This window comes from Lactuca sativa, chromosome 8 (genome assembly GCF_002870075.4).
Source record: "Lactuca sativa cultivar Salinas chromosome 8, Lsat_Salinas_v11, whole genome shotgun sequence".
Classification (NCBI taxonomy): domain Eukaryota; kingdom Viridiplantae; phylum Streptophyta; class Magnoliopsida; order Asterales; family Asteraceae; genus Lactuca; species Lactuca sativa.
Window position 1 is genome coordinate 250,005,965 of NC_056630.2, and position 72,089 is coordinate 250,078,053.

Sequence of the window (72,089 nt, forward strand, 5' to 3'; positions counted from 1 at the left end):
CATCTGCTAATTTCTTGCCTCTTATGATTTTGATGACCATCAAGATTATATGCCTAGGAATAGCAAACGTGAAACTAGGGTTAACTAGGAAATAAGTAAGTTAATGTGTGAGCCTTATGTGACAAACCATCAACAAGAGGTTAATTGAATTAGTAATTTGATTAAGTATTATTACAAGTCTTGCTTGATACAAACTGAACACTAGGAAACATGTTAGTTTAATCAATTGATCACTACTTGAATTGACTTGTTTGCTAAAGGATTAGTAATAGAGAACGTGAACCTAATCATTTTAGAAATCGGTAAACATGAATAAATAAATACATGTGTGCAATTATCTATGATTTTAAGATGTAGTTTGTCTAAACCAAAGTACCTAAAGAGATTTGTCTTCATGTCAGTTTATCGAGATTTTCTATTTAGTTATTGATTTGTGATTTAATAAAACATTTCTTTATTCCTATCGTGTGTTTTGTAACATATTATCAAATATTTTAAATTAATTCACTACCGTTCCCCTTGTGTTCGACACCCTTGCTTATCAAAGCTATACTATACTCGATCGGGTTCACTGCCTGTAAGGTGTGGTTTATATGCGATAAATTTAGAATTAAAAATAAAAAACTAGTGTATTAAATATTCACATCAAGTTTTTGGCGCCGTTGCCGGGGAAGGGATTTCTATTAATTTAGTTTATTTGATTATTCGTTATTTGGTTTTAGTTAGTTTTTTTTAGTTTTATTTTCGTTGATATCATTTCACTTGTCAGGAAGGTTCTTGTTGTTATTTGCAGGAATTTGTGATCATACACATTGATTGGCTTTACCTTTTGCATGGGTTTCGAGATTGCAAGCGATTATGGAATTCTTGACTTGCTTAGCCTAGTACTTTGGTGATTTGTCCAAATCAATCCACGAGGCGTAGTATAGCAAGGCGTATCATGGTGCGTAAGTGGAAGACAGAGCTCTTGTTGTGCTTGACTAGTTGGGTCAATTCTTTTTCTACTTGTAGTTAATGGTGCAGAGAAAACAAAGGAAATAGATTAACTAGTCACAAAAGTTTTTGTTTTCACAAACCATTTCTTGCATGCAAGAGATTTAATCAATAGTTGTTGTTTGATCTCGAAGAAGATGAGTGATCATGATATCTCATTTATTTTTATAACATGTCAATTGTCTGAAAGTTGTGGCTATTGCAGAAATTTAAATGTTAAGAGTCTCCAATTGGAGTAGATGGAATAAAAGGGAAATTTAAAATCAGGAAAAAAGGAAAAAATTCCAGTAAAATTACGCCCAACGTATATGCAGTTACGCCAAGAGTACTCAAATGATGATTGCGACTGGGTATTTCTTGGAATTGGCAGTATGCCCATCATACGAGTGTAATACACTTAGCATAATGGCGCAGAACAGGTACTCCCCGTGTACAACTTAATTACGTCCAGTGTAAGTCGGCGTCAGGTAATATCCCCATTCCTTTAACTTTTTCTTCTTCCCTCTTTCAACTTCTTTCACTCCTACGCTGTGACGACCGTGTTCTTCACAAAGGCTTCGAATTTTCTTCTTTTCTTGTAGAAATCAAGACAAAGATTATGGCTAGAAGGACTCAACGAACAAACCCACCTGAGGACGTAACCGATCACCGCTTCTTACAATTCCCACGAACCTTGAATGATGAAACTCATGGAAAATATGTGAACAATTTGAGTTCGCTTCTCACTAAAGAAATTGACATTACACCTTCATTTGACTAGGGATTGGCGTCCCAAACTAGACTTGATGAACTGATCCAGAATTTTTTGCAATACACCCACTTACACGCGAGCGGTGTGTCTTTGTTCGTATGTCGAGGTTGGGAAAGATTGTTTAGAATTCAGGAGCCTGTTTATCGGAATTTTTCCTAGAGTTCTATTCTACAGTTTCCTATGATCCTTGGAAGACACCTGATGACATGACAACTTTTTCCTTTCGACTTGGTGGTATGAGTAAGGAGTGCAACGCGATTCAGCTTGCCACTAGAGTTGCGATTTATACTACAGACGAGACGAGGAGTGTCCACTTCCTAACATTTGTTGCTGATTGTGTTACAACACGACTGAATGACTACAATGAAAATACTTTTTGGGCTGAGATTACTGGGGGAGTCTACATACCATCTACTACTTGGGGGAAGATGATTCGGTCTACCACTTACAGATTATTGCATCGTTTGATTTCTATGTCTTTCACACATCATTAGAATAGTGAGAGAGTTCCTTCTACAAATTTGTATTTCTTATGGAATCTTGTTACTCCATGGAGGCACCTGAACCTCCCGGTTGCTTTAGCTTCTTACATGGGAGGAGGGCCGGGGGCTTCGTGAGGATAGCCTGATTTGTGGTGGCCACTTCATCACATGTTTAGATCGATTATATAAGTTATTGATGAGGGAGATCACTAGATCTATGGTGTTCTATGATACAAGGCCGGTGAGTTTATAGTTGATGGAGTCGATGCAAGTGCTTCATCGAGGTGAGGATGGTATTATCCAGATACGACCAGATGATGTGGCTGTTGAGGAGAGTGCAGATGATCCAGTGCCTAAGAGACGGGGAAGGCGTAGCCCAACTCCTCAAGGAGCGTAGTAGGGATCAGAGCCAGATATCGATATATGTTATCTGGTTCAGCGCATGGACGAGAGATTTCAACTCATGGATGAGGGATCTCAGCGTATAGACGAGTGAATTCAGTGCATGGACGAGCGCTATGAGAACATGGAGAGTAGACAACAGTGATATGGGGATACGTTGACCGCATTCTTTGCCCATCAGGGTTTTCATTACTCGGTTCCTTTTCCTCCACCATACCATCCACGACATGATGGAGCAGGCACATCGGGGACACAACAGCATGATGACAAGGATAATGAGTGACCTAGTTATCCTTTTTATGTTATTTTGTTTTATTAGTTTTTATTTTTATTTTTATTTTGGTGTGTTTTAATTGGGATGTTTATTTATTTATGGTTTATGCAATTTTATTTTCCATGTTGATGCTCTTTGATTGTTTTAGATCTTTGCAGAATTTTCGCCCTTAGAAAGCTGGCAGTAAGTTTAGCAGCTGGGTTCGACTGTTGCTTTATCACGAGAGAGAAAGTCGTGCGAGAGTTTGAAGTTTATAGTCAAGACCCACATTTTTTTTCATAAGTGTAGGGTGCAAGTCGATATGGTAAGAGTATATTATTTAAAAGAGTGTCGTTTCTACCATATTTTGATTCCTATGGTATGGATGAGTTGTTCCCACACCATAGAATTTTATTTCGATGCGAGGTAGAAGTATCATCCCGGCTGCCACGACATGGTTGACAATTTCTTATGTCGTGGGGGAGTTTTTCATCGTGAGAGCCAAGAGGAGGCTGCCATTCTCGATATCAGAACGTGGCCACCAATTACCATGTCACCTCACTCGACAACACGACATGGTCGACACTTTCCCACGTCATGGTTACTATACATTGCATTTATATGCTATCTTTTGCACCACATTGTAGAAGTTGGCGTTCTTGATTTCATTTTTCTAGCATATTTAGAAGCAACATTTCTAGTTTCCAGTCTTCCAGCAATTTATGGAACAACTTTTAGCAGCCCCATTCGATCTCGCCACAACTACCCCAGGGGGGTCTGTTCATTTTTCGCCCTTTTACTATTTTTATGTGCTTAATTAGTTTTAGCATACAATGAGGACATTATATGAAATAAGTGTGGGGTAGGGGGTCGAAAAAGGAATTTAAATTGGAAAATTAAAATTGCTAGATTAGGAAAATTTAAAAATTTATAAACTTGAAATAATAGTTTAATTTAGGAAAATCTAGTGATAATTTAAAATTTTGCTAATATTGTATGAGATGATCCAATGAGGATCCAAATGATTACCTGAGCCTACATATGTTATAGTGTATTTGTGGTTTCCCATTTCCTAGTGAAAAGTCATGTGATATGAAAGGTAATCTAGTAGTTTATATGGCATAATATGTTTTGCAGCCTAAACCTGAAATCTATCCAAGAAAGCTTATGTAGTCATTGCACATAGACTAATACCTTTAGCCAATAAGGGTTGAGGTTAAGCGCCCCTGCTTAAGCATGTAGGTTTTTGAGTGAAAAAAGAAGAGTGAGATATACAAGTGAAAAAAAAAAGAGAAATTACTGAAAAAGTTGAAGAATTTTGGAGCTATCGAGTATGAAGATCAAAAGATCAAAATTTTAAAAAAAAAAATCAAAAGTTGAAGATACCAAAAAAAGTCACACAAAAAGGTGGTGAACTCAAAGAAATTAAAGATTAAATATTCAAAGAAGTAAAGAATTCCAAGAGTTCCATTGTGGTATCAAAAGTTGTAATTTCTAGATTATGTATGCTTGGGTAGCTTTACAAAAATACCTTAAGGTTAAGAAAGATTTATGAAGATTGATTCAGAGGGGTTGTAGAAATGAATGTCATATAAACTAAGGGGTGAAGGTTCATAAGGATTGTGAGTATTTAGGAGTGGGAAGTTTTTAGGATTTATAGATACAAATACATGCATTGCGGTCTTGGGATAATGGCTAGGTTTAAAATAGATTGTTTTATGCGATATTGGTAAATTAAAAGTAAGTTTGCTTGGTGGCAAGCAAAGAATAAGTGTGGGTTATTTTGATATGTGTATTTTTATACATATTGTTACACATTATATCTTAATATTTAAGCCTTTATTATTCTTATTTAGAACTAAAAGGTACTTATAATGCTTTGAATTATAATTTACAGCTATTAGTTGTCGATAGAGCGGAAAAGAAAAGATTGGAGCGGAATTCGGGCTTAGAAGCAAAAAGAAAGAAAGATTGCTGAAGGCTGCCATTACGCCCAGAATAATATAAGTTACGCTTAGCGTAATGATGACACAAGGACTACACCTTGCATAGATTTACGTACGCCCAACGTACTGGGCCAGGTTCCGAACAATGGATCGAGATGGTTTTCTCACTACGCCCAGCATACACAGACTTACGCCCAGTGTATGTAAGTCAGTTCCAAAGGTTATAAAAAGAGAATATCAGCCAACTAGAAGAAAGATTTCGACTACCATTAATCCTTAGTCGACAAGTAACATATATTTGGCCATTTTAAGGGTCTAGAAGGCGGTCAGAAGGCTGTTAAGCTGACAGGAGCGAAGATCTGAAGGATTAGAGAACGAATTCGTGTCGGTAATCATGTGGTTTATTATCGTGGCCATGTTTAGCATTCCACTGTGAGACTACTATGTTTTTACTTTCTGATTTTGGTGTCAAAACCATTTGCTTTGAGTTTATGATTAGATAAAACTTTGATTTGTGGATTAATTGTTATATTGGATTATTTATTTATGTTTAATTTATCTTGCCAAGCTTGTTAAAAGATCCTTATGTGTTAATGACAAATATTTTCTGTTAATTATTAAGTATATTGAGTTGTATGAACATCTTCTTGATTGCTTGCCTCTTATGATTTTGATGACCATAAGATTATATGCCTAGGAATAGCGAACATGAAAATAGGGTTAACTAGGAAATAAGTAAGTTAATGTGTGAGCCTTGTGTGACGAACCATCAACAAGAGGTTAATTGAATTAGTAATTTGATTAACTATGATTACAAGTCCTACTTGATACGAACTAAACACTAGGAAACATGTTAGTTTAATCAGTTGATCATTGATTGAATTGAGTTGTTTGCTAAAGAATTAGTAATAGCGAACGCGAAATCGATGAACATGAATAAGTAAATCTGTGTGTGCAGTTATCTATGATTTTAAGATGTAATTTGTCTAAACCAAAGTACCTAAAGAGATTTGTCTTACTGTCAGTTTATCGGGATTTGCTATTTAGTTATTCATTTGTGATTTAATAAAACATTTTTTTATTCCTATCGTGTGTTTTGTAACCTATAATCAAGTATTTTATATTAATTCACTACTGTTCCCCTTCTGTTCGACACCTTTGCTTATGAAAGCTATACTATACTCGATTGCGTTCACTGCCTGTAAGGTGTGGTTTAGATGTGATAAATTAGGAATTATAAATAAAAAACTAGTGCATTAAATTCATATCAGGTAGGTAAATGATGATTTACCAATTCCACCACGGAAACAAAATTTAAACGAATTAAGTTTTAGATGAAATTCCTAGATCTTTTGAGTAGCAAGGAAGTACCTTTGGTAAAGGTACGATGGCAACATCGGAGGGGCTCCGAGTGGACCTGGGAGCCGGAGGCTAAGATACGACCGCATTATCCATATTTTTTTTGCAGCCGACTTTGAGGATGATGTCTAGTTCAAATGGGGGAGAGTTGTAACACCCCAATTTTAAGGTATTTTTAAATCCTTCCTTTGGTTTTAAATTATTCCATTTTGGTCCTTAGATTGTAAGGATGTAGCCCTAAGAAGCCCTAGCGGCAAAATGGTAATTTTGAGGAAAGAGGTGTATGGTAAGCGTACATGTGGGTACGCTAAGTGTACTAGGGCATGCCCTAGTACGTTGGGTGTACGCATATGTACGTTGAACATACTTATGTCTGAGTGAAACACTAGTTTTTAGGGTTTGTGGAGTATTTAAGCATCTTTATGGACTATTTACTCACATCTTTTCAGACTCCAATCCATTGAGTCATTTTTGGCAAACCCTTACAAGAGAGTTTTTTGAGCTAAAAGTGTGTTTTCTGTGTGCTTAAGGAAAAAGTACTTGCATCAAGGAGATTAGAAGTTGAAGCAAGCTTGTGGATCTTGGATCATCACCTTCTTGGGAAGCTCCAGAAGGTAAAAAGTATCCACCTTGATGCTTTGTTTGCTTCGATCTCATTTTGGTAGCTTTATGATGTTCTTTTATCTTAAAAGTCCCATTTCTATGCATTCTTGGTTTTGGACATTTTGGGATGTCCTTTCAGACCCTAGGAAGGGTTCTAAACCATAAAAATGAGGTCCCTTAGGCTAGTTTGGATCCATGCTTCTTGTATAAGGTCTTAATGGATTAAGACCTTGCATTAAAGACTTTTTGGACGTGGAAAGTCATAAAGTTGCGAACTTTATGACCCTAGTATGCCTCTGGACCTTGGATCAGAAGTATGAGCTCAAGTGCTAAAGCCATTAAGCATTTAATGAAGGAAATAAATCTGCGAGGGTAAGCCCCGCATAGATAGAAGTACGCCCCGCATACTCGGTCAGCCACCCCGATGGTTGTTTCTGGGAAGCCTTGTGCACGCTTCGCGCACCTCCGGAGTACGCCCCACATACTTTCATGGATCATCCATTTTCGAGTGAACTCGGCTGGGTTGACTCGGTTGGGTTAACTCAACTGGGTTGACTCAGTGGGTTTATGGACTTGGATCAAATGAGTTTGAGTTTGACCATGTTTGATCAATTTTGAACATGTTTGACTAAGTTTGACTTTTGAGGGTATTTTGGGTATTGTTGGGATTTTGATTGAATTGGTCACTTGGTAGTTGTAGGCATTTGAGTTAAGAGTTGAGATTCAGAGTCGGGCCTTATCGGTTATGTGCTGCTTGTGAGGTGAGTTTTCCTCACTGTACTTTCGGGTCTAAGGCACCAAGGTCGGCTAAGTGGTTTGATAACCTGATATTGTTGATAAGCTGAGTATGGAATAGATATGCATGCTAGTTTTAATATGCTAGTCTGGTAGGACTGTAAGACTACCTGTGATACTGTCCATTTATTTGTATATGATATTATTTGTTATATGTCGACATATTGTGTGGGTTGGGTTGAGGTTGTACTGCTCCATGCTATAGCCAAAAAAACCTGGAGCATACCAGATATGAGTTGACGGCCAGGGAGGGCATGCCAGACTCATACTGAGGGCTCATGAGCTTTCAAGATACGATCTGAGGTCGGGAAGGGCATCCCAGACTCGTACTGAGGGCTTAGTGGTATTCAGTCCGAGGAGCAAGCCAAACATAAGTTGAGGGCCAAGGGCAAGCCATACTTATGTTGTGGGCTCAATGGTAATCCAATCTTTTAGTTGTGGACCCATTGTGTGCTATTATTATATTTGTGCTATTTGAATGTGTATTGGTATTTTGAGGGAACTCACTAAGCTTTGGGCTTACAGTTTTTGATTATGTGTCAGGTACCTTAGAGGATCGCGGGAAGGCAAAGGCGTGATCGTGCACCTCCTCATGTTTTGTTTCATGATTTTGGGATTACTCTGATATTGAACCCGTTTTGAAAACTATTTGTAAACAATGATGATTTTTGGGTTGTTTTAAAAAGTATAAAATTTTCATGAATTTTATGGATGTTACATCTAACCTTGCTCCCTATCTCTCTCACATATCTGACAAATACACTCTAACTAGATTCAAACATGCTCTAACCGAACTCCCCAACTGAACTCGAAACATGATTGGAACCCCAACCTGGGTCCCATGAGGCATACTATCAAGCACCAAGAACACGTAATCCTAATGTTGGGAGGTTTCTTGAACTCCCAACTCACATAATCCACAATCCAAACAACCACTTGGGCCACCTTCCTCCCCGACGGGGATGCAAAACTCATCCTAGTTTCACAACCACTCATGTTCTTAAATACCTAAACGATTCTCCCCCACTTTGATTCGACTAAGCTCTCACAGCACACGAGAATTAAAGGATTTACAATCCTTTTTACTCTCTAATGATCGATCTGCTGACAACCAACGCTTACCCATGCTAGTCATCTGTTACTAGCCAATCCTAAAAGATTGCACAAAGCTAGAAGACCAGATGAACACTTCCCGAATCCCAACAATATTGATACCCCCCAATGCTTAGAAATGATATCACACTCAAATATTGAAGTCCATAGAACAGATGCTCCAACCAAAAACTCAGCAACATACCACTTCCCTCGGTGCTCCCAAAAGCCAATCCAAGCGTAATTGCTAAAATCATTGAATCATGGCGATGCTGGATAACTATCCTGCTGAATCCTAACAATAAACCTTCCACATAATGCCCCTGAATCGATCTCGGCTATAAACCAAAATAACAACGAGCACTCCCAACCCACTAATAGACAAGAAACCCTTCATTAACCACTAATAATTCATGGCATGCAATTGGAATATAACATTTCTTTAGAATGTAATCCAAACATAAGCAGAGAAATGAATCCAAAGATACGGTTACCCAAACCGATGCAAGATCCCAAGCAACAAAATACTGATAAAACCCAAAAAGAAAGAAAAACATACATACATGCAATATCACATGTTGGAGTCCTGACCTCTCCTGTCTGACACTACAAAACTCGAATCCTTTCCACTGGGGATCCTGCCCTACCCTCTTGTCTATCGGTGATCCTCAAAGCAGTCGGAGTAGGCACACTTACTGCTGCTCCCCTCAACATCGGACAGTCGGCCCTCTTGTGGCTCACCTAATCGCATTGAAATCATAATAGGCTTCCCCCTAAGGACAATCCATGCTAATGTGACCCACCCGACCAAACTTGAAGCAACCTAAACCCTTGGAACGACAAACTCCATCGTGCAGTTTCCCGCACGTGCTGCACTGACCCCAGCCCTGCTAGCCTCTCAAATATTGATTTAAAGTCTTGGGTTTCCTCCGAAGACCCTCCAGTACATGCACTTGATCTGATACCCTCTTCCCGAGGTGATCCAAATCGATCTCCCGCTCTCGGGCTCTAAAAACCATATCATTCAGGGGTCGCACCTTGAAATACTCACAAACTCCCTAAAGTCATCCCACAACATATTGTGATACCTTACATTTTATATTTCCTCATTTGTTGCATACCACGGTACCAATAAAGCCCTCTCCTGGAACTCTGCAGTGATCTCTACCACCGTCTCAGTAGTCTAGCGAAGATCCATAAACTCTTGCGCCAACTGCTGCACCTCAATGTCCGAAGCAAACTCAGCTAGGAACCTAGTCGATAAGTCATCACATGACATAGCATCAACAACATCATCACCCAACTTGCTACCAACCCCTTCCCACCAATCCTGTACCCTGTCCTTCAATACGCAGGAAGCATATCTGAACTTCATCTTATCGGGGCAGAAACTCATCCTGAAAGAGTTCAGCATATCCACTAACCACCTCCAACTAACAATGGGGTCCCACTCCCTATGGAAAGCAGGAGCTACACATACATATAACACCCAGAAGGAATGAGTGCGAGCTCCAACAACAACTATAACCTTAGCATGGAACGCGCCCAAGTGCTCATCCAAGATCTCCGAAATACTGAGAAGTCTCTGATGAGATGAACTCTAGAAACTGCTCGCTAATCAGCTCAGTACTTGCACCCGAGTCGAAACCCGAACTAAAACCAGAACCTGAACCTGAACCACCTCCCTAAGTGCTCATATCCAAACTGAAATACAATAAGCCAACGATCAAAATATGGTTGTAACATCACAAAAATCATGACCAAAAATTTCGTTTTAAAATCATTAATCAACCATAATCAAGTCATACATAAATCCTTATATGAAATCAAGTATCATTTCAAACATATTAATTTTATCAGAGTAAAAACATCCGAGGCTAAAATTTATTGGTGTGTGCCATGTGATCATCCCGAGCTCTTCCCTCCACTGCCGGAAGTACCTGAAACCAAAACTAAAAACCGTAAGCAAGAAGCTTAGTGAGTTCCCAAACCTACCATATACAATACATAATCAAATACTGCAAACATTGGGCCTAGCCCGCTACATCGAGCCCTGCCTGGCATCGGACGAATCCGGCATCAGTCACCGCCTGGGATCGAGCCTGGCTCAGTATACAAATCTGTTTCTACCATGCCCTGTCTGTCTTCGGGCCCCGCCCTCTACTCACATACAACAATAACATATAAACAGGCTAACACAATCAATATACTATAACTGCTAGTCTAAAGGCCCCGCACCTATTATGCTACTAATGAGATATGGAACCCCGTCCACACTCCGCTAGTGATGAGAAACGGGCCCCTGTCCACACTCATCCCCTTACCAGGCACATACAAGTATCATAAAGACAATGAGTATAACTACACATATACTACTGCCTCGGGTACCACCCGACATCAACCCATAACTCGGAAACATACATATAAACCTTCCACGGGCCTCACCCGGCATCGGATCTAAATCTGATATTCACTAACATACATAAACAGGCCGACATTGGTTCCTTAGACCCATTCCTAATGGAGAAAACTCACCTCGCAAAGCTGACTATAGAATCCTGCAAATACCCCTCGCTGCTAGTCGGCAGATCCCCGAACTGCTGATCCCTCGACTCCCTGCGCTATCAATACCAAAATATCACTTAGTCCAAATCAATAACCCTTCATAGGGTAGAATGACCATTCTACCCCTAAGACAACTTGGTCCATTACTAAGGACCAAAACTAGGTAAGCTTCCCAAGCCTACTAGTGGCCCACTAATGGCTTAATTTGCTAAATCGGGCCCAATCCCTATAATGGGCCTTACCCTAAGCCCAAACATTTCCTTGGCAAATATTATCTGACTTCTGATGGCCCACTAAGTCCCAAGAACCCAAGTCATGGGCCAAACTAAGGCCCAAAGATGCAAAGCCCAAATTGACAGATTACGCGGGGCGTACATTCCCGTACGCTAAGCGTACTAGCCATTGGTGTGTACGCTGGGTGTCTTGCATGTACACTCATCGTACTCCCCCTGTTAAGTCACTTTCCCATTAAGTGCTTAATACTCTACTCCAGAAGCTACTAACACAGATCCAAGTCCTTTTTCATATCTTAATCCATAAAGTCGACTACTTGGTTGTTTGCAACCCACCAAAAGAGTCCAAACTTGAAATGTAACAACAAACTTCCATGGAAATGACTAGATCTCATGCATGAACCCATTAAGACTTTCAAGATGGAGACTTTACTGCTTATGGGACCCTTTTAGCTCCAAGGGTGGCAACCCTAAGCTCAAACACGAGTTTTCATCATAAAGGTCCATTCTTTGGACTAAAAGACTCATAAACTCCTCCGAAAAGAGATCTAAGAGAACAATCATCAAGCTCAGAACTTTATACCTTGAAAGAGTCTGGAAAGGGCAAAAGTCCCAGATCTACAACTCCTCCTTTGATCTACCACCTTGCTTTGCTCCTTCCTTGCTTGAAAAATGGTTTTATAACACCAAAATGCTCACTAATGGCCACCAAAGCTTCAAGAACACTCAAGGGAGGATTAAGGTTTCGTGGTGGCTGTCCAAGGGCGAAATGGAGGCTGAACCTTGAGGCTTATCATTCTTTTTATAGTGTCATGCCCTAAAAACTGAGGTTTCTGGACACTGGACGTTCGTTGGGCGTACATCCTGTGTGTTGGGTGTATGCCAAAAACACCCGCGACTTTATGACCTTATACGTTGGGTGTAACCCAGCCTTACGCTGGGAATACTCACGCGCTTACCACCTTACATGCATGGTCCTTATTTGCCATCTTACTCCCTTAAGGACCAATATTGCCAATAACTTGAAAGTGCTATAACTCCTTCGTTCTGAGTCCGCAACTGACGAACTTTATATCCACGAAAAGTTGGCGAGAATCCCTATGCTTCTAGTAACACACCCCGACTCCAAACCTCTCGAATAAAAACTTCAAGACCCATAAAAGACCAAAATGCCCGTAGCCTGGGCCTCTGAAATCCATAAACAAACATTTTCAGAACAGGGTATTACAACTCTCCCCCACTTAAACTAGAATTCATCCTTGAAGTCTCTCCTTACTAACACCTATCACCCAAAAAACTGATCTGCAGAAAGTAACTGATGATTCTATGCGCGGAACAACATTCTCAAGACACTGAAAGCCAACTCGGTCTTCCATTCTGAAGAAGACGAACTTTAAAATTCTACAAACCCCAAGCTACTACGCACACAGGACCCTCATGATAATCACTTTTGCTTGAGCACAATGCTGCCTTTTGCCTTTTTCCCGAAGGAACGGGGACCTGCCAGGTCCGAACCTTTTTGTCCAGCATCCGAAATACCGGATCCCCTCCGGTTACTAAACCCAAGCTCAAATTCTCAGTCGCTCCTAGCGACCTCCGACGAAACTTTGGCTAGCTAAAACTGCTCTATCTACCTTGCCATTCTAGCTCCCTAAGTCTTGGAATCCTTGATCGTCTAACTTGGCCCTACGGTCTGAACCAGGTCCCACCTACGTTGCTACAATCGTACTGGCCTCTCCCACGGGTCTCACCCAACTAAATCTCAGAGTGACCTCTCCCACAGGTCTCACCTATCTTGGGCTATGCTGGCCCTACTCCATCCTAAAACTCAATGAACTACCCTCTCTATCGATCTTCATCATGCTAACTTGGAGATACGGGCCTCGCCCACACTCTGCTAACCAGGAGATACGGGCCCTCGCCCACACTCCTCTGACTAGCTACTAATGAAATGGTATGGCTACCCCATGGCCTTACTACTCTTCCTGCTCCACCCAGCTGTTGGAGATTGCTACGGCGACCCGTAGTCTTACATCCTGACTAAACTTGCACCCTGTCGAGAAAATCTCCCACCTGGTTCCTACCTAGGTATGATCTACCACGAAAACCCGAACTCAATGTTGGGAAGTTTCCCGAACTCCTAACTTGCGCGCTCCTCTAATCCAACAACCACTGGGGCTACTTCCTTCCTAACAAAGTTGCAAACTCATCCCAATATGCACCTACTCCTGCTCCTGGCCTATGGGACAGTTCTCCCCCACTTCTATTCGACTAGATCCCTACAACTCCCAGCTTGGGAAGGATTCCCAATCCCAATCCTTCTTTCCATCTAAAGGGTTGATCTGCTGACATCCAACACTTACCACCGCTAATGCTCCAACCAACCAACATCATATCTGAACCATTCTTGAAGACTAACAGGACACTTCCTGAACCCCACTCACACCTGCTGCAGCGACTGCATCCCGAGATCTGGCTCCAAAAAAGGAGGGGGTACTACTATGAACTACCACCCGAAAATCCATGGTATGCAGATGACATACGATCCGAACATGAATAGAAATAAAATTCTAACATACATTCACTAACATAGATGCAGTACCATAACAATATGATCATGAATAAAAGTAGGTAGGAAAGCAAAAGATTCACACCTGCAACGTCCGGTGCTGCTCGCGTCTCCACTGTAGATTACTGAAAAGCCCTGCTACCCACCGTAGGCGCCTTTGCCTGGCCCAGACGGTCGTCGGTGATCCTCAAAGTCGCATGGGTAGGTTCCATCACCTGTCCTGCTGGAAGCAAACTCGGACACTGGGCCATCTTGTGGTCCCTTTGACTTCAATGGAAACATATCAGGTATGATCCCTAGGTGGTGGTAGTAGAACAATCCTTGTTGAAATGACCAGTCCTGCCGCACTTGAAACAGCTAGAATCACCTCCACTACCACCCATGCACGCACCCCTCGTGCATCCTACCACACTTGCCACAACGACTGCATCCCTTATAATCTCTCGATCTCACATCTGACCCCTTGGGTCTCTTGCCTGAACCTACAACTACTTGCACTTCCTCCAGCTTCCTCTTCCTGAGGTGCTCCAGATCGATCTCCCTCTCCCTGGCCCGAGAAATCATATCCTACAGCGTCTTGCAGCTGGACCTGATCACAAACTCCCTGATGTCACTCCTTAGCATCTCGTGATATCGGGCCTTCTTCATTTCGTCGTCCGCGACATGTTGTGGAACAAGAAGAGCCCTCTCCCTGAACTTGGTAGTGATTTTCGCCATTGTTTCTGTAGTCTGCCGTAAATCCTAAAACTCTCGTGCTAACTATTTCACCTTGATCACGGTGCAAAATCAGCCCTAATCCTGGTCGAGAAATCACTCAATGTCATCACGTCCAACGTGGGATCATCCCCAATGGCATGAGCAACCTCTTCCCACCAATATCGTGCTCTGTCCTTCAGAAGACAGGAGGCCAGTCGGACCTTGTCCCCCTTGGGGCACCGGTTCATATGGAAAGCGTTGGCGACATCAGCTAACCACCTGTTGCTTGCAATGGGGTCCCTAGCCCCATGATAATCCACATCTCCACAAGCTCTGAACACTCAGAATTTCAATGTATGCACCCCCATAATGGCTACCATCTCAGCGTTGAAGGCTCCCAACCTCTCATCCAAGATCTCCAGTATGCCCTCCTTGACCATACCAAAGATCACAGAAGTCTAGGGTAGAATGCTACGTGTAACCTCAGCTGATACAAACTCCCTCATTTGCTCCTCGAGCTGCTAGGTTCCTGAACCGAGCCTGATCCCTCTACGGTGCCTACTCCGCCCACCGGTCTCTCACACAGCGTCACCATGCTGAAAACATGCCAAAACAATCAATAAAATACACATCACTATCGAGGGATCACACACGCACTACTAGTTCCCTGGTGTTATCTCGGCCCTTCTTGAATTGAGTACAAATCCTCTACTTTCAGTAGTATGGGCCTCTACTACCTTCCACATCTATCTGTACTTTCCTCAAGAATTTCCTCGACTACACCAAGTCCCTTTCACTACCACTAACACTTCTCCCAACACTACTTTCATCCTACGCTTGCGCTAGGGTAACCCCCAACCCGAACTCAGTCCTCAGCTACTGAAGGTATCTTCATAAGGCCAATTAGCCAGTACCTGAATACCATCACATGTAACAAGGATCCGATAATCCTTCGAATAAAGGACTCCTCCCTACAACGATTAGACTCAAACGAGAGCTGCTCAATAGGGCCAAATCCAACACTCTGAGATTATTCAACCCTGATCAGATGTGACTTGATGTATTCACCTAATGGCCAACTCCCATTACTTAGAGTCCCACTAAGCAAGTAGCATTCAGGCAAAACTGAAAACCGTAAGCATGAAGGTTAGTGAGTTCCCCAACCTACCACATACCATACATAATCACATACTGTAAACATTGGGCCTAGCCCGCTACATCGGGGCCTGCCCGGAATCGGACGAAGCTGCCATCAGGCCCCGCCTGGCATTGAGCCCCGCTCGGTATACATATTTGTTTCTACCAGGCTCTGCCTGCTACTCACATACAACAATAACATATAAACAGGCTAACACAATCACTATACTATAACTGCTAGTCTCCAGGCCCCGCCTATCATGGGCCTCGCCGCTATTGTGCTACTAATGTGATATGGAACCCCGTCCACACTTAGCTAGTGATGAGATTTGGGCCCCCGCCCACACTCATCCCCCTACCAGGCACATATATGTATCACAAAGACAACGAGTATAACTGCACATACACTACTGCCTCGGGTACCACCCGAAATCGAACCATAGCTCTGAAACATACATATAAACGTTCCTCGGGCCTCGCCCAACATCAGATCTAAATCCGGTATTCACTAACATACATAAATGGGCCGACATTGGTGTCCTAGAACCGTTCTTATTGGAGAAAAATCACGTCGCAAAGCTGACTGTAGAATCCTGCGAATACCCCTCGCTGCTAGCTGGCAGATCCCCGAACTGTTGATCCCTCGACTCCCCGTGCTATCAATACAAAAATATCACTAGGTCTAAATCAATAACCCTTCATAGGGTAGAATGAACATTCTTACCCTAAGCCAACTTGGTCCATAACTAAGGCCCAAAACTAGTTAAGCTTACCAAGCCCACTAGTGTCCCACTAATGGCCCAACTTGCTAAATTGGGCCCAATCCCAAAAATGGGCCTTACCCTAAGCCTAAACATTTCCTTGGCGCATAGTATCTGACTTCTGATGGCCCATTAAGGCCCAAGAACCCAAGGCATGGCCCAAACCGAAGCCCAAAGATGCAAAGCCCAAACTGACAGATTATGCGGGGCGTACATTCTCGTACGCTAAGCGTACTAGCCATTGGTGTGTACATTGGGCATACCTGCATGTATGCTCAGCATACTCCCCCGGTTCAGTCACTTTCCCATTAAGTGCTTAATACTCTACTCCAGAAGCTACTAACAAAGATCCAAGTTCTTTTTTCACGTCTTAATCCATAAAGTCTACTACTTGGTGGCTTGCAACCCACCAAAAGAGTCCAAACTTTAAATGTAACAACATACTTCCATGGAAATGGTTAGATCTCATGCATGAACCCATTAAGACTTTCAAGATGGAGACTTTACTGCTTATGGGACCCTTTTAGCTCTAAGGGTGGCAACCCTAAGCTCAAACACGAGTTCTCATCATAAAGGTCCATTCTTTGGAATAAAAGAGTCTATAAACTCCTCCTAAAAGAGATCTAAGAGAACAATCATCAAGCTCAGAACTTTATACCTTGAAAGAGTCTAGAAAGAGGCAAAAGTCCCATATCTACAACTCCTCCTTTGATCTACCACCTTACTTTTCTCCTTCCATGCTTGAAAAATGATTTTATAACACTAAAATGCTCACTAATGGCCACCAAAGCATCAAGAACACCCAAGGGAGGATTAGGGTTTCGTGGTGGTTGTCCAAGGGTGAAATGGAGGCTGACCCTTGAGGATTATCATTCCTTTTAAAGTGGCATGCCCTAAAAGTTAGGGTTTTTGGACATTAGACGTATGTTGGGCATACATCCTGTATGTTGGACGTATGCTAAAAACACCCACGACTTTATGACCTTATACGTTGGGCGTAACCTAGCCTTACGTTGGGTGTACTCACGTGCTTACCACCTTGCATGCATGGTCCTTCTTTTCCATCTTACTCCCTTAAAGACCAATATTGCCAATAACTTCAAAGTGCTATAAATCAATCCTTCGTTTTGAGTCCGTTTCCGATGAACTTTATATCCACGAAAAGGTGGCAAGAAGCCCTACGCTTCTAGCAACACACACCGGCTCCAAACCTCTCGAATGAAAACTTCAAGACCCATAAAAATACCAAAATGCCCCTATCCTGGGTCTCTGAAATCCATAAACAAACATTTTTAGAACAAGGTGTTACAATGCCCAAGAATCCTCTTCCCATAAGCTTCTTAGATTCTCCAAGACTCTCACTAATTTAAGTATAAATCCTGTGCTTTCAGTAGTACAGGCCCAACACTTCCTTCCAGACCTATCCATACTTTCCTCAACAATCCTCTTGAATCCTCCAAGTCAGCTCCTCAAACTAATCCACCAAAACTCACTAAACCGTACCACTAACCCACTGAATAATATCCTAGGCTCTCCTAGGTTCCCGAACTCACCCAACCCTCAGCTACTGAAGGATTGCCATTAATGTCAACTAGCTACCTCACAAATATAATCACATGCAACATAGATCAGATAATCCTTTGAGTAAAAGACTTAATCCTAGAACGGTTGAAATCAAATGAGAGTTGCACAATAGGGCCAAGTCCATCACTCGGAGATTATCCAACCTGTGCCACATGTGACTTAGCATATTCACTTAGTAGCTAACTCACATTGCTAAGAACCCCACAAAGCTCAAAGCAAGAAGCATTCAAGCAACAGAAAATCTAACCATCATACACTAACCAAGCCATTCTATTCGCTCCATAGGAATCCATACTAGCATGTAATTCTAAAGCTCATACAATCAGGCACATATAAGGCGTCTCTCCTATCATATAATATTGAGCAGACCATTAGCCCTTATCTAGCATGCAATTATCATAATCATATCATATATTGTAATAAACATGTATTGGTATTCTAGGAACCACTTACTTAAGCTCGGCCGATTGCACGCATCACACCCCTTACTTGATTAGAAATTTATTTTTATTTAAATGTTTATTTTATAAAAAATTTCACCAAACCCTCAGTTTTAGTTTAGGCACACCTGAGAGTATGCCTGAATCCCTCAAACCAAGGCTCTGATACCAACTTGTAACGTCCCAAAAATCAAGGATAAAAATTTCATTTTTATAATAACCCAAACACTATTGTAACTTTTGATGAGTTTTTTGAGCATTCTAACACTTCCTAAGTGTACATGCAACCCTAATAACCTTGAATCTATGTTTTCTCTATATACATGCAAATTTCTTTTTCAAGGTTATATCCTAACTAACATGGCATGGGGATTACATAAAATATAAAACTAGTAGAAATACATACCTTGTTGTTGCTTGGATTCCTTCAAGACTTTGTGAGCCTAGCACCCCAAATGTTGTGCCTCAAATTCTTCACACAACACCACAAAACTTGGAATAACTTGAGAGAATACTTCTAGCACTCAAAATCGGTTATGCCCTCTTTAGTAACCTTACTAGCACCGATTTCACTAGCCAAAGGGTCCCTTTTATAGTGGTGTCACAATCAGGGTTTTCACATGAATACTCTTAATTGTCATGACTCTTCATTTCTCATGACCTATTGGTTTGTAACTCCCATGGACTATCCATGGAGCTCCAAATGGTTACATCCATAACCCATAAACCATGGATCATTAATCCACCATAAAAGAATTGATGATTGTCATAATCAACCCTTATATATTTAATTAGTCTCACTTTGATCACCAAATTAATACTAGATTAATACTTGATCAAATACTAATTAAATAATACTATTATTAATATATTAGAACTTATAATATATTAATAATCATAAGTGCCATATTCTCTCATTTAGTCTATCCAAGTATTGCAATGCCATGCAACCCAAATGGACCATGCCGGGTCAGGTCAAGTACATACCAAATAAAGTTATGGACTTAGAGACTATATCCAACAGTCTCCCACTTGGATAAGTCTAATAACTATATTTGCAAATATGACTTCAAAATCCGACTAGCAATCGTAGCTCTTTCAAAGTCTCTCGGAACTGAGATGATGATGATACGTCATTTAAGATAAGTGATCATATAATCCTCTGCTCTCATGATATCAGCCGGACAAACACATGGAACATGGTCTTACTTATTGCCCAACATTTGTTTCTCGATCTTCGATTTGTTTCGACATAGAACTAAATTGAACACATCAATTAGGTTCTGACCGGGCCCGGTACATGGGTCAAAACCAAATCATCGAGGGGCCCAAATATCGCTTCTATTTCTAGAAGGAACAGATAAACTTCGACTTATATGTTTGTACTAACTACTTGTTGAATTACTCACAGAGGCACGTTTTATAACATCGAGTTACCAATGCGTTTTTGTACAATCAATGAATAACCAACTCATAGTCAACTACTCATATCTCTTGGTTTGAGGATTTATATGATATTACCGTCTCATGATCACTCGAGATAAATTCCATGAAGTGATGCAAGTGAGCATGGGTTGAATCCAATACTCAGCCCTTATGAGTACTCATGAATGTTGTAGCAACCATTGCATTGTCTAAAGCACTTTAGACAAATCATACAAGCCAGATTCATGACAGTCTTGAATCAATACTTACTTCCAAAGTTTGACCGACTGTGGATGGTTTGAATAATATATGATATATATACCATAACATAATTATTCTGGAAGTAAAAACATGCAAAATTGAAACACAAGAATAATACTTAATCCTATATGGCCCCAACACTTGGGTGTAAATAAAACAACTTTTATCTAAGCACCATATTGATTACTCATTATTTATGTTTCGATTTATCAACTTAATACTTGAATTAAAACAATAGTCATGCCATGCTCCAAGTATGCACACTATGTTTTTCCAAACAACATTTATGCCATACTCCAAGTATGCATACTATGTTTACATGTGGTCCTCTCTTTGTGATATAGATCAATTGACAATATTCCAGTGATGCTCATTTCACAATTCCAATCCTTGTTGTAAACGCAAGAATACCAAACTCTTGCCATTTACTGTAAACTGTTAGATTCTAAACTTATATGCAATGATCCCCTTGTAATTACTATGCATAGAAGTCACAAGGACTTGGCAACAGACATTACAAAGTATTCCAATGGAAAACAATTCCATGGAAATGAAGTCTCAAATTCAAAGTACATTCCTTCGAACATCCTTCTTAGCATTAAGTTCTTTAATCTTACACAGATTCAAAGAATAACTTCCACCTATGGAGACAATTCCATATTACCATTTTGACCATCACTTCTGAACAAGAGTTTCCTCTTTTCAAAATATGTCAATATGGTCCTAACTCTATACTTCAAGTTGTCCATCAGTAACCAATCTTTGGTAAACCTCAAATTGTCCTTGACAACTTTGCTTAATCATTTTAGTCATATCCAGTTCTAATCACTTTTCCCTTCTCAATGCCCCAAGCATTTGGAAAATTTAGAATGGATGAATATTATAGTACATGCAACTGATCCTATATCTGAAGCATATGGGACACGATTCATGCTATAAAATTTTTATTTGCCATGTTCTCAAAATTCGAACTATGAAGAGGTATGTCGTAATCATAATCAAATTTTGAGAACGTAACATATATAGAAATTCCTTATGTTGAACAATTCCAACATAACATTCATATATATCCTTGACTAAAGCTGATAAAACTCAATCTAAGCTGGTAGAATTGGAATGAAGTATAAAATCCTCTCCCTTAATTATAGCAAACAACTTTTCAAAGCAAATTGAAACTTTTGTTTTCTATAATTAACATTGCTAACTTGCAATACTTAACATAATCATCTTGCTCCCACTAGCATAATGATTACCAGCATAACACTTTATGCTCCCACTAGCTTTTACATTTACTCAGAAATCAACTGGACTTTTAGAAATCAATACTTTATTGACTTTCTTACCAAAGTTCATATTTTTGATACTAGATTGCTTTGATAAGACTTTATCAAAAACATAGACATTTCCATAGATAGCTCACATATTTGTCTAGACCTTTTGCAATTCTCACTAGTTAGTGTGCCGGTTAACCACACACGCTCCACTAACTATATGAGAATGCAAATATCACAACCGCTATCTACTTAAAATCTTCTTAGTGAAAGAGTTTCCTCACCATCATTTTCATGAATCGAAGAGAAACCTTATGACACTTAGATTTTATGGTGTATGTGTTATTTTCCATGTGAATTTTGTCAAAACCATAATCACAAGACTAGGTTAGTGACACTTCCAAATTCATATGGACTGAACTTGTGCAATCTTAATTTCTTGCCACCCGGCAGCACAAGGGCCTACCATTGCTTCCAGGTTGTTATGCAAACAGTCGAGAACTCTCAGAACTCCAATGCAAGGCCAACCTTAACTCGGATGAGCACAGAATATGTCAACACGATAGGTTACAAACCTCAAGTCATGGGCTAGTGATTAACAAATCTATTGATTAGTTCTTGAGCCTATCTTAAGATCTTTTAAGACTCCCACTGACCTCTTGACATATATGATTCTCTTTGTCAAGAACCATTCCTTGACAAAACAAATATTCAATAGTTAGTGCGGATTCTTATCAAGTTAAACACTTCTCACTATTGGTCTTAGTTGGTCTTTGTTTTATCCAAAACATCACAACTTACCAATCTCAAATGTACAAGAATAGGAAACATCTTACTCTGCATTTGACAAGTGTTATGAACTTTCTAAAGACTATGTCACTCAAGTTACAATCTTGGAGTATAACTCCACGATTTGTTTTTGGCACGAAGTATGAATTATTTTTTGATTTAACCATTTCAACAATTCACAATTCCTCTCCTCAGGCAACAAACACACTAAGGTGTCCTTAGAGGATCAATTGTGATATGGTTCCTTAATCACTAAGATAATCATAAAACAAAGTACACAAGTACTCTCCCATCTCTTCAGATTGGAGAAACTTTTATCTTTCTCCCTTATTTGATTCTTTTTATTCATTTTGCCATACATTGAAACTTTTCCAATGTTTCAGAATTACACTTAAACTCGTAAGCATAACCATATTTACTAAACCTTAGTAAATCATAATGAATAATCTTATCAACCTTTGTGGTGGACCTGATCCGCACACAACCAAGTGTACCCAATATTTTAGTCCTTCACTTGACTCACATGCGAATGTGAACAAGGAATTAGTCTTAATTTACCAAAGATGAAAATTCTCATTCATCACACAATACAACTTGCATAATTCCAAGTTTCTATCCAACTGAAACTTGGGTAATGAGAATCTTTGCTTATTTGGTAAATTATGACACTACCACTAATGAAAGAATCAAATCCATTTACCCATATTGCTTATCAATGGAAACATATAAGCAACAACCTTTTTCACAAAAGCCATTGTAAGGATACTTAAAATAAATAAAATCAAAACCATTTTTCTTTTATTTTAAAACTTTGCGGAAAACTTATCCTTACAATCCATACGAAAAACTTGTTGTTATCTATTCCTAAGCAATATATCTCAACTCTTAAGTAACAGCTCAAAATTCTGATCACCAAACCATGCGATCGAAATCCATCTTCACGATCAGAATCAGCATATACTTCCGTTAAGTTTCTTCACTCTTCTTTGATTCTTAAAACATCAATATGTGACCCAGTCACATCATGCAATAAGAATCTCATAATAGAAACATAATAAAGTTAGATAATGGACTTTACCTAAAGCAGAGTCAAACATTTGACTTTACTATCCTTATGGACTTTTAGGTAAATTTGGCAGCTTCGCAACCAATGCCCTTCCTTTGGCAACAGAAACATTTGGACTTTTGGAAATGGTACACGGGACTATCACAGACTTAGCCTTTCTCTTTACCATTTGGTCAACCGAGTTGACTATGGCCAATCCTTTTCCATTGGGAAGAGAAAGTTTTTCTGGTCTTCCGATGTCACCATTGTCAATGTCCAAATCGGTTTGGGAAGTAGATCTTCCAGTCTAATTTGCTTTACCAATGCTCCAAATCATTGCTGATTCAACATCATCAAGCAAATAGATAAGATCATTTAAGGGTCACGTCGTGATCTGTCATCAGGGAGTGACCAAGCCAATAGCCAGCTACCTTGAGACTTCGACACCCGACTCTCCCGGCTTGTCAATATGTGACTTAATCTCCAAGACCTAAGCACATATAAAATTTGTTTGCCAATAGGGATTGAGTGACTTAGAACTTATCATGTCTTGAAACTTGTGGGATAGGGAGATTTATTGGAGTAGGTGAAGGAAGTGAAGTATGATTTTCAGTCCCACTAATGCACAACAAAGGGATTGATCTTTCACCTTGATTGCCATTCGGGATATCATCTTCATTAGAAAGCTTCTTACTAAAGATTTGGGAAGACCATAGCTGTCTAAACTAGACATCTATAATGGGAGAAATTCAAGTTAGTTGATTTAAAGTCCTTAATATAACACCCAATATGAAATATTAAGGCTAGGACCCAATAACCTATTTATAACTGGAAGAGGGATGCCGTAATCCAAATTATAAAATAGTTAAAGGTGGGTAAATGACGATTTACCAATTTCCACCATAAGAACGAAATATTTTATTATTAGGTTTTATTGGTTTTGAAACTCCTAGATCTTTTGAGATACATTGAACTTTTCAATGGCATGTTTGTATCTTGATTGTGCCCTCTCAAGTTTGTGACTGGGATGCCGAGGATCACAAACAAGGTGTGAATAACCATACAAATTGACTTGGTACCCTTAACAATATTACCTAATCGATGTGCCGGTTAACCACACACGCTCCACCGATCTATAATAAAGTCAAGTTACCCTTTGCCACTCTTACTAGTCCATGTTAGTGTGTCGGTTAACCACACACGCTCCACTAACGACTTGGTAAGGTACAAAGTGTAATTTTATGGGCTAGCACCAATTTCACATTTTCCTAAAGTAACTAAGATTGGGAATTTATAATGTATAGTTACTTTATAATTCATTATACTTTTAACGAGTATTTAAAGTCGAATCCTACCCGTTCGGCTAACGACCCTCCACCGATCAAGGAAGAGGTGGGTGAGACTGGACACCCATTAAGTCACCATTTTATAGGCAACAACCTTATACCCCCCTTATAGACCGGCTTCGTGAATGAGGCCTACTAACGGTTAGAACGACATATTCTTATACATATCTATATAATAAAATTATAATAATAGTATAGGTGTTGATTTTTAAACCTTTTAAAAATCTAAGGTTTAATTTGGAATTAAAGTATTAGAGTGTAAGACTTTTCAAATTCCAAAACTTGAGGGCAAGAATTGAAACTATTCCAAGTCTCTTCAATTTGTAACTTATGAGTTTTAATGGTTCATAAAAATGAAGACTCTTCATTTTATGAAACCTCTTTAGTTCTTTAATCACAATTAAAAGAAGTGACTTTTGGTTATCCATAACTTGAGGACAAGTTATGGACACCATCAATACAATTAAGATCAAGAATTAAACACACATGGTGGTTACACATAATTCCTATGATCTTTTAAAAACTCATAAGAACACAAATTCCTGTCAAGCAATTTCAAGAAATCATATGAACATATATAATACTTTGAAATTGTTAAAAGTCATGTAAAATGGATTAACATAATCATTATCATTTTGAAAAACAGATTTTACAAGTCCAAAACAGATTGGGATAATGATTCTAATCCATTTCCAGCAACAAAACACGAAAAGACTGCCTAGCACGCACCTACTCGTCGAGTGCATGATCCTACTCGACGAGTAGGATGAATTTGTGCATGGGCTCGGCGGGTCCTCCCCATGAACTCGGCGAGTCTAGTCGACAGTGAGCAGTTTTTTCGATTTTCAAGCAGTTTTGCATCAAGTATACAAAAAACAATCCTAGGCTCTGATACCACTGATGGGTTTTTGGAGCATTCTAACACTTCCTAAGTGTACATGCAACCCTAATAACCTTGAATCTATGTTTTCTCTATATACATGCAAATTTCTTTTTCAAGGTTATATCCTAACTAGCATGGCATGGGGATTACATAAAATATAAAACTAGTAGAAATACATACCTTGTTGTTGCTTGGATTCCTTCAAGACTTTGTGAGCCTAGCACCCCAAATGTTGTGCCTCAAATTCTTCACACAACACCACAAAACTTGGAATAACTTGAGAGAATACTTCTAGCACTCAAAATCGGTTATGCCCTCTTTAGTAACCTTACTAGCACCGATTTCACTAGCCAAAGGGTCCCTTTTATAGTGGTGTCACAATCAGGGTTTTCACATGAATACTCTTAATTGTCATGACTCTTCATTTCTCATGACCCATGGGTTTGTAACTCCCATGGACTATCCATGGAGCTCCAAATGGTTACATCCATAACCCATAAACCATGGATCATTAACCCACCATAAAAGAATTCATGATTGTCATAATCAACCCTTATATATTTAATTAGTCTCACTTTGATCACCAAATTAATACTAGATTAATACTTGATCAAATACTAATTAAATAATACTATTATTAATATATTAGAACTTATAATATATTAATAATCATAAGTGCCATATTCTCTCATTTAGTCTATCCAAGTATTGCAATGCCATGCAACCCAAATGGACCATGCCGGGTCAGGTCAAGTACATACCAAATAAAGTTATGGACTTAAACACTATATCCAACAACTTTATCCAAACATCCAAAAGTATTCAAAATAAAACAATTATCAGAGTTCATTCCCAAAGATCACATATTGCGGAAAACACGGGTGTATGCGCTGCAATCAAGCCAGGCCCTAACCTTTCGAACCGGAAGTACCTGAAGCCATAAATCACAAACTATAAGCACAAATCTTAGTGAGTTCCCCAAATACCACATACCAAACATATCCAACAAATCACACATGTCATACGTATCTAATCAATCAATAAAAAGTGCTATGTGCCAACCATAGTCTTGCCATTATACCACGAGCCACCTCATGGTCTTTCTTGCTACATCGGGGGCCAAAACCCTGGGTAATACAGACAAGTGTCAGGAGCCACCTCCTAGTCTTCCATGCAAGCATCATAAAGACAACCACCATACAATCGACCATTTCTAACTAATTGGCTGTCAGAGTTCATACTCTGGTCTTGCATATAGTTTGCCAAGAACCGTTTCCTTCTCTTTCATACAAACTACCATGGCTTATCCCCGGGTCATCCTATCACACAAAATCCAAATGGGCTAGCATTGGTACCTTCGACCCATCGAAATAGTGAGGAGACTCACCTCGAATGCAGAATCTAACTGATAGAAATCCCTAGCTGATGCCCTGACGGCTTCCCAAGCTATCAATACCAATATAACACCCAATTGGAAATTGGGTTCCAAACTATGTTCCAATACATACTTGGGGTAAAAAGACCATCTTACCCCTGACACAACATGAACTAAAACTGAGCCCTAAGCTCAAAACCAAAAAGGTCCAACTACAAGATCCATACTAGTGACCCAATTTTCCAAATTGGGCTCAAACCCTTACATCGGCCTTCTGTTGAAGACCATTAACATTTCCTAAACCAAAACACACATTCATAGCAGCCCAATAAAACCTCAAACAATACAAGCCCAAACAATATACCAAAACCCGAAACGACACCACAAGACCTAAATCCATCATGGACCTATCCCGAGAAGGCCCAATATCCAAAAAGGCCCAAAATATCCAATGGTCAACCCAAATCAACTTTTGGTCAATGGTCAAATGTCCAAAAAGGTCAACAATCATGTAACGACCAAAAATTTCAACCAATTTAAAATTTTCAAAAACAACCCGATCCCATTAAAGTTATTACAAAAAGGTTTTCAATACAATTTATTTTAAGTATTCCCAGAATCTCATCACACATAAACACTAGGAGCGGTACGATCACGCCTTCGCCTTGCCACGGTCTCCTGAAGAACCTGAAAAACATAAAACCACAACTGTATGCCCGAAAGCGTAGTGAGATATCCCCAAAATACCAACCACATATACCATACACGCATAACATGCCATAACATATCCGATCATAGAACAGCCATGCACTTCGGGTCTACTGGGTGACTGGTCCGCCGCACCGGCCAACAGTCCACCTGGTCCACCCTCTGAGTCTAGCCACAAACCCCGAGTCTGCAGTGTGATTGGTCCGCCCGCATCGGGCCTACAATCCACCTGGTCCACTCTCTGAGTCTACAGTATGACTGGTCCGCCCGCACCGGGCCTTCAGTCGGCCTGGTCCACTCTCCGAGCCTCGGCATGTCTGGTTCGCCCTCTTGGGGCCTACAGCCTATCCGGACCACTCGCTGGGCCTTCGGGATAACCGGTCCGCCCTAGGTATCTTCGCCTACAGCACAAAGAAAAACCCGCCTCAACCTAACTCCAGTCCTAACAACCATGTGCACATAAACATACAATCATATAACAGTTCACAGTCAACAAGCCGATCAAACAGATCACATAACATATCATCATCCTAACCAGGTTATCGACCTAACAGGTCACTAGCATAGCATCACTCTACATCTCAGAATACCAATCTCAATCAGGCCTCTAACACATACCATCCTAGCTACCAGGATGCAACATATCAAGCAATAACATACAACAAATACCCGGATCTCAATCCGATAAAGGGCCGACCTTGGTGCCTTAGACCCTGTTGATATAGTGAGGATAACTCACCTCGAAACTGTCGGCTGAAAGGATAAGATCCCGCTGCTCCAAACTCCGACACGAACTCCTCCACTGAACAACACCAATGCACTGAACTCAATAAATACCCATAATTACCAAAATACCCCTGGAAGACAACTGGTCAACCCTTGGACAAAGTCAAAGTCAACCCCTGACTGACTCTACTCGCCGAGTCAACCCGATGACTCGCCGAGTCCCCAAGCTCAGAACTTCCCTCAGTCCGCGACTTAACTCGCCGAGTCACACCGAGACTCGCCGAGTCCAACAATTCTGAGTCCACTCGCACACAACTCACCGAGTCATCCCTTGACTCACCGATTCTCGACTCAACCAGGAAATATTGGGACTCTTCGACAAGACTCGCCGAGTCTAAGGCTATCTTCAACCTACTCGTCGAGTTGTTCTTACAACTCGCCGAGTTCCAGGCCATCTTCATCCAACTCGCCGAGTTGTTCTTCCAACTCGCCGAGTTCCAGCTCATCTTCAAGCAACTCGTCGAGTCTACCCATGTGACTCGCCGAGTACCACCGGTCTGAATCCATACAGAAGCATCCAGGCCATGCAATTGATCCAAAACATAGATCGAGCCTCCTACAACCCATCCATCACGTAAAGTGGCAAACTTTACGTGAATCCAAAGATATCTAGGCCTTTTACACTTTAGGGCTACGGTTTGGGACATGATGGCTTCACTAAACACTCAAACACAGGGACTTTAATGCACTCTAGACCATCTCCATTCCAGATCTGAGGTAGCAACCTCAGATCTAACCTCCAAAATCCAAAACATACCAAGATGAGCTCCCATAAACCCCAAAATGATGAATCTATATGAGTAACAGCCCAAGAACGAGATAATACCTCAAAAGAACGCCCCAACAGCAATGAAACTCGAATCCAAGCAAAGCCCCTTGCTCCAAGCCTCCTACCCTTCAAGATTTCCTCAACAATTGCTTCTTCAAGCTTCCAAATGCAACTTGATCCATTCACACACGAAGGCTAGGGTTTCTGGACTTTAGGATGAGTAAAGAGGCTGGGGGAATGGATGTTATGTTGTTTATATAGGGCTCAACCCCGAGAATTAGGGTTTTCACCACTCAGCACCTACTCACCAATTCCATGCACTGACTCGCCGAGTCGGCCACTTAACACGCGACCAAGTCGCGACTCTACTCGCCGAGTCCACCCATGGACTCGCTGAGTTACCCTTCCAATTTACTCTTTTAGCCCTTCAACTTTACTCTTGTTATTCGAGATGTTACAAATCACGAGCCTCACCCTAACCTAGTACGCCATCCATACTCAGCTGGTATGCCCAGTGTATGCCCTTTGGGCTAGTACACGCAGTGTACCAAATGTGTACACCCAACATACTCCCCATAATCTCCTTTATTCTCATTAAGCACTTAATCACCTCATCCCTTGCTCCAAACTCTCCAATCCAATTCCAATGGATGACTTTTCGTGTAAACTTGGAAACTCTACTAGCATGCATGGCTTAATGGGGCTCTAGAGCTCTAAAGAGCTTAATGGATGCTCTTAACACATGTATGAATTCAAAAAATCCACAAAGCTTGCACCTTTATGAATGAGGGACCCTTAAAAATTCCAGATCTACTAGATTGAGCTCCTAAAACAACCCTAACTCACAAGACCAAGAAAAAGGGACTAAAATGGCTATAAACCAATCCAAAAGTAGATCAATTCAATGAGTAGGCAAAATAGAGACTTTATACCTCTAAAGTCTCGAAATGAAGATGCTAACACTGATCTCTAAGCTCTTCTCGAGAGGTTGAATCTTCCACCTTCTTCTTCTCTTGCACAAACCACCAAGAACCTTCTTTCAAGCTCCAAGCCTCACCCAAGGCACTTTAGGGTTTTATGTATGTCAAAAGAGGTGGTCGATGACATAAAATGACCAAAGGGGTGGTATAATGTTGTTTATATATGGTAGGAACCCCGCAATTAGGTTTTTTCTCTAAAGGGAGTATGCCCGACGTACTTACAAACCACCCGCAGCCATTTAACCTTATATGCCCCGCATTCTCAATGAATATGCCCCGCGTACTCATGGGAACCCTAAAACCCTAAACTTAACTTGGCTCTAACTTTTTCGTCATTGGTCCATTTCCAATGAACCTTATATCCATGGAAAGGTGGAGAGAAGCCCTACACTTCTAACAAAACACCTAAGCCTTAAAACCTCCCAAACAAAACCCAAAATCCATAAAAGACCCAAAATATCAAATTACGATTATAGCCTTAACCTCTGAAGATGCAATCGAACACTTGGATCACTTAGACCATAACACCCTCACCCGAGAAGGACCAAATTCTTTTCTTTCCTAAGGCGCTAGGCCTCATGACTACTTAAGATTGGGTCATAACCCCGAATAAAGAAGCAAATCCGAAATCGATTGTTACAATCTCCCCTACTTAGATTAGATTTCGTCCTCATAATCGCTCCTTACTAACACCCAGACCAAACCAAACAACAGAGGAACGCAACCGAAAATTATGCGCACAGAACGAGCTTCCCAAGACAACCGAACCTAAACCGAAACTCCACCCCTTAGTCCCTGCAGAAAACCACTTCTACCTTTCTGAAACCTGAAATCTACCTTGGTCTGACTCTCTGACAGACCGCCCGTGCTAAAAAAATTCCATGCCAAAACCTCATCGAAGAACAGACCAAACATAACACTTCCAACCCTTATTATCTTGATGCACCCTATGAAAACAAAGCCACTGACCATAAGCAGTTGGAGAACACTTTCACTCGTAAGAAGGCTCAGATAATCCTTCGAGTAATAGATTCATCCCCGTAACAGTTAGACTCAAACGAAAGTTGCGTGACAGGGTCAAATCACTTACTCTGTAATTATTTAATCCAAACTGCAAGTGACCTTGCACTTCCCGATCAACAAGTTACGTCACAAAAGAGAATCCCAAATCACTACTACTACCTGAAGTATCACGCTTCTCCTTAGCTGCTTTCCAAAAGTAGCTGATACCTCCCTGATCCCAACTTGTCTGCCAACTATTTGAAGTACCGGACTCCTGTCCGATTGCTGAGCCAAAAGGCACTCATCCAATCGCCCCACATGACTTTCGAAAGGAAACCCAAATTGGCAATAATTACCCGAACTATCTCGACACCAAACCCGATGTTAAACTGAACGCTACAGAACCAACTGTAGTCTTATCTCACATCCGGTCTCCCACGAGCTACCAATTCCTGATTCCAAACCTGGTGTGGCCCTCCCACAACCTTGCGAACAGACCCACCCTGTCCTAAACCATCTGAAGAAACCTATAAGCAAATCACAGATTTGCCACAATCTCACCGTTGCACAGTGACCGGTGATGCTACCGGCCACCTCGTAGTCTTACACCACTTCCCACACCAACTGACCACTAGTGAATGATACAGGCCACCCCGCACTCTTACGACACTTCCACACTAACCGCTAACTAGTGAATACTACAGGCCACCCCACAGTCTTACAGCACTCCCACACTAACTGACCACTAGTGAATACTACAGACTACCCTGCAATCTTACAACACTTCTATGCAGCCACAACTGCCGTCGAATTCCTTACCGCTAATATATCAATCCGAACACCTTCCTCATTCAAACACGCTCTAACCAAACTCCTCAACCAAACTTGAAACATGATTATAACCCTAACCTAGGTCCCCCAAGGCCTCCTATCAAGCACCAAGAAGATGTGAACCTAATGTTGGGAAGTTTCCCGAACCCCTAACTCACACAATCCTCAATCCAAACAATCACTTGGTTGCCTTCCTCCCTGATGCGGATGCAAAACTCATCCTAGTTTCACAAGCGCTCCTATTCCTGAATACCTAAATGATTCTCCTCCACTTTGATTCGACTAAGTTCTCACAGCACACGAGAATTGAAGGATTTCCAATCCTTCTTACCCTCTAATGATCGACCTGCCGACAACCAACGCTTACTTATGCTAGTGTTCCATCACTAGCCAATCCTAAAAGACCGCACAATCCTAGAAGACCAGATGAACACTCGAATCCCAACAAAACTGATAGCCCCCGATGCTTAATAATGATATCACACTCAAATATTGAATTCCATAGAACAGATGTTCCAACCAAAACCTTAACAATACACCATTTCCTCGGTACCCACCAAAAGCCTATCCAAGCATAATTGCTAAAATCACTGAATCCTAACAATGCTGGATAACTATCCCGCTAAATCCTGATCATAAACCTTCCACACAATGCCCCTGAACCGGTCTCGACTATAAACCAAGATAAGACAGAACACTCCTAACCCACTTCAAGAGAAACAACCCTTCACTAACCACTAATAATTCATGGCACGCAATTGGCATATAACATTTCTTAAGAATATAATCCAAACATAAGTAGAGAAATGAATCCAAAGGTACGCTTAGCTAAACCGATGAAAGATCCCAAGCAACAAAATACTGATAAAACCCGAAAAGTAAGCAAAAGATAGACACCTGAAACATCGCATGCTAGAGTCTTGACCTCCCCTATCAGACACCACAAAACCTGACTCCTATCCGCTAGGGATCCTGCCTTTGATGGGTTTTGAGCATTCTAACACTTCCTAAGTGTACATGCAACCCTAATAACCTTGGATGTATGTTTTGTCTAATTATCATTCAAAGTTGAATTCCAAGGTTATATTCCTATCTAGCATACATGGGGAACAATTTTTAACTTGAATGAAAGATAGAATAACTTACCTTGTTTGTTGCTTATGTTCCTTGAAACCTTGTAAGCCTAACACCCCAAGTGTGATGCCTCAAATGCTTCACACAACACCAAATGCTCTTGGAAAGACTTTTGAGAGAATACACACTTCTTGAAATCGGCCTAGCCCTCTTGTTTCATATGTGTAGCTGATTTTGGTGGAGAATGGCATTCTTATATAGTGTTGACACATCTAGGGTTACACGATGTAAACCCTAATGTGTCATGACTCTTCATTTCCATGACGCATGGGTTTGTAACTCCCATGGAGCATCCATGGAGCATCCTATGGGTGGAACCCAACTTGATAATCCATGGAGCCTCTTAGCCCACTATACAAGATATGAATGATTTACATAATCAACCCATATATTTAATTAGTTATCTTTTGATCACTTAATTAATTCTAAATTAATTCTTGATCAAACTAATCAAATAATATTATTAATATATTAGAACTTATAACATATTAATAATCTCCAAGTGTTATTTCTTTCATTTTGTCTATCCAATTGCATGGTGCCATGCAACCCAAATGGATCATGCCAGGTCGGGTCAAGTACTGACCATAATTAGTTATGGACTTAGACATCTTATCCAATAGTATCCCACTTGGATAAGTCTAATAACTATAACTCCAGTACTTCAGGAACCGACCGGCAATCGTAGCTCTTTCAAGGTCTCTCGGAACTGAGAAGATGTTGATACGCCATTTAAGATAAGTGATCATATAATCCTCTGTTCAAGATATCAGCCGGACAAATACATGGAACAATGTCTTACTTATTGTCCAGCAGTTTGTTTCCCGATTTCCGATTTGTTTGACAAAGAACTTAATTGAACACATCAACTTAGTTCTGACTGGGCCCGGTACATAGGTCAAAACAAAATCATCGAGGGGCCCAGATATCAGCTTCTAATCCAAGAAGGAACAGATAAACTTCGACTCATATGTTTGTTCTACCACTCATTGTATTATACACAAAAGCACGTTTTATAACATCGAGTTACCAATGCGTTTTCGTACAATCAATGCATAACCAACTTGTAAGTAACAAATCATATCTCTAGGTTTGAAGACTTATATGATATTACCGTCTCACGATCACTCGTGATAAATTCCATGAAGTGATTCCAGTGAGCGTAGGTTGAGTCCAATGCTCAGAACTTATGAGCACTCATGATTGTTGTAGCCTTTTCCAACACCGTAGACCTCTGCAACCAATCATGACAGTCTTGATTCATACCTACTTCCGACATATGACCGATGTTGGAGGTTTGAATAATAAGTTATACCAAACAAAATTATTCTGGAAGTCAAAACATGCAAAAGAAATATAGTAAATGATCGACAAGAGATAGCAACACTTTACTCATAAATAAAACACCTTTTATTCATCATCTAATGTCAATTACACTTTACAAATTTCGAGGTTATCTAACTACTAAATCTAATATCATCCTTCAGCCCTATGCTCCGAGCAGGTTGGAGATGCTTAACCCGAGTCAGTCCCTTCGTGAGGGGATCTGCTGGGTTCTCATCCGATGATACCCTCTTTGCCACGAGGAGTCCTTCTTCTATCCGATGTCTGATAAAGTGGTATTTTCTGTCGATGTGTCTGGATCTCCCGTGATCCCTTGGTTCCTTGGCTAAGGCAACAGCGCTTTCACTATCACAGAAAATTTCCATTGGCTCTTTAATAGCTGGTACAACTCCAAGGTCTCCAATGAAGTTCTTCAGCCATATCGCCTCCTTTGCCGCCTTGCTAGCTGCAATATAGTCTGATTCACAAGTTGAATCAGCCACTGTCTCTTGCTTGGAACTCTTCCAAGAAATTGCTCCTCCGTTTAGGGTAAAGACCTAGCCCGACTGAGAGCGGAAATGATCCCTATCAGTCTGGAAGCTAGCATCACTATACCCTACAACTCTCAAGTCATCACTCCCACCGAGGGTAAGGACCCAGTCCTTAGTCCTCCATAGGTACTTGAGGATATTCTTTACCGCAATCCAGTGTGCCTTGCCAGGGTTCCCCTGATACCTGCTAACCATGCTTAGGGCAAAGGCTACATCAGGTCGAGTACACGTCATTGCATACATGATCGATCCTACAGCCGAAGCATAAGGTATTCGACTCATTTCTGCTATCTCAGCCTCAGTGCTAGGGCTTTGTGTCTTACTCAATCTGGCGTTACTCTGGATGGGTAACTCTCCTTTCTTGGAGTCCTGCATGCTGAATCTCTTCAGCATGTTATCCAAGTAGGTACTCTGACTAAGTCCAATTAGTCTTTTACTCCGATCTCTCAAGATCCTTATCCCTAGAATATAGGCAGCTTCTCCTAGGTCCTTCATAGAGAAACACTTCCCAAGCCAGGACTTAACTTCCTGCAGAGTTGGGATGTCAATTCCTATGAGTAGTATGTCATCCACATACAATACTAAAAAGCTAACTATACTCCTACTAGCCTTGACATACACGCAAGACTCATCTTCACTCCTAGAATAGCCAAATTCCTTGACCTTTTCATCAAAGCAAAGATTCCATCTGCGAGGTGCTTGCTTTAATCCATAAATGGATTTCTCAAGCTTACACACTCTATTAGGGTACTCGTTGCTGACAAAACCTTCTGGCTGACTCATGTAAACATCTTCAGCCAACTTTCCATTAAGGAAAGTGGTTTTACATCCATTTGCCATATTTCATAGTCATGAAATGCAGCTATGGCTAACAGAACCCTAATAGACTTAATCTTGGCTACTGGAGAAAAGGTCTCATCATAGTCCACTCTAGGAATTTGAGAGAAGCCCTTTGCAACTAGTTGAGCCTTATAAGTGTGTACTTTACCATCCATGTCGGTCCTCTTCTTGAAGATCCATTTGCACCCTACTGTCTTACGACCTGATACATTTTCAACCAAGTTCCAAACTTGATTGTCATACATGGACTGTATTTCGTTGTCCATTGCCTCTTTCCACTTGGCTGACTCAGAGCCTGCCATGGCTTCCGCGTAATTGTTAGGTTCATCCAGACCTATCAGTGTCTCATCACTGATAAGTGTATCACCTTCTGCAGTAATATGGAATCCATAGTAATGCTTAGGAGCATTCCTAACCCTTGTGGACCGCCTCAGAGGTACAGACTTGTCAATTGGCTCAACAGGAGTTTCCTCCTCAAGTTGAGTGCCAGGGTTTGAAGTTCCTTCACCGCTTGACTCTTGAATTTCTTCAAGATCAACTTGCCTCCCACTGTTTCCTTGGCTTATGAACTCTCTCTCTCTCTAAAGAAAGCCCTCCTAGCTACAAAGACCACATTTTCACTAGGTCTGTAGAAGAGGTAACCAAAGGATTATTGTGGGTAGCCGATGAAAATACACCTCTTGCTTTGAGGTTCGAGCTTATCATGAGTCTCGCGTCTCACGAAAGCCTCACAACCCCAAATCTTGATGTCGTCTAGTTTAGGTACTTTACCAGTCCACATCTCGTGAGGAGTTTTGGCAACTTTCTTTGTAGGGACTAGATTAAGGATATGGGCGGCAGTCTCTAAGGCATACCCCCAAAATGAGATTGGTAGCAAAGCTCGACTCATCATGGAACGAACCATATCCAACAAGGTTCGATTACGCCTCTCAGCCACACCATTCAACTATGGTGTCCTGGGAGGTGTCAATTGTGAGACAATCCCACATTCCCTTAGATAGTCAAGGAACTCTGAACTAAGATACTCACCACCACGATCGGATCGAATCATCTTAATGTTCCTGCCCAATTGATTCTCGACTTCCTGTTTTAATTCCTTAAACCTTTCAAAAGTCTCTGACTTATGCTTGATCAAGTAGACATATCCATATCTACTATAATCATCAGTAAAAGTCAAATAATAACGATTAGCATCCCTTGTGGCATGTTTGAATGGTCCACACACATCCGTGTGTACAAGGTCCAACAAACCTTCACCCCTCTCACACGAGCCTGTGAAGGGTGACTTTGTCATTTTTCCAAGTAAGAATGATTCGCAACTATCATCTGACTTTAGGTCAAACAACTCCAAGACTCCATCCTTTTGGAGTTGGCCTATGCGTTTCTTGCTTATATGTCAAAGACGACAATGCCATAATGATGCTTTATCCAAGTTATTATTGTTAATAGAATCAATACACATCACATTATTTCCTAAGTTATCTATAGCAGACACAGCTTCATACACACCATCACAAGGTAATGCTTTAATATAAAGAACATTATTAAAGAAAGCATCAATAGAACCAACTTCATTATTAAATGAAAAGGTAAACACTTGTTTGTACAATGCATGAAAGAAAATAATGTTTCTTGCCATTTCTGGCGAATAACAACATTTATTCAAATCTAAATTTAACCCACTACTTAGCGACAAAGTATAAAATCCAATCTTGGTGACACGTGTAACTTTCCTATTCCCCATGATTAAGTTTATTCTTCCTTGCTCCACATTCTCACTTTTTCTTAGTCCCTGCAAGTCACAACAAATATGAATACCACAACCGGTATCAAGGACCCAAGATTTAGAATGGGGTGAGTTATTAGAAATGATAGTGTAAATACCTTCATGGTTGGGTTTAACTTTCCCATCCTTCACATCTTGCTGGTATTTTGGGCAGTTCCGCTTCCAATGTGATTTTTCATGGCAATAGAAGCATTCAGCCTCTTTTGGGTCAGAAGAAGGAGTGACGAAACCTTTCTTGGTTCCACTTGAAGAAGAGCCATCAAGGGTCCGAGCCTTGGTACGCTTTGAAGTGCTCTTTCTCTTCTTCCCTCGACTTTTCCCGATTTCCAAAACCGGAGTGGAGTTTGGAGTAGGAGTGTTAACAACCGATTTCCCCTTAAGACCTGTTTCAGCGGTCTTGAGAAGTCCCTGAAGTTTGCTGAGTGTGACCTCTTCCTTATTCATGTGATATGTCATGCAGAATTGATCATAGCACGATGGTAAGGAGTGCAAAATGATATCTACTGCAAGCTCCTCAGGGAAGTTCACATTAAGCTTCAACAATCGATCCACATACCTTTGCATTTTCTGCATGTGGCTCGTGACGGATTCCCCGTCCTTCATCATGGTTGTTATCATGGAGCAAATGATTTCATACCTCTCTTTTCGTGCACTTTGATGGTATCTTTCCATCAGATCTTGGTGCATTTCATAAGGGTAGAAATCCTCATAGGACTTTTGGAGTTCCGCTGTCATCGTGGCCATCATGATGCATGCCACTTTGGTAGCATCCCTTTCATGTGCCTGAAAGTCAGCGATCTCCTGGGGAGTTGTAGTGGTCTCATCAATCTCCTTAAGCTCCTTGTCAGGGACATATTCTTTGTCCTCGTAGTGGGTAATCATCCTGATGTTTCTGATCCACTCATTGAAGTTGGATCCATCAAAAGTGACTTTCCCACACAAGTTCATAAGGGTAAATGAGCAATTAGGATTAGAGCCAGAAGCAGTATTGTTTGAAGACATCTGAAGGAAGAGGACAAGATTAGTTTAGATATTAAGAGAGTTCTTAATAAAACACCCAAATGTAATATTAAGGCTAGGATCCAATCACAATATATTGTAACTTAGAAGAGGTATGCCGTAATCCAAGCTATAACATATTTGAAAGGTAGGTGAATGACGATTCACCAATTTCCACCACGAAAACCGAAATATTAAATATTAGGTTTTGATTGGTTCTTAGAAATTCCTAGATTCTTTGATATTCAATGAACTTTTCAAAGACATGTTTCAATCTCGAGTGTGCCCTCTAAGTTTTGTGACTGGGATACCGAGGATCACAAAACGAGGTGTGAAGTAACCATGCAAATCACTTGGTACCCTTAAAGTTTATCACTCAATCGATGTGCCGGTAAACCACACACGCTCCACCGATATTATAATAAACCTTAAGTCACCCTTTAGCTACCTTGTTAAGTCCAAGTTAGTGTGCCGGTTAACCACACACGCTCCACCAACGACTTAAACAAAGTGTAAAGTGTAATTTCATGGATTAGCACCTTATTCACATTTTCCTAAAGTAACTAAGATTGGGAATTTAATAAAACATTTAGTTACTTTATAATATTCATCATACTTTTAATGAGAACTTATAAGTCCTTGTCCTACCCGTTCGGCTAACGACCCTCCACCAGTCAAGCGAGCGGTGGGTGAGAGTGGACACCCATTAAGTTGCCATTTTATAGGCAACAACTTTATACCCACCTTATAGACCGGCTTCGTGAATGAGGCGTACTAGCGGTAAGACGACTTTAATCTTATACATATATATATATATATATATATATATATATATATATATATATATATATTATTAACTTATAATATTATAAGTATAAGGGTTGAATTTTAACTTTTAAAATTCTAAGGGTTGGAACTAAAGTTTTAATCAAGACTTTACTTGTTCCAAAACTTGAGGTCAAGTTTTGTAAACTTTCAAAACTTTTCATTTCTTGTAACTTATGAGTTTAATAGAGTAATCAAAATGAAGACTCTTCATTTTTCTAACTCTTGTGTTCTTTTAATGGTTTTAATTCAAGTGACTTTTGGTTTTCCATAACTTGAGGACAAGTTATGGACTCCATTAAAGCACATTATGATCAAGAATTAAACTACCACATAGGTTACAAATAATTCCTATGATCATCTAAACATCATAAGATCAAGAACATGAACATGAACACTATCGTGAATCAAAATTTCACTTAAAACTTTGTAACTTTGATAACTAGTTGTTGTAAATGGATTAGGAAAGACATTACTCCATCTAAAATCAATTTTCAAGTACCAAAACAGTTTAGGGTAATGTTTCTAGTCCATTTTCAGCAACTAAAGTCGAAAATCTGCACTCTGTGGCTCCTACTCGCCGAGTGCATGAACCTACTCGACGAGTAGGTTGAAGATACAAGTGAACTCGGCGAGTCTCCCATTGGACTCGGCGAGTTCATCAGGCAGACAACAAGCTTTTCAACATTGTTTCAACTTTTAATCACAAATAACAAACAAACAAGCCTAGGCTTTGATACCACTGATGGGTTTTGAGCATTCTAACACTTCCTAAGTGTACATGCCCCTAATAACCTTGGATCTATGTTTGTCTAATTATCATGCAAAGTTGAATTCCAAGGTTATATTCCTATCTAGCATACATGGGGAACAATTTTTAACTTGAATGAAAGATAGAATAACTTACCTTGTTTGTTGCTTATGTTCCTTGAAACCTTGTGAGCCTAACACCCCAAGTGTGATGCCTCAAATGCTTCACACAACACCAAATGCTCTTGGAAAGACTTTTGAGAGAATACACACTTCTTGCAATCGGCCTAGCCCTCTTGTTTCATATGTATCCGATTTTGGTGGAGAATGGGATTCTTATATAGTGTTGACACATCTAGGGTTACACCATGTAAACCCTAATGTGTCATGACTCTTCATTTCCATGACCCATGGGTTTGTAACTCCCATGGAGCATCCTATGGGTGGAACCCAACTTGATAATCCATGGAGCCTCTTAGCCCACTATACAAGATATGAATGATTTACATAATCAACCTATATATTTAATTAGTTATCTTTTGATCACTTAATTAATTCTAAATTAATTCTTGATCAAACTAATCAAATAATATTATTAATATGTTAGAACTTATAACATATTAATAATCTCCAAGTGTTATTTCTTTCATTTAGTCTATCCAATTGCATGGTGCCATGTAACCCAAATGGACCATGCCGGGTCGGGTCAAGTACTGACCAGAATTAGTTATGGACTTAGACATCTTATCCAACAGCCTTACCCTCTCGTATTTCGGTGATCCTCAAAGCTGTCGGAGCAGGCGCACTCACTGCTCCTCCCCTCAACATCAGACAGTCGAACCTCTTGTAGCCCACCTGATCATAGTTAAAACATAACGAGCTTGCCCCCTGAGGACAATCCCTGGTGCCGTGACCCACCCGACCACACTTAAACCAACCCAAACCCCTGGAATGACAAAATCTATTGTACAGTTTCCCGCACGTGCTGCAATGACCCCGGTGGGGCGAAGTTCAGATATGCTTCATGCCTATTGAAGGACACGACATAAGATTGGTGGGAAGAGGTTGGTAGCAAGTTTGGTGATGACGTTTTTGATGCTATGTAATGGGATGACTTATCGACCATAAATATACCTGAAATATACCCTTGACCTTTGAAGATGCAATCGAACACTTGGATCACTTAGACCATAACACCCACACCAGAGAAGGGCCAAATTCTTCCTTTCCCAAGGCCCTAGGCCTCATGATCACTGAAGATTGGGATGTAGCCCCGAATAAAGAAGCAAATACGAAACCGAGTGTTACATTTGTCTTTGTATGTGTGTGAATTAGAAAGAGAGACAGATGCTAGGGGTTTATAGATCCGATTGGTTTTAACCTTGAGTTCTAGATTTGGAAAACAAAACTGAGTTCATCAAATGGTGAAGACTAGTAGTGGTGGCGATGTTAGGCGGTGGTAGTGGTGTTGGTTCGTTCAGAGAAAGAGGGGGGTAGGTGGGTGTTGGGTCTCTCAATAAAGATTCGGTTTATAACCAACTTGATATTTCAGGTTTATAACCAAGTTAAAATTAGGTTTCGAAAGCACTGTGCTAATGATGTGTTAATGATCTGATATTATTTTTACCATGATTTTAGTGAAATACCAACAATCAATAACCTTATTGATAGAGAAACAATTTTTGTTTTGCAATACTATCTTCATTTCATACAATTATTTTGTATATATTTTTTCACATTTCATTAAAATCCTTGATTGTTCAAATATAAACCAATTTGAACTTAGATTTTAAAAAGTATGCGTTGATGATATTGTCGTTATTGTCGTGATTAATGTGAAACACCAAAAACCATACCCACTTCTGTCTATTATTCTCAAGCAAAATCAAACTTATGCACTTAAAACCTTATGATTTCTGATAAATACCAACTAGAAATGTATGTTTTACAAAATCTATGTTTGTAATCATATATTATTTTTTGCCATAATACATGTGAAACACCACAATCACTACCTACTTTTTCTGTAACATCCCAAAAATATTGAGTAAAATTTCATTTTTCAAACATCCAAAAACCATACATTCATTTATTCATAAAGTAATCAGAGTATAAAGTTTTCTCAAAACATCGAGATAAGGTCATAAAATTTCACCTGTTCATTTAAATCAACGATTATAATTTTATACAAGGTTCTAAATAACGTAAGACGTGATTTAGTGGCAATGTCAAGCCTCAAGTTTTTATGAGCCTTGTTAAGCCATATCGTTGTAAGGCGTCACTTAAAGCGACAGTTTTGTGTCTAATTGATAATTTTATATGTATGTTCAACTATTATATATATATATATATATATATATATATATATATATATATATATATATATATATATATATATGACTTAAGCCGACAATTTGTCAAAGTTGGGCGGAAAGTACAAGCCTTGGAGCCATGACGAATTTTTTAAAACCTTGATTTGATATAGCTAAAAAATTATATCTTAATTAATAATTTATTTAAAATAATTGATTATTAATTTTGATATTTTTACTATAAAAGATTAATTAATTTTATAGTGTGATTTATACGGATTATAAACTTGTTTAAAATAACATGATATACAAATATAAAAGACATAATTGCCATATCTATTAAACTATTTAAGGCTTAGTGATATAAAAATTGTATTAAAATTTAAAATGAATATTTGATACAAATATAAAATCGCCTTAATCTATGTGGACTATACCTAAAAAAAAATAATAATAAATAAATAATTAAAAATAAAAAAAATACATGGATCACTTTTGCAATTACTCTAAATTCTATATCGATAGCTTTCGCTCACAAAGCTTAGACTCTTGGAGTACTACAAGAAATTTGGGCAACAGCGGCGACACATATCGTCGTTAAAGGTTAGGGGTGTCGCCGCTAATACTTTTAGCAGCGACAGGTCGCTGCAAATGCGTCGCCGGTATTACCTCGTCGCTAATACGTTTGTTGTCGCCGCTAATACTACCTGTCGTCGTCAATGCCACACGTCGCCGCTAATACGTTGTCGTCGCTAATACTTACATGTCGCCACAAAAGATGTCGCCGTTAATACTCTTTTGATTTTTTTATTTTTTTTAGTTTATTTATTTAACATTAAATTTATAATCAATCAAAATATTAATCCATATAGCATTTGAAAAATCTGATAAGTTTTTATAGAAATATTAATACGTATTATACAATAAATCCAAAATATTAATACATGGCACATTATGTATTCTTCCAAATTACAAAACGTTTCATATAATCCTAAAGTAACTACTCGGCCACATCATCATTTCCTTCATTATTTGGTGGCGGCAATGAGCGAAACCACTCTTCCAATGCTGCAGAACATGTCGGGTCCTGTAGTATTGTTTTGCAACATTTGCAACTATAAAGAAAACAAAATATATTAATAAAATATCAGAATAACATTATAATTAATTATACAATTCTACAAAATATCAAAATATCAACATATCAAATACACTTAAACATACATCTACTTTCCATTATAGCATTTACTAACAATTACCTATGATTGTGGTTGTTCTTGTATCATTGGTTGTTCCTAATCGTACATGGACACAACGGTATGAGGTTGACGCCTAATGTCTCTGATATGTCCGCATCGAATACCCAATATTCTTTCAAAACAATCTTTTATATCAGTTGGTGCTAGACCGCTTGACTCAGAAGTAGCTTGGGTTCGTTGGTTTATCTCATCGAGTAAAGCATTCTGTATTTTTTAAAAATAATAAAAATCATAAAAATTAGATTACTAAATACCTTTGACGATATAAACACTTATATGAAAAATACAAATTAACCACTTACGTATTGTTGCTCGACTGCAGGACTATAAAATACTCCTTGGCGATTGGAATCAGCGTTACGAAAAGCTTCGATTCGACTGATATCCTATTTAACATTAAAATTTAGATTACTTATACTTTAAATAAATATTTAAATATATCATAACTTACTTCTTTGAAACATGCATTGTTGTATGTGCTCGACCCCCTCTGTTTACAACTACTTGTTTTGCACGACATTATTTGTTTGACGCCGAACGCCTTGAAAATTCTGGCGTTTGAAAATGTTCGACTGCCTTCGCCCAATTTTCATGTGACATACCCTTAGAGGGGTTGTTTAATGCGGTTGGGATATCTGCAGGCCCCCCAGTTTCCTTAAAATAAGAATGAGCTTTACTTTTTCGGCCTCTGTAAACTTTTGCAAGACTCGAATAATTGCTCCGCAATAATTGAGCATGCTCGAGATCCATGTTAACCTTGTCCAAATCAAATTTATTCAGCAAAACACAAAAAATTTAGTTAATTAAATAACAATCACAACTAAACTTAAAATTGTATCCAAGTTACCTTTAGATGTACAACTGCTGCGTTCCTTAAGGCGGGGGAAACATTGTCCCAACCAGATACGTTGAAAGGGACATTGTTCCACAAATACCTCCCAATTTCATGTGTGAACCAATTACCAGGCTTCCCGACAGGGGAATATGTCATCTCCCGATCGAAACCCAAATCTATGGGCTTTCCCTTATTTGCCCTTATCATCTTTACCAACTCGATATTTTTTGACATGCCCCTTATTTTTTCTGGAAGCTCGGCTAAAAAAATACAATTAAAAATATTAGTCACGATAACTTATTATAAAATAATAAAAATAGTTAAGAAATATATCATAATAAAACTCACCATCCTATTTGTGCTGACCACGTCCAAAGCCTCCTGGAGGTGGTGGATCCCCGGCTCCATCACCTCCATGTCCAAGCCCCATAACATCGGCCATCATGGCCAAGAGTATCGCCCAAGTAAACCTCATCTGCAGCCTATAAATTAGAAGATGTACAATATAGAAATACAATATGAATAAAACTTAGTTGCCCTGCGAAATTGTAAGATATACAATATAGACAAACAACATAAATAAAAGTTAGACAAACAATATGAATTAAATGTACATTTCAAATAAAGTTTCCTTTACCAAAAAAAAATTGATTTTTTTTAATCAGAATCTTCATCATATAGTTAAATGTCTTCTTCATCGGTATCATAATCAGAATTGCCATCATCGTAATCAGTCTCATCATCGGAAACATTATCGATTCTCCCCGTTGGCGGAGGTACTTCAGTCTTTTTTCATCGTCATAATCAACAATGTTTTGCGGTACGTCAACAGTGTTTTGAAAGTATTGTGAGAAGTCGATAAAAAGTCTAGCTCCAAATGAAGAGTTGTTTTGAACTATGTCAACATTTTCGGCCTCCACATTGTCGACATCTTGGACAGAGTCACTGTAAGCATTTCGGACACGAGCATTGTCAGATGGTAGATCCCAAATATTTCGATGATTAATATGCTCGACGACACAACGAGGGTTGTTGTTTTGGTTTCTTCGATGATTAACAGGCTCACGGATGTAGAACACTTGTTTGGCTTGCGAAGCATATATGAGCTGATCATCTTGGTACGCTTCTTTTTCTGTGTCGATACTTATGAAATTGTCATCAGGAATATATCCCGTATTGAACCACTTGCACTGAAATATTACAGTCGAATAATCATATGGATGTTGCACCTGCATAATCTCTTCTAACTGGCCATAATATTTCTCTCCATTCTCGCCAACCGCTAGAACCCTAGAGTTTTTCATTTTGCGTTGTGCGTCACAACTAAGTACCATAGACCTAAAACCATTGACTATGCACGTAGTGTAAGTATAAACATCCATTTGTGAACCCATTGAAAGGGCTGACAACTCTTTGTGGAATTCTGGAGAGTTTTCTTTTTTCATCTGATAAACCTATTAAACATATGTTGATGTGTTATGTATTCTTGATTCGTTAAATTTATGAAAGATACTTGTTTGTTAATTATTATTACCTTTCAAGAAACCAGTTGGAAAATTCGGTCTTTTCGTCACTTTCATGATGTTCAAATTTGAATTTTCTATATTGATGAATATATATATATATATATATATATATATATATATATATATATATATATATATATATATATATATATATATATATATATAATTGATGAATGGAAAAAAGTAACAATAAATAATGAAAGATAATTTAAAGTAAGAACACTTACTCGATGTATTGTCTGACTTCTTGACAACTATTAAATATAAACCATTCTATATTCCATTTCTCCGTTATATCAAGATGTTTGATTTGCGTTGCGCTCGTCAGTCCACACTTGGACTCAAATATCCAAAACTTTGTTTTTCCAATGACAACGTCTTCATTTCTTTCAAGGCGATTGATATCTCGAAGGTACATCGAACAAAATGTCAAAGCTTCTTCAACAATATAACCTTCAGGTATACAACCTTCCGGCCTCGCCTTATTTCTGACGTAGTTTTTTAGTTTTTTAATATACCTTTCGAATGGATACATCCGTCTCATACATACCGGGCCTCCGACAATCGCTTCATCAGGTAAATGCAAAACTAAATGAATCATAATGTCGAAAAACACTGGCGGATAAATCAACTCTAACTTGCACAAGATTCTAACAATGTCTTCTTTTGCTCTCATCATATCCTCCACCTTTAGTGTTCTGGAGCAAATTTGCTTGAAAAACATACAAAGATCTACAATTGGTGTAGAAGTTTCTTTGTCCAATAACGCTCTAACTCCGATCGGTATCAAACGTTGCATAAGAATGTGATAGTCATGAGATTTCAACCCAATAATGTTAGTATCATTATCTACCACTTTCTTACTGATGTTAGATCCAAACCCATCAGGAAATTTAACATCTCTTATAAATTGACAAAAGATTTTGCGGTCAGGTTTCTTGAATGAGTAGCTTGCATATGGTCTAGTGAACTTGTTACCCTTTTTCGCAACCATTGATTACGCTGGATATTCAGATTTTCAAGTCCTCACGTGCATTTGATGTGTCTTTACTCTTATCGTTCATCATAGAAGTTCCCAAAAGACTCTCACCCACATTTTTCTCGACATGCATCAAATCTATATTGTGTTTCAGCTGCAGAGAAGACCAATACTCGAGCTCGAAAAATATGTTATGTTTCGACCAGTTCAACTCGAATCCTTGCCGATCCATGTTTTCTTTGAGAGTGTTAGGATGTTTACCCGGTTCACGAAGTATTAGACGACCTAGTTGCTCTTGTATGTCTTCATTAGTAAAGTGTTTTGGAGTGGGTATTGTCTCTGGTTGCCCATTAAATTTCAAACTCATCCTTAATGGATCATCAGCATCTAAGAACCGATGATGACCGATATAAACGACTTTATTTACTGCACGGTACAAAGGAGTGTCTTCATTGCAAGTCGGGCATGCTCTATACCCTTGTCCGCTCCAGCCCAATAAACTACTACGAGCTGGAAAGTCGTTTATTGTCCATAACAACATAGCTTTCATCGTGAAGAATGTGTTTGTCACTGCGTCTTTAATACGTACGTCTGATTGCCATAAAAACTTAAGCTCTTCTACTAACGGCCTAAGGAAAACACCTATGTCGTTTCCAGGCGCTTTAGGGCCGGGAATCAACAAGGCCAACATGAATGATGACTCTTTCATACAAAGCCATGGTGGCAGATTGTATGTGGTGAGTACAACCGGCCACGTGCTATGCGGATTACACATGTTACCAAATGGATTAAAGCCATCAGCTGCCAACCCTAGTCGTACGTTGCAAGGTTCACTCGAGAAGTCAGGGTAATCTACATCAAATTTTTGCTAAGACTCTCCATCAACGGGATGACGCATCACACCATCTTCTAATCTCCCAGTACTATGACATATCATATTTTTGGAAGTGTACCGTGAATAATACAAACAGCGTAGTCTAGGGGCTACTAGAAAGTACCGTAACACCTTATGAACCACTTTCTTACCCTTGGTGTTTTTATCAATCCACCGACTCTCTTTACAAATGGGACAAACTTGCAATGACTTGTGTTCCTTCCAGAAGAGAAAACAATCGTTTTTGCACACAGGAATTGACTCGTACCCCAAACCTAACTTCTTCAGTTTCTTTTTTGCTAAATAATATGAACGGGGAACCTTGTTGCCTGGTGGAAATGCCGAATGCAACAACTCAAGGAGTTGATCAAATGAACTATCAGTCCATTTGTTGTTGACCTTCATATGCATCAACTTTGCTAAAATATCAAGGAATGAAAACGTACAACCAGGATATAACTTGGTTTCCACTGCCTCTAACAACTCTTAAAAATCATCATCGACACCACTACCCCCTATATTCGAGGTTCCTTCATCGAGGTTTATATCATTTTCTCTTGACTCCCACATAACATCATCAATAACATCAGCCATCTCGTTGCTTGGCAATGCAACATCTACAATTGGAGGGATTAAAGGTTCACCATGATATATCCATGTTTTGTATGATTGACTGAAACCATATATACGAACATGACGTCTCATTGGTTTCAGATTCATGAAGTAACGATTATCACATTTCTCACACGGACATCTAGTTTCACCATTACAATCTAGGTGTAACATGGATCTCTCGACAAAAGTGTCGAGTCCTAGCTGGAACTCGGGAGATTGACGATGTGGATTAGTAGTCCAACTTTTATCAATAGACATGATGCAACTGAAACATAATTTAGTGTTTAAGGTTTACTTTACGGGAAACAAAAATCAAGTAGAGTATTCATAAAGTTGATGATTCAAAAAGTATTCCTACACGGGATAACCTAATTAAAGCTAAAGTTGTAATGACCAACATTAAGTCACTAAAAGTATGTTGCTATTAAGTTGGTTTTATAATTGATTTAATTTGAATTTATAAAGGTAACTTAATTTGATTCTAAAGGTAAATTAATTAGATTTTATAATTAATTTAATATTTTCTTTTTTGTTATTAGTTTAATTTATTAAACTAATTTTATTTTATTTTAATATTAACATTAACTTGATTTTAAAACTACTCTAAGTTGATTTTACAACTAATTTATTATTTTCTTAATGTTTTTTTAAATTAATTTAATTTTATTCTATAATTAAATTAAAACTACTCAAAGTACGTTGCTATTAATAACCTAATTAAAGCTAAAGTTGTAACGACCTACATTAAGTCGCTAAAAGTATGTTTCTATTAAGTTGGTTTTATAATTGATTTAATTTGATTTTATAAAGGTAACTTAATTTGATTTTAAAGGTAAATTAATTAGATTTTATAATTAATTTAATATTTTCTTTTTTGTTATTAGTTTAATTTATTAAACTAATTTTATTTTATTTTAATATTAACATTAACTTGATTTTAAAACTACTTTAAGTTGATTTTACAACTAATTTATTATTTTTTTAATGTTTTTTTTTAAATTGATTTAATATTATTCTATAATTAAAATAAAATTACTTGAAGTACGTTGCTATTAATAACCTAATTAAAGCTAAAGTTGTAATGACCAACATTAAGTCTCTAAAAGTATGTTGCTGTTAAGTTGGTTTTATAATTGATTTAATTTGATTTTATAAAGGTAATTTAATTTGATTCTAAAGGTAAACTAATTAGATTTTATAATTAATTTAATATTTTCTGTTTTGTTATTAGTTTAATTTATTAAACTAATTTTATTTTATTTTAATATTAACATTAACTTGATTTTAAACTACTTTAAGTTGATTTTACAACTGATTTATTATTTTTATAATGTTTTTTTTAAATTAATTTAATTTTATTCTATAATTAAATTAAAATTACTAGAAGTACGTTGCTATTAATAACCTAATTAAAGCTAAAATTGTAATGACTAACATTAAGTCACTAAAAGTATGTTGCTATTAAGTTGGTTTTATAATTGATTTAATTTGATTTTATAAAGGTAACTTAATTTGATTCTAAAGGTAAATTAATTAGATTTGATAATTAATTTAATATTTTCTTTTTTGTTATTAGTTTAATTTATTAAACTAATTTTATTTTATTTTAATATTAACATTAACTTGATTTTAAAACTACTTTAAGTTGATTTTGAAATTAATTTATTATTTTTTTAACGTTTTTTTAAAATTAATTTAATTTTATTCTATAAGTAAATTAAAATTACTAGAAGTACGTTGCTATTAATAACCTAATTAAAGCTAAGTTGTAATGACCAACATTAAGTCACTAAAAGTATGTTGCTATTAAGTTGGCCAAACATTAAGTTACTAACAAAATTAAGCATTTTGAAACCATATACAATACATTATTAGAAGTAAGTTGCTATTAATAACCTAATTAAGCCGAATGTATACATCTAATTTGCATATTCCAATTTCATACAATTAAGCCAAGTGTATACATCCAATTTCATACAATTTGCATATTAGAATTTTATCCAATTTCGCCAAAATGTATACATCCAATTTGCATATTCCAATTTCATCCAATTTCATACAAATATATACATCTAAATTTCATTTTAAGGCAACGTGGTATAAACATAAATTACAATCCAACAAATGTATATATTCATGTCAAATTTCATTTTAAGGCCAATGTAATCTAAACATAAATTACAAAAGATACACAAAATGCATAATAAAATTCCCACAAATCTGAAAAAAAAAACACAATCCAACAAAATGCATACAATCCAACAAAATGCATAACCACTTCATATCTCTAAATACAAACATCATCACTCAACAAAATTGAAAAATACTCACAATTTATCATCTAAATTAACACCAAAAAAGAAAAATCATAAAAAAGAGGAGGAATTCGACCTTGATTGGGGGCAATTTCGGAATATAGCTAAATGTTGCCGGTTTTTGGGGTTGTGGCGGTCTTGGGGGAAGGATGGGCTAGCACCGGTCCAACAAGCAATTCCTAGTCCACCAAGTTGGAAAACATTCGTGAGATTGAAGAAAGAAAGAGAGAAAACGAGAGAAAGAAAGGGTAGTCAGAAAAAAATGGCAGAAAGGTAATCTGGGAAGGGATATCTGTTGGATTAGTGTCTAAGGCTGTAACTATATTTGGATCTGATTGTGCATGGTCCTTTTAGGTTGCCTTCACCTTAGCAACTTGACAAGATGATAGAGAGAAGAGATATTATTGTTAATGTATTATAAGAATAATATGTTAAAGGAATAATTATATTATTTGATTAATATAAGTCATAAATTAATTAGGAATTAATTTGGTGACTGAAAGAGATTAATTGAATAAAGGGCATACACTGTCAAATGTGTGATAGTTATATTATGAGCTAAGAATACTTATGGATAATAGGTTGGACGACTTTAGGGATGTGGATCACCTAGAAATCGTCCATGGCATTATCTAAAAGGATAATTGGATTGCTTTTATGTCTAAGTTATCCAATTAGGGTTTAAGGTGAAACCCTACGAGCTCATAGTATAAATGGATGCCTAGGGTGAGGGAAATCGACACTCTTGCAAGGTTAAGAACCCTAGGGCCGATTTTCACCCTCCATCCTCTCTCAAATCATCTTCTTGCTAGTAGGTGTTTGTAAGCCATTAGAGGAGTGACATTTGTGTTGGATAAGGTGTCTAAGTCCATAACTTATTTGGTACATACTTGACCCGACCCGGCATGGTCCATTTGGGTTGCACTTCACCCAAACTATTTATGGATAATTTTATGAGAGTTATACACATATGTTTATTAATATATTATAAGTTATAATATATTAATATGAAGTCATGTTTTTTAATTAGTCTTAGTCTTAAATTAATTATGAATTAATTTAGAGATTAAAAGGAAGACTAATTAGATTGTGGGCTATTGGTTTTATATAGTGTGGGCTAACACTCATTTGTTAATGGGCTAGGCTTATATGGAAGTCCATGGATGATCCATGGAGCTTTTAACCCATGGATCCTTGGAAAGGAAAAGACATGGGTTATTAGGGTATCACCCTAACCATGCACACTATATAAAGAAGCATATGATGCAAGAAATAGGGCCTAAGGGTAGACACCAGTAGTGTGACTCTTATTGGTGGCCGATTCCACAAGAAAGTATACTACTCTCTCAAATTTTTCCAAGTGTTTTTGGTGATTTGTGATTCCATTTGAGGCATTCACACTATTGGTGCTTGGCTCTCAAACTCCAAACAATCAACCATCATCAAAAGGTATGTATTTCTACCAGTACCTTTATGATTCATAATCCTTATCCTATGCTAGTTAGGAAGAAACCTTGGAAGTTATTATTTGCATGTATTTTAGAAGAAAACATAGATCCAAGGTTTATTAGGGTTGCATGCACACTTAGGAAATGTTAGATTGCTCAAAATCCAACAATGGTATCAGAGCCTAGGCTTGCTTGTTTGATACTTGATGCAAAATAGTGAAAAAAGTTGAAATTGTTGTTGTCTGGCTGATGGAATCGCTGAGTCCATGGGGGGACTCGCCAAGTTCAAGGCAAAATTCATCCTACTCGCCGAGTAGGTTCGTGCACTCAGCGAGTAGAATGATCAGAATGCAGAATTTCGACTTTTGCTGCTGGAAATGGACTAGAAACATTACCCTAAACTGTTTTGGTGTTTTAAAACTTGTTTTAGTTGGTGTAATGGTTGTTCTAATCCATTTACAATAGCATATATCAAAATTCCATGATTTTATGTGTTCATATAATTCTTGAAATTTTGATGATCATGTTCATGTTCTTATGAATTTAGAAGATGATAGGAATTATTTGCTGAATTGTTTAGAATTAATTCTTGATCATTTATGTGTTTTAATGGAGTCCATAATTTTTCCTCAAGTTATGGATATCCAAAGGTCACTTTTCTTTAACACACACATTTAAACACATAAGTTACATGAAAATGAAGAGTCTTCATTTTTTATGAACCTTTAATTCATAAGTTATGAAATGAAAAGTTTTGGATAGTTACAAAACTTGCCCTCAAGTTTTGGAATTTGTAAAGTTTCACACACTTTAATAAACTTTAATTCCAACCCTTAGAAGTTTTAAAAGTTAAAATTCTACCCTTATACTATTATAAGATTAATGGTTAATTATTATATGTATGTATAAGAACAAGTCATTTTACCGTTAGTAGGCCTCATTCACGAAGCCGGTGGAGGGTCGTTAGCCGAACGGGTAGGACAATGACTTTAAATTCTCATTAAAAGTATAATGATTATTAAAAAGTAACTAAATATTTTTTATTTAATTCCCAATCTTAGTTGCTTTAGGAAAAATGTGAATTTGGTGCTAGCCCATGGAATTCACACTTTGTACCTTACCAAGTCGTTGGTGGAGCGTGTGTGGTTAACCGGCACACTAACTTGGACTAGTAAGGATCACGAAGGGTGACTTAATGTTTGTCATAGATCAATGGAGCGTGTGTGGTTAACCGGCACATTGATTAGGTGATAATATTATGGGTACCAAGTGAATTGGTATGGTTATTCACACCTTGTTTTGTGATCCTCGGCATCCCAGTCACAAAATTTGAGAGGGCACACTCGAGATTGAAACATGCCATTGAAAAGTTCAATGAATCTTAAAAGATCTAGGACTTTCAAATCCAATTAAAACCTAATAAATTATTTCATTTTTCATGGTGGAAATTGGTGAATCGTCATTCGCCTACCTTCAAATATTTTATAGCTTGGATTACAGCATCCCTCTTCCAAATTATAAAATATTATGTTTGGTCCTAGCCTTAATATTTCATATTGGGTGTTATATTAAGGACTTTGAATCAACTAACTTGATTTTCTCCCATTATAGATGTCTGGTTCAGACAAATATGACCTTCCCAAATCTCTTGAAGATGGTGTCCCTCAACATCATGCTTCACTTACTCCACCTCCTCCAATTATTCTCCCTCACCCACAAGTTCTTGAAAAGTTTAAAGTCACTCAATCCATATTGGCAAGCATAGTCTATGTGTGCTCACATCTTGGAGATAAAGCCACATATTGACAAGCCGGGAGAGTTGGGTGTCAAAGTCCCGTGAAAGTTGGATATTCAATCACTTTCTTAGTAACATAGTGAGTCTCTTTGGGACTACTATGAGACGGACTATGACATGACCCTTAATGATGTTATCTATTTGCTTGGTGTTGTGGAATCAGCAATGATTTGGAACACCAGTAAAGCAAATTTGATTAAAAGAACAACTTCCCAAGTCTACATGGACATTGACAATGGTAGCATTGGATATCTAGAAAAAGATTTCTCTTCCCAATGGAAAGGGATCGGCTATAGTCAACTCGGTTGACCAAATAGTAAATAGAAAGGCAAATTCTAAGATAGTCTCATGTGCCATTACCAAAGGGTCCATGTGTTTTGTTGCCAAAAGAAGGGGCATTGGTTGCGAAGCTGCCCTATTCACCTGAAAGGTCATAAGGTTGATCAAGTCAAGAGGTTTGACTCTACTTCGGGTAAAGTCCACTGTCTAACTCTATTAAGTTTCTATTTGGAGATTCTTATTACATAATGTGAATGGGTCACATGTTGATGTTTTTAAGAATCAAAGAAAAGATAGGAAGCTTAAAGTAAGTATATGTTGATTTTGATTGCAAAGGTGGGTTTCGATCGCATGGTTCGGTAATCAGAATTTTGAGCTATTGCTTAAGAGTTATAATATATTGCTTATGAATAGATAACAACAAGGTTTTCATGTGGATTGTAAGGATAAGTTTTTCCGCAAAGTTTTAAAATAAAAGAAAAAAGGGTTTTAATTTTATTTATTTTAAAAATATCCTTACAATGGCATCTGTGGAAAACTGTTGCTTATATGTTTCCAGTAATAGAAATATTAGAAAGTGGATTTGATTCTTTCATTTGTGGTAGTGTCTGAATTTACCAAATGAAGAAAGTTTTTCATCACCCAAGTTTCAATTGGACAGAAACTTGGAATCATACAAGTTGTATTGTATGATGAATGAGAATTTTCATCTTTGAAAATTAAGACTAATTCTTTGATCAAATGTATATGTGAGTCAATTGAAGGACTAAGGAATTAGGTACACTGGGTGTGCGCTGGTCAAGGTCCACCACAAAGATTGATTTGTCATGATTTACTTATGAAGTTAAGTATAATTCTGTAACATTGGAAAGGTTACAATGTATGACAAAACAAATGAGAAGAATCAAATTAGGCAGAAAGATAAAAGTTTCTCAAATCTGAAAGGATGGGAGAGTACTTTAGTATCATATTTCATGATCGTCTTAATGATTATGAAACCATATCACAAATTCATACTCTAAGGACGTCTTAGTGCATTGTTATGGCTAAGAAGAGAGGTCATGAATTGTTGGATTGGTTAAAATCAAGAAGATGAGTCATACTTCATTCCAAATCAATTCTTAGACTCATACTCCAAGATTGTAACTTTGAGTGACATAAAGGAAGATTTATTAAAACTAGTCAAATGTAAGAGTAAAATGTTTTCTACTCTTGTACATTTGAGATTGGTAAGTTGTGAAGTCTTGGATGAGACAAAGATCAACTAAGACCAATTGTGTGAAGTGTTAGTCTTGATAAGAATCCGCACTATCCCTTGAATATTTGTTTTGTCAAGGAATGGTTCTTGACTGGGGAAACTTATATGTCAAGGGGACAGTAGGAGCCTTAAAGATCCTGAAAGAGTTTCAAGATTTAATCAAGAGTAAAACCTGTAATTTATCACTAGCACACAACTTAAGGTTGGCAACCTATCGTGTTGACATAATTCTTATTTCTGTACCTACTTCAAATAAGTTGAATTTGCATGTGAGTTATCAGAGTTCAACTTGGAAGCATTGGTGGGCCTTGTGCTACTATGGTGACAAGAAACTAAGATTGAACAAGTTTAATCCATGTAAGATTGAATTTGTCACTAACCTTATCTTGTGATTATGGTTTTGACAAATTCACATGGATAGGAACTCATACACTATAAAATCTAAGTTTCATAAGGTTTCTCTCCGATTCATGAGAATGATGGTGAGGAAACGCTTTCACTAAGTAGATTTTACGTAGATATCAATTGTGTTATTTGCATTTTCAAAAGTCGTTAGTGGAGCGCGTGTGGTTAACCGACACACTAACATGGACTTGTGAGAAATGGCAAATGCCTAAGCAATTGAGACTATGATTACGACATCCCTTTTCATAGTTCTGAAAATTGTTTAGACACACATGTGAGCTATCTAAGAAAGGGTGTATGAATCTAAATTTCAGAAGTCCAACAGATTTCTGGAAATATGTCAGAGCTGGTGGGAGCATAAGTGTTTTGCTAATAATCATCATGTTAGTGGGAGCATGATAATTATGATTAGTATTGCAAGCTAGCAATGTTAATTATAGAAAAACAAAAGTTTCAATTCATGAAGTTGCAGGGGTTGAAAAAGTCGTTTTGCTATAATTAAGGGAGAGGAAATTATAATTCATTTCAATTCTAGAAGCTTAGATTGAGATTTTAATCATCTTTAGTCAAGGACATATATATGAATTTTATGTCTGAATGGTTCGACTTAAGGAAATTCTATATATATTGCGTTCCCAAAATTCAATTATGACTACGGCATCCCTCTTCATAGTTAAATTTTAAAAACATGGCAAATAAAATATATTGTAGCAAAACACTGGTCTAGTATCATGTCTTTATGTGAGACATCATGAATTGTGTCCCATATGCTTCGGATATAGGATCGATTTCATGTGCTATAATATTCATCCTTTCTAAATTTTCCAAATGCTCAGGGCATTTAGAAGGGAAAAGTCTAGAACTGGATATGACTAAAGTGATTAAGCAGTTGTCTAGGACAAATCTGAGGTTCGCCAAAGATTGGTTGCTCAGGGACAGTTGGAAGTATGATGTAAGTTGTCGGAAAGGACCATATTGACATATTCTGAAAAGAAGTAACTCTTGTTCGGAAGTGATAGTCAAAATGGGACTATGGAAATGTCTCCATAGGTGGAAGTTATTCAATCTATGTAAGATTAGAAAACCTTAATGCAAGAAGGATGTTCAAAGCAATGTACTTTGAATATGAGACTTCCGTTCCATAGAAGTTGACCTTCTTTGGAATACTCTGTAATGACTGGTGACAAGGTTTTGGTGACTTTGTGAATAATCGTTACAAGAGGAACATTGCATAAAAGTTTAAAATCTAACAGATTTTTTGGTAAATGATAGGAATCGGGGATTCTCACATTTACAATAAGGATTTGGGATTGTGAAATGAGTATCATTGGAATCATGTTCAATTGATCTACATCACAATGTAAGGATCATATACAAACATAGTGTGCATACTTGGAGTATGGTATAACTATTGTTTAGAAAACAAAGTGTACATGCTAGGAGCATGGGACGACTGTTGTTTTTATTCAAGTCTTAAGTTGATTGTTTGAAACATTATACAATGAATAATGTATAATCAATATGGTGATAAATAAAAGCTTGTTCTATTTATATTTAAAAGGGTTCTGTGACCATATTGGATTCGATTATTATTGTGTTTCACTTTTCATGTTTTGACTTCCAAAATAGCTAGGTTATTCTTTCCGAATGACTAAGTTATTTAAACACTCCACAGTCGTTCATATGTTGGAAGTAGGTATGAATCAAGACTGTCATGAATCGAGTTTGTAGATGGCTAAATGGGTTTAGTCATAGCAATGGTTGCTACAACATTCATGAGTGCTCATAAGTTATGAGTATTGGAATAAACCCACGTTCACTTGTATCACTTCATGGAATTTATCTCGAGTGATCGTGAGATGGTAATATCATATAAATCTTCAAACCTAGAGATATGAGTTGTTACCTATGAGTTGGTTGTGCATTGATTGCACGTAAACGCATCAGTAACTTGATGTTATAAAACGTGCCTTTGTGTACAATTCAACAAGTAGTAGAACAAGCATATGAATCGAAGTTTATCTGTTCCTTCTAGAAATAGAAGCGGTATCTGGGCCCCTCGATGATTTTGTTGTGACCTATGTACCGGCCGGTCAGAACTAAATTGATGTGTTCGATTAAGTTCTTTGTCAAACAAATCGAAAATCGGGAAACAAACTGCTGGACAATAAGTACGACGTTGTTCCATGTATTTGTCCGGCTGATATCATGAGAATAGAGGATTATATGATCACTTATCTAAAATGGCGATTCATAATTCAACAGAGTTTTCAAGAGCTACGATTGTTGGTTGGTTCCTGAAGTAACATACGCAAATATAGTTATTAGACTTATCCAAGTGGGAGTCTGTTGGATAAGGTGTCTAAGTCCATCACTTATTTGGTACATACTTGACCCGACCCGGCATGGTCCATTTGGGTTGCACTTCACCCAAAGTATTTATGGATAATTTTATGAGAGTTATACACATATGTTTATTAATATATTATCAGTTATAATATATTAATATGAAGTCATGTTATTTAATTAGTCTTAGCCTTAAATTAATTATGAATTAATTTAGAGATTAAAAGGAAGACTAATTAGATTGTGGGCTATTGGTTTTATATAGTGTGGGCTAACACTCATTTGTTAATGGGCTAGGCTTATATGGAAGTCCATGGATGATCCATGGAGCTTTTAACCCATGGATCCTTGGAAAGGAAAAGACATGGGTTATTAGGGTTTCACCCTAACCATGCACACTATATAAAGAAGCATATGATGCAAGAAATAGGGCCTTAGGGTAGACACTAGTAGTGTGAGACTTAGTGGTGGTCGATTCCACAAGAAAGTATACTACTCTCTCAAAGTTTTCCAAGTGTTTGTAGTGATTTGTGATTCCATTTGAGGCATTCACACTATTGGTGCTTGGCTCTCAAACTCCAAACAATCAACCATCATCAAAAGGTATGTATTTCTACTAATACTTTTTTGATTCATAATCCTTATGATATGCTAGTTAGGAAGAAACCTTGGAAGTTATTATTTGCATGTATTTTAGAAGAAAACATAGATCCAAGGTTTATTAGGGTTGCATGCACACTTAGGAAGTGTTAGATTGCTCAAAACCCAACAATTTGTGACTCTAAGCTCCAAGAAGAAGAAGGTTTCAAGCAAGTAACTCAAGGTAATCTTCTAGATCTGTTGTTACATGTTTTGATTATTTAATCTAGTCATGAAAGTCTTGGATATATTGGATATTCAATTAGAGAAACCTAGATCCAAGCTTTAGGGTTTGTAGGTGCACATAGGAAAGTTCTTATGGCTCAAACCCATCAGTGGTATCAGAGCCTTGATTGGTTTCAACTGAATGTGATGCTTAACTGTTTTGCGTGCTGAAAATCGTTTTTCTTCACCTCTGTCCGACCCAACTTGGCGATTCAGTGTTTGGACTCGGTGAGTTGGCCCGACTCGGCGAGTGCAAAGCCTGACTCGGCGAGTCCAAGCGTCAGACAGAGGATAACTCGAGATTTTATTGCTATTTTGTCTTGGATTCATACAAAAATTGTTTTATTATGTGTAAATCCGAATTTTAACCTAATTTAATGATTATCTTTGACATAACAATAGATAATTTCAAATATTTTAAATATTAATTATTTATATGATAAATATGGACTATTTAATATTATTTGGTAATTATCTAATGATTAAAATAAGATTAGGTCAAATATAGATAATTATGAGATTAATTGTTAAATTTGAATTATTTGTTATTTGATCCTTTTAGTTTTGAAAAGTTCAAAATCTATCCCGAAGTTGTGAAATTTGAATTTTGTGATTAAAAGTTTAATTTAGAAGAATTTAAATTTCAACCCCTAGAGTTTTACAAGTTTAAAATTCAACCTTATACTATTATATTATTAAGAGCTTAATAAATATATAAGTATAATTAAAATGCTAATCTTACCGTTAGTAGGCCTCATTCACGAAGCCGGTCTATAAGGTGGGTATAAGGTTACGGCCTATAAAATGGCACTTAATGGGTGTACACTCACACCTACCGCTTGCTTGATCGGTGGAGGGTTGTTAGTCGAACGGGTAGGTTAGGGCAACTCTCACTCCTCGTTAAAAGTATAATGTTAAAGTATAAAGTAACTACATGTTTTTAAAAAAAATTCCCAATCCTAGTTACTTTAGGCAAAAGTGATTTGATGGAATCCCATGAAATTACACTTTTCACCCTTGCTAAGAAGTTAGTGGAGCGTGTGTGGTTCACCGGCACACTAATTGATTCTAAGAAAAGGTGGAAAAGGGTGATTCATTGTTTATCATAGTTCGATGGAGCGTGTGTGTGGTTTACCGACACGTCGAATATGTGATTGTAACAATGAAGGCACCATGTAGATTTGCATGGTTATTCACACCCACTTTGTGATCCTCGGCATTCCAGTCACAAACGAGAGGGGCATATCGAGATTTAAACATGCCATTGAAATGTTCAATGAATCTCAAGGAAAATCTAGGAATTCTCAATGCATTTAAAACTTAAGGTTATGTTTTTCATGGTGAAGAATTAGTAAATCGTCATTCACTTACCTCCAAATTATTTGTGTGTTAGATTACGGCATCCCTTTTCTAATATGTAAATAATTTTGTTGGGTCCTAGCCCTAATTTTTCATTTTGGGTGTTTAATTAGGGATTCAATTCTAATCAACTTTGTCCTTTCTATTTGTAGATGTCGAACGCGAACAACATTGTTCCTAACTCATTCACGTTAATGAGTCTTTGCCAAAAGGTGACTTTCGATGGAATGAACTTGAGCGAATGGATAAGATACATTCGCACGATGGCGCGCTACGAGGAAAAAGAGTATGTCCTCGACGAAAAGCTCGAGAAGATCAATCCAGAAGTTGGCACTCCCGGTGAAATGGCTGTCTTTGAGACTCACGAACGTGATGCAACGAAAGTACATTGCATCATGATAGCCACTATGAACCAAGAATTCCAAAAGTCCTATGAGGACATGTATCCCTACGAAATGCATCAATACTTAATGGAGAGGTACCACCAAAGCGCGAGGCAAGAGCGCTATGAGATCATTACGAACATGATCACCGCTAAGATGGGAAGTGGAGATTCGTTAACCATGCACTTGCAAAATATGCAAAGATATGTTGATCGTCTTCGCAAGTTAAATGTTAACTTTAGGGAGGATTTGGCCATCGACATTGTTCTTCACTCCTTGCCCTCATGCTACAACCAATTTAGGATGACCTACCACATGAACAAATAAGAGGTCACCCTAAGCAAACTCCAAGGACTCCTAAGAACTACTGAGAGTAACCTCAAGGAGAAATCTGTTGCACCAACTCCCGCACCAACTACTGCTCCTGTTTTGGCAATAGGGCAGAGAAGGGGCAAGAAGAGGAAGGCTCCGTCAAAGAGCTACTGCAAGGGAAAGTCCCAAGATGGTTCCTCTTCTAGTGGGACCAAGGTTGATCCCGCTAAGCCCAACCCTAACCCGAAGGAGGCAGAGTGTCACTATTGACACAAAATAAGGCATTGGAAGAGAAGCTGCCCAAAATAACTGCAAGCCATCAAGGACGGAAAGATCAAGCCGTCTTACGCAGGTATATACACAATTCAATCTAATGATTCATCTCATGCTATTTCTTGGGTTCTTGATACAGGATGTGGTTACCACATTTGTTCTAATTTGCAGGGACTAAGAAGAAATAGGGATGTGGAGCATGGGAGAATAAATCTAATCATGGGAAACAGAAGATCGTCGCCTGTCACCAAGATTGAAGTGTATTCTTTAGTGCTTAGTAATGGATTAGAATTAGATTTAGATAATTGTTGCTACTCGCCAGATATGGCAAGAAACATCATTTCGTTTCATGGTTTATTTAGACAAGGATTTAGATATTCGTTTAATAATATGAATGGTTCTATTTATGCTTATCTAAATGGTGTTTTATACTTTGAAGCAATGCCTTGTAATGGAATTTATGAAACTGTTATGGTTGTAGATAACCTAGGAAATGATGTGTCACACCCCAAAACCAAGAACGGCGGAAACGTTCTGGGGCGGAGGACGTCATGTACAGTATCACAACACAGTAAATGTAAATAAGCAAACAACATCATCCATTGCATTAAATATATAATTTTAATACAAGTGTGTTCCGTACAGTTTTAGACACCAAAAATACAATGTAAATCAAAATAATAAGATGAGTCTTGGATGCGCTCCATCTTCTCAAAAGCTGGCATCGGTACCTGTCTACTGATGACCTGAGAATACAAGTTATTTTGAAAGAGTTTATCAGCATTAAGCTGGTGAGTTCATAAGTATTTTAGTGTCGATGTTTGTGATCAAAACGTTTGAACGTGTCTCAAGTGTAAGTTTGTAAAATGTATGTAAGTGTTTATAAAAGTTTGAATCTCTCAGTAAAACCTATATTTTGTATTAAAGTAGCCTTCTACCAAGGCTTAACTGGTCTGTATGCTCGTTTGTTGTAAAAGTGTGTCATTTCCCAAGTGTAACTATCATTTAACAAAATATAGTTTGTACATTAATGTTTAAGTGAAATAATCACTAAATAAATGTAACGGGTAAATTATCGTAGTACTGTAGTGTTGTATTATAGGAACTACTGGTGTACTAACTACCTTAAACCGGATTTATATTAACGTATCATGTGACTAATTGCACCATACTATCGACTGGTAATAACGACATACGAATGGTCGTAATAACGGAATGACGTTTGGCACCCGCAGACCTGCAGGTCTGGCTGTAGCTAGCAGCAAAGTGTAGGATAGTCAATCCAGTATAGATCTATATGCAAACTCATGCTCTCCTTTCAAGAGACTCTGGCTACAACTCGGGCCATGGCATTTAAGTCATGCTCCGATTCATATCACAATAATGAACGTATTCTAGTATATGTAATGTAATGAGCTGTTCTAGTATAGTTGTATATGTTCTTCCTCTAGTATAGTTGTATATGTTCTCTTTCTAGTATAGTTGTATATGTTCTTCCTCTAGTATAGTTGTATACGTTCTTCCTCTAGTATAGTTGTATATGTTCTCTTTCTAGTATAGTTGTATATGTTCTTCCTCTAGTATAGTTGTATATGTTCTTCCTCTAGTATAGTTGTATATGTTCTTCCTCTAGTATAGTTGTATATGTTCTCTTTCTAGTATAGTTGTATATGTTCTCTTTCTAGTATAGTTGTATATGTACTCGTAGTAGTAAGTATTGACTCATGAATGAACTGACTCATTGATCTAGAAATTGTAGTAGTATGATCCTGTGTTACCCCGATGGTAACTTACTGATGATGTACTGATACGTATGAATAAAGGAGTACTTTTATGTCTATATATGTACATTTGATATATAATTAATATTGAAACGACCTTCGGATGGTTACCCGAAATCCCACCAGACCACATCCAAATCGAGAAAAAGGAAATAGGGCGGATGTCCTTCCTAAGCCCTTTAAACATTGCTTATATATCTATACATATATGGGCACGCAGTTATAAGAAGTATAACAAAGTTTAAATAAAAGTATTTGATAAGTAAAAGAGTTTGTAAAACAGTTTGAAGTAAAACAGTTTGATAAACAGTTTGAACAGTGATAAAATCATTGGTTTTCTAGTTATTAATCACATGTGATTAATGTAATCACATGTGATTGATGCAATATCTATAAGCATTTAACTTGTATCCCCCCATAAAGTATTTAAAACATTTAAATGTATTTCAAAGGTTAATTAAAGGGGTATGAACTCACTTGTGGTGAGTGGTTTGGATTCTAGTGTCGGATACCGTCCTAGGCGGAAAACGGAGACTTGTTCACACGCACGAGCCTAATTATCATATAATGAGCTTATATATAACTAATTAACCAAATAATAACTTAATGAAATAAGTTGGGACACTTAGAAACATGTAAACACTTTGTATAAGTGTTATAGGTCCTAATGGTTGCATCTAAGTTGTTATGGGACAAGGCTAAAGGGGTTTAAAGCTTCCAAGGACCTTGAATAAGAGTTTACTACCCAATAAACCCCACCCAAGGAGTTTACGATCGTAAACCCTTGATTTTATGGCCGTGAACTCCAATCTTGGTGGTTTTGGGTGTTTTAAGGTGCTAAATGATTTCTAGAATAAGCATAGCTTGGTGGTTTAATCCTTTGGGTAGTTTAGGGCATAGATTATACTCCTTTGAGGAGTTTACGGCCTAAATACCATATCCCTTAGAGTTTACGGCCGTAAACTCTCATGGGATGGATGTTTTAATTCTTTCAAGTCTCTTGCACAAGTAGGATAATTTCTAGGCTTTTGTTTAAGGCTAAGGGGAACCCTAGGCACACTTTGGTGCCCTTACTTGGTGTTTACGACCCAAGAGCATTTCTTGGCCGTAAACTCCCTTTTAGGGGTGATTTTGATGTGTTAATGTCCCCATATTAGCTAGAAGTAATTGAGGGTTAAAGTCTAAAGCCTTTAGGAGTGATTAGGGCACATTTAAGCCCTTGAATTTGGTGTTTACGGTCCAAGAAACTCTTGGGCCGTAAACTCCTAAGGCTATGTGTTCTTGATTGTTTTCTAGTCTCAAATGATCATACATATTATCCTAAGCTAGTTATCTAACAAGGGAATGGGACTAGGTAGCCTTAAAGTTTCATTTTGGAGTTTACTCCGCAAGAACGTTCTTGGGCGGTAAACTCCCGGATCTCATATATATGACATACAATCTATGTTAAGAAGCATAAAACAAACATTATAACACAACTAGAGAAGTGTACTCACGATTTGGGATGAAAACCCGAAGATCCGTGAGAGAGAAAATGGCTTTTCTCTAGTTGGAAATGTGAATAATGAATGAATTTAGTTCAGAAATCTATTTATAGTCCTGAAATATTTTGGCAGAAAATATTTTTATTCTGGAATTGGACTCTAACATTATGAAGTTTTGAAATGCCCAAGTTTCACAAACCCATGAGCATCCACTCTCCTGATATCTCCTTAAACGTAAACCCTAATGTACACAAACTTATTCGGAAAAGTATGAAATTCATTGAAACTGGACTAGCTTCTACTGAATAGATAATGATCGTACAAAATGGAAATTTTAGGTTGTCACATCATCCCCTCGTTAGAAGGAATTTTATCCCGAAATTAGAATTTAAGCAAATAAGAAGTTACAAACAATTAAGCGAAAAGATGAGGGTATTTCAGTTTCATCTGATCCTCACGTTCCCAAGTGAATTCCGGTCCTCGCTTGGCGTTCCAGCGAACCTTCACGATAGGGATACGGCTTTGCTTCGTCTGCTTGACCTCACGGTCCATGATCTCTACCGGTTCTTCCACGAAGTTGAGGCTCTCGTTGATCTCGATCTCGTCGAGTGGGATTACAAGAGTCTCGTCGGACAGACACTTTTTCAAGTTAGATACGTGGAATGTAGAATGTATGTTACGAAGTGTGTCGGGTAGGTCGAGTTTGTAAGCTACAGGGCCGACTCTCGCAAGAATCTTGAAAGGCCCTATGTACCTCGGATTAAGCTTCCCACGCTTTCAAAAGCGTATCAAGCCCTTCCAGGGTGAGACTTTGAGAAGGACTCGGTCTCCCACCTGAAATTCCAAAGGTTTTCTTCTTTTATCAACGTAGCTCTTCTGTCGGTCTCTAGAGGCTTTTAATCGTTCATGGATCTGAACGATTTTCTCTGTCGTTTCCCGAATGATCTCCGGACAGGTGAGAGTACTGTCGGAAGCTTGTCCCCTGGCTAATTGGGTATCACCCACCTCAGCCCAGCATAGAGGAGATCTGCACTTTCGGCCGTAGAGAGCTTCAAATGGAGCAGCCTTGATGCTCGTGCGATAACTGTTATTATAGGAAAACTCGACAAGGGGTAAATGAGTATCCCATGCCTTTCCAAAGTCAATCACACAGGCTTGCAACATATCTTCCAGTGTTTGGATGGTCCTCTCACTCTGTCCGTCGGTCTGTGGATGGTAGGCTGTGCTCATGTCCAGCCTTGTTCCTAGGGAATGTTGTAGTGATTGCCAGAATCTTGAGGTGAACCTACTATCTCTATCAGAGATAATGGACATAGGCACACCATGTAGCCGTATGATTTCCCTAATGTATGTTCTCGTAAGTTTCTCCATCTTGTCAGTTTCTTTGATAGGCAGGAAGTGTGCAGACTTGGTCCATCTATCGACGATGACCCATATGGTGTCAAGTCCACCCGTTGTCTTGGGCAACTTGGTTATGAAATCCATAGTGATCCGCTCCCACTTCCATTCTGGAATCTCTGGTTGTTGCAGTAAACCAGAGGGCTTCTGGTACTCGACCTTAACCTTTGCGCAAGTAAGGCATTTACTTACGAAGGTAGCAATCTCTGCTTTCAAATTAGGCCACCAGTATAGCTTTTTAAGATCCAGATGCATCTTATCTGAACCTAGATGGACGGAATACCGAGTGTTGTGCGCCTTGGTCATGACCAAGTCTCGGAAACCACCGTGTTTCGGTGTCCAGATCCGGTTCATGAAATATAAGGCTCCGTCACCCTTGGCTTTTAAATTCTTGTCCATTCCTCTAAGGGATTCACTCATCACATTTTCAGGTTTCATGGCTTCAAGTTGGGCCGCCTGAATTTGCTTAGACAAGTGTGAATGGATGGTTATTGACAATAACTTAACTTTGCGACCAGAATATTCCTTCCAACTTAAGGCGTCTGCTACTACGTTGGCTTTACCCGGATGATAACGAATATCGCATTCGTAGTCACTAAGTAGCTCGACCCACCGTCGTTGTCTCATGTTGAGCTCCTTCTGATCGAAAATGTGTTGTAAACTCTTGTGGTCGGTAAAAATAGTATTTTTCGTTCCGTACAAGTAATGTCTCCAGATCTTCAGAGCAAACACCACTGCTCCCAGTTCAAGATCGTGGGTCGTGTAGTTAACTTCGTGTGTCTTCAACTGTCTCGAGGCGTAGGCGATGACCTTACCTCGCTGCATCAGAACACACCGGAGCCCTTGACTCGATGCATCGCAATAGACTACGAAGTCTTCTATCCCTTCGGGGAGGGATAGTATTGGCACGGTGCACAAGGCTTGTTTGAGCGTTTGGAATGCTCTCTCTTGTTTCTCTTCCCAGTCGAAGGCCACGCCTTTCTGGGTCAAGGTTGTAAGGGGTTTCGCTATTCGAGAGAAGTTCTGAATGAATATGCGGTAGTAGCCAGCTAGGCCTAGAAATTGACTAATTTCAGTAGGCGTCTTCGGTGCTGACCAGTTCTCAATGGCTTTAATTTTGGATGGGTCCACGTGGATTCCCTCTTCGCTTACCACGTGTCCTAAGAATTCGACTCTTCGGATCCAAAATTCACATTTCGAGAACTTCGCATAAAGTTTCTCCTTTCGTAATGTCCCTAGAACTTGTCGCAGGTGGTCGCCATGTTCTTCCTTACTTCGGGAGTAGATCAGGATATCGTCAATGAAAACGATGACGAACTGATCCAAGTAAGGTCGGCATACTCTATTCATCAGATCCATGAAAACTGCGGGTGCATTGGTCAATCCGAATGGCATCACCACGAACTCGTAGTGTACGTAACGAGTTCGGAAGGCTGTCTTCGGCACATCCTCCTCTAGTACTCGTAACTGGTGATATCCGGATCTCAGATCAATTTTGGAAAAATAGTTCGCCCGTTGCAGTTGGTCAAATAGATCGTCTATGCGAGGCAGAGGGTAACGATTCTTGACCGTCAATTTGTTGAGTTCTCTATAGTCGATACACATACGGAATGATCCGTCTTTCTTCTTAACGAACAAAACTGGTGCTCCCCAAGGTGAGAAACTTGGTCTTATAAAGCCCTTACTGAGCAGTTCGTTAAGTTGACCAGAGATTTCCTGCATCTCAGCTGGTGCTAAACGGTAGGGCGACATGGCTACTGGGGTAGCTCCTGGGACTAGGTCGATTCTGAACTCGACCTGTCGTCACGGAGGTAATCCAGGTAGCTCTTCTGGGAAAATGTCGCGTAAGTCGCTCACTACTGGAATGTTCTTTAGTCCTTTCGTTTCGAGGCTCGTGTCAACGACGTGAGCAAGGAATGCATGGTATTCTTTACGCAGATACTTCTGTGCTTGAATACTTGATATAATACGGAGACTCGGACTGGGTTTGTCGGCGTAGACTATAAGAGTTTCGTTAGATGGGAGGTTTAGACGGACTGCTTTCTCGAAGAACATGATGTCAGCGCGATGAAGACTTAACCAATCCATGCCGATGATAACGTTGAAACTTTTAATTGAGACCGGCATGAGGTCGATTGGGAATGAATGGTTATCTAGAGTTAGGGTACAACCTAAGTATATGCTATTCGTACTTTCAGTTTTCCCATTAGCCATTTCTACCGTGAATCGTTCCTTAAGTGTGTGTGGTTGTTGCTTAAGCATGCGAGCAAATTTATGGTTTACGAAGCTTCGCTCCGCTCCACTATCGAACAGAATGCATGCATAGGAGTTATCGAGGAGGAACGTACCAGTCACCACTGTCGGGTCAGCAACTGCTTCCCCATGGCCTATAGCCAGTACCCTCCCTGCTCCTCCAGCATTCTTCGCTTTGGGGCAGTCCCTCTTAAAGTGGCCTGCTTCGCCACATCCATAGCAGGTCGGGCTCGCGCCAGAGCCGGGGACCTGGGTGATCGGTTTCGTCGGGAATTTACAGAAATGGACTGTGTGTCCTTTCCTATTGCAGTTATAGCACTGCATTTCACGGCAGGGGCCGTTGTGGTGGAAGTTGCATTTGTTGCACTTAGGTAAACTTCCAGCATACTGTCCCACCGGAGCAGTAGCAGCAGCAGGGGTTACCGCGGCATGCACAGCTACAATTTGCTGCTTTTTAGCAGCTCGCTGTCTCTTCTTTTCTTCCCAGAATTTCTGCTTAGTGTCAGCGGGTTTGGAGGGTTCCAGGATGGTTAGGGTGGTTGTTGTTGCAGGGATTTTGACTCCATGGTCAATGAGTCGTTGTGCCAGTCGCTTGGCACTGTCGAAGGTAACGGAGTTTGATGCTAGGACATTCCCCTGGTACGGAGGCACTAGCCCCCATATGTACCTTTCGATCTTTTTCCTTTCTGTGGGAACCATATTGGGGCAGAGGGCCACCAGTTCGCTGAATCTGGCGGTATAAGCAACCATGTTGGTGCCCTTCATGGTCAAGTTCCAAAGTTCCTGCTCCAATTTCTGGACTTCGCCCCTCGGGCAGTATTCCTCAATCATGAGGTCTTTCATCGTTTCCCAGCCCATGACGTTGGCTACGACGAGGGTTAGAGCTTTAACGTGGCCATTCCACCACGTCAGGGCCTTTCCCTCAAAGGTGCATGCGGCATATTTGACTTTGCTCGCAGCAGGGCATGAACAGATTGCGAAGACTGATTCAGTCTTCTCGAACCATTGCGATAGGGCAATGACTCCGCCGGTGCCATGGTAAGACTTCGGCTTGCAATTGGTGAAATCCTTGTAGGATCACTCTCTCGAGCGCACAGGGGTTTCAACCGGAATTGATTCAACAGGGGTTCCACCTCTGCTGGCATCAAATGAGTGATACTGAGCCATGGCAGTTGCCACTGCTGCAGCTACGACAGCATTCAGGGATGCAGTATCGATGACCGGGGGCGGAGGAGGTGGTGGAGGTGCAGGGTTATTCCTGGGAGATTTGCGAGGAGGCATCTTTCAGCTATAAGTTTTTAAAGATAAGAAAATGGAAAGAATCAATTTTTAAGTAATGGTGAGAGTGACACATGGACTAACTACCCATAGCCCAACAGTTGAATGATTGTTTGAGATCACAATAAGGAATATTAGTAGGAAAACGTAAATGTACAGATTTTTCCCACAGATTAGATAGATTTCAATAATACTGGTATTACTGATGTAATAAATTCAGGGAAAATCGACCTAATAGTAGGTCTTACATCACACCATACAGAAAAGTTTGATAGTTCTTAGATTCCTAATTAGAGTACTGAAAGTTAGGAATATTTTACAGACAAGTGCTACTTAGAGCACAGATGTTAAAGGCTATTCCCTAACCAAAAGACAGAGATGTACTAGACATCATCTAACGGCGATGGGAATTCCTCGGGCGAGCCCTGAGGTCTGACACTTGACGAAACACCTCTTGAAGGTGTCGCTCCTGAGCCCTCTGGCGGGCTCGAAGTTCCAAGACTTCAGCTCAGGAGGCAGCCAGCTGTTGCTGCAAGGTTTCATTGGTTCTCCGGGTCCGTTCCATGTCTTCTTCAAGACGGCAGATGCGGACTGTGTTGACACCAGAGTTGGCATCAATCTCCTTGACCCGGTCGATGGCTGCTCGACCTTGCTCAACATTACGAGCTATTTTGCGGATAATGACGGGCAGAGCTCGGTCAGCAGAGCCACCTTCACTGACGTTGTAAAAGCTTCGGTCCCCAAAGTATGGTAAGGGTTGAACCTGTTCGTCACTCCAGCGATTCAAGTTGGCTGCCCACAAGGGAGTAGGACCTGGAAAAGCTGGTCGGGGGTTGTTGTTCGGGGCTTGACCTACTAGCGGTAGGTTGTTGACTTCAGACTCAGAGTCAGATCCATCAAAAAAGCCTTCTGTGAGGTGATCATCCAAAGGGATTGGATGCTCATCTTCGAGCTCTTCCTCGATCCACCCGGCATTACCTTCATTTGGAAAGTACGGGTCGCCGTGATGGAATCCAGCCATTTTAAATCTACGCGAGAAGAGAGGTATAAGAATATAGTATACATGTAACTAGTAGTACAAAATACACCTATAATATTTTAAGTTTAAGTTCTACTGATCTTCTTGTGGTATTGTTGGTAAGCTTTTAGACTTGTTAACACATCACAACCATTCTAGGGCATATGCTAATCACTCCTAGGACCAACATAGTTGATCAGGCTATGCCATTCCTAGGACTGACCATACATCCCCGAGCTCACTTGTGATATTTAACAATCGTAATTCTTTTGTTCTTGTCATTGTGACACTGATTTTTAGTATGAATGCAGACTAGTATACTTAATTAAATATTTTAATATTTAAAGTATAGACTCTGGGTCAGAGTGCTTTAATCCCCAATGGGTTTATAGTTTAGTATATCTTTTATGGGTTGATATACTTGATTCACAATAAACAATGCTCTGATACCAATCTGTCACACCCCAAAACCAAGAACGGCGGAAACGTTCTGGGGCGGAGGACGTCATGTACAGTATCACAACACAGTAAATGTAAATAAGCAAACAACATCATCCATTGCATTAAATATATAATTTTAATACAAGCGTGTTCCGTACAATTTTAGACACCAAAAATATAATGTAAATCAAAATAATAAGATGAGTCTTGGACGCGTTCCATCTTCTCAAAAGCTGGCATCGGTACCTGTCTACTGATGACCTGAGAATACAAGTTATTTTGAAAGAGTTTATCAGCATTAAGTTGGGGAGTTCATAAGTATTTTACTGTCGATGTTTGTTATCAAAAGGTTTGAACGTGTCCCAAGTGTAAGTTTGTAAAATGTATGTAAGTGTTTGTAAAAGTTTGAATCTCTCAGAAAAACCTATATTTTCTATTAAAGTAGCCTTCTACCAAGGCTTAACTGGTTTGTATGCTCGTTTGTTGTAAAAGTGTGTAATTTCCCAAGTGTAACTATCATTTAACAAAATATAGTTTGTACATTAATGTTTAAGTGAAATAATCACTAAATAAATGTAATGGGTAAATTATCGTAGTACTGTAGTGTTGTATTATAGGAACTACTACTGTACTAACTACCTTAAACCGGATCAATATTA